The 72,089-nt window shown below is 39.6% G+C and overlaps 1 protein-coding gene and 1 long non-coding RNA gene across 5 annotated transcripts; one reads left to right on the top strand and one right to left on the bottom strand.

Moving 5' to 3' along the window:
- Positions 1-12,924: 12,924 nt before the first annotated feature.
- Positions 12,925-26,436, bottom strand: LOC136992479 (uncharacterized). The gene is made up of 3 exons (XR_010884752.1): positions 26,215-26,436; positions 14,758-14,805; positions 12,925-13,002 (listed from the first exon to the last, which is right to left on the bottom strand). It is a non-coding gene; the product is annotated as an uncharacterized lncRNA (long non-coding RNA).
- GPAM (glycerol-3-phosphate acyltransferase, mitochondrial) lies at positions 26,132-59,385 on the top strand. 4 transcript variants are annotated; one of them, XM_067300243.1, is made up of 21 exons: positions 26,132-26,175; positions 27,357-27,487; positions 29,504-29,626; positions 32,743-32,816; positions 36,175-36,288; positions 37,092-37,241; positions 38,135-38,231; positions 39,352-39,488; positions 40,286-40,385; positions 41,118-41,330; positions 41,682-41,795; positions 43,798-43,883; positions 44,910-45,025; positions 45,940-46,010; positions 47,113-47,377; positions 48,100-48,242; positions 49,849-49,926; positions 53,573-53,713; positions 54,452-54,641; positions 54,756-54,814; positions 56,008-59,385. In XM_067300243.1, the coding sequence occupies exons 2-21, from the start codon at positions 27,386-27,388 to the stop codon at positions 56,122-56,124; spliced, it is 2,490 nt and encodes an 829-aa protein (XP_067156344.1). In that variant the 5' UTR covers positions 26,132-26,175; positions 27,357-27,385; the 3' UTR covers positions 56,125-59,385. The 4 variants fall into 4 exon arrangements, with proteins under 4 accessions (XP_067156344.1, XP_067156341.1, XP_067156340.1 ...); XM_067300240.1 differs by lacking the exon at positions 26,132-26,175 and adding an exon at positions 27,199-27,223 and having other exon boundaries at positions 53,576-53,713; XM_067300239.1 differs by lacking the exon at positions 26,132-26,175 and adding an exon at positions 27,199-27,223.
- The last annotated feature ends 12,704 nt before the right edge of the window (positions 59,386-72,089 follow it).

Below are 72,089 nucleotides of genomic sequence, written 5' to 3'. Positions count from 1 at the left end.
AGCTTTCTATGAAGCTGCAAGTGGCTTGCCTGCACAGTCAAGCCATGCTTTCTGAAATGAAGAGGACTCCCGTTTATCTTGATAGGCTCTTTAGAGGCTATTTTACCACTAAAAGTACAGTACCAAATTCTCCTTGCTTGTTGGTTTACTATTCACACCTGGCCTTATGACGGATTATTGATGACTCACGATCACAGTTGAGTCTGGATGACTCATTTGCTCACAGCTGTCTCAGTGGTTTTTCCTTCTCTGATGCCATAAACAAAATGTTGTCTTCTTCCCTCTTTGTGAAGACATACCTTTCTTGCATTCAGCCCCTAAAGGTCACTTTCTGAGACTTCCAATGATAACAGACTAAATTTCAGACCAATTAAAGGATATAGTTCTCTTCAAGTTGCACCCAACACAGTAATGATATTCACCGAGATGGTTTCTTCCATTCATCTTGCTTTATAGTAGAAGAGAGATGCTATTGTCCCCATGAAGTGGAATGAAACTGAGCAATAGGGACTAGAGACTTCAGGGACTCAATTAGGTGTTCATGTAATTGTTGCTTTATGACACAAGTCACAAATAAAAAACAGGGGTTTTTTTTGAATTGGCTACCTAAACTTAGAATTTCTTATAGAATCCTTAAAGTACCAAATGCAGGAGATGGGCTGTGTTGCTGCCCACGTGCAACTCCTCAGAGATTTTCACAAGCTTCTTCTGATATCCAAGTTTGAGATAGTTGTCACCTTTTCTTTCTCTCCTGCTGGGCTGTAGCTGGTGTTGCACTGATTCACTCAAAATCTACTTAACCATCTTGCATAATGAATGTGAGTGTATTATTTGTTATCTTTTAAAATGACCATTTGTGTCTTCTACTGTGGCTCAAAGAATGAATATTGTAATTGGATGAAGTATGCACTCTGCAGAAAGAGATCATTTCAATCTAAGTTAGCTGAACACAGCAATGAAAATTGTTGTCATCAGCAAAATATTTGCACTTATAATACACCAGAGATATTCGTGAAATATTACCTACAAGCTATTGCAGAAGGCATGACACTGCAGTGCAGTTCTCTTCTTCCATGAAAATCCCTCAGGAGTACAATTAATCTGATTAACTTCCAAGGGATTCATAATGTTGCTCTCAGAAACCTGCTATAGCTCAAAGTGCTGAATTCTCTAGAGCAGATTGTGCTGAAGACTCCCTAAATTGGTTATGCTGTTAATGGTCCAGAGAGGCTCTGCTGCCGTTTGTTTATTCTGGGAACAGCTAAAATTAGAATTTGACCCTGTGTGCCTGAAGTAAATTAAAGGGGAAAAAATAATTCATTGGAAGAATTTTCATTTCATGTAAAACATTTTGGAAGATCCAAAAGATGTCAAAGCCTTCTTTGAAATGCTTGAGAACAGCTGAATAAATTCAAGCAGTGCTGTTTGGACAGACCTCCTTGGTCTGTTGACTGTTCATCTATACCAAAAGCACAGAAAGCAGGATAGATATTCTTTGCATCTCTGCGTGTCTTGAAATCTTCAAAGCAAGTAAAAAGGATATTGCAAAAAGAATACTGAGTATCTGATAGCAATAGGTGGTGAAATCCATTGCAGTTGGTTTAAAATGATGAACTTGAAACATTGGAAAAGGGTATGATTTTTCACAGGCTTTTCCTTAATTTCCATTTTGGTTTTCTCAGTCCTTGCAGAAAATAAAGCATGCCCAAATGAATAGTCAGTTCCGAAAATATAAGCTGAATTCAAACTTCTGATACCTCTTGCTGGAAACCCTTTGGAAAAAAACTGTAGTCAAAATGCCTGCACCCTAAATCTAATTCTGTGGGGGTTTTGTGTTATTTTGGTGTAGTAAACTCAGAGGTGAATGAGTATGAGATATGGCAAAGGTAATATTTCCTGTGTTTGCCTTTCGTTTCAGGCTCTCAAAGAGCTTTACAAAAGAAGACTTGACTCCAGACACCAACTGGCCAGGAGATGGTGTTAGTGGTGTACTATAAACAGACAATATGTGACATAGAGAGGCAAAGTGACTCACCCAGTCATATGAATTCTGATGAAGGCATCTCACCCTTTTTTGAGTGCTGCCCCATCCCTTGAACCTTTCATTGGCCCGTTCTGATTATTTTCATTATCTGTAATGATTTAGTGTTGCCATTTCAATATGACAAACAAACAACAATATAAAGGCGAATCTTCCTTAAATTTTTGGTGATACATTAACTAACTAATGTCTGTAGATCATTTATTATCTGGTAATTTAAAAGAGACTAGATCAAAGCCTACATGGATCAGGAATAGAAGACGTGAGTGATGGAAGTTCAGTCATCCAGACCTTTTCAGCTCCTGCTCTAAATCTTAATCTTGTAGGTAGTAACAAGTAACTTGGAAAGATGTTCCTCTCCAGGAAAGCAAATGCCACATGTTCTCTTCTTCCTTCAACAGCACAGACTCCAGTCAGGAGCAAACTCAATTGAAATCTTCAGCTGCAGAGTGACTTTCAACCCTTTTAGTCTCCCTTGCTATTCCCATTATTAATCCTTATGCCTTTACCAGCTCATTTCTACACTTTCTACACTTTCTTCTCCTCCTGTAGTTGCAACCCTTATAGTTCATCCAATATGCCACTAAAACCATATTCTTCTGCAGTTGTTACTACGTAATACCACCTTCTGGGAATGTGGGCTGGCTTCTCATCTTCACACCTCTTGGAATGTTTCCTCTCCCACCATACTTCTGTTTAGTTACTACTTTCATTGAGCTCAAACATTGATGATCATATGGTCTTTTTCACTTCATGACTTTGTCTGTGCTACTTAAATATGCCTGAAGTGTGTTCTGCATTTGTGCATGAGATTTTCTGTGTGTAAACCTTTCCTTCCAATACTTTATGCATCATTTCAGTGGTGGTTTCCTGTTTACTTTTCTGCCTCTGCTCTGCTCACTTTAAGTATATCATCATCTAGGAAAGGCTGTGTGGTCAGGGAGATGGTAGTTGGTGCTGCCTAGCAGATCGTAGTCAGCTAACACAATTCCTTGGCACCAGGTAGTTTCTGTAATCCCAGGTTATTCATCCGTGGTTTTTCAATTTATCAGGTATTTTAATCATTACCATCCAAAGAGAAAGGAATAAAGGCTCTTGTAAAGCCCATGTTACTATGCTGTCATAGCCTGCCTTGACCCTTAAGTCTCAGTCTAACTATTATCTCAAGAGGTATGAAGGAGGTCAGGTAGAGCTCAAGAGTTTTGCTGCTCAGGGGCCACAGAAGCACCAAGGAGAAAGAGGGAAACTACAACTTTATATTCCATTGCTCTGTCTTCTTCAAGAATGCTTTCCATGGCTCAGTGTGCATGGGGACCTGCTCCAGCCTTTCCAGATGCCTGGTCTGCCCTTGCCTTTCATTTTGCACAGATTGCATGAGAAGGAGTAGCTCCTCTTGTCCTCTTATCTTTATATTTGTCCGTCCATGCCAAAGTCAGGGTCATCCTGACTAGTAGACAATACAGATCTTATGCTGGGAAATGCCCTGATATTCGTATCTAAATGCTGTATATAGTCGTTATCTACAATAGTTATTATCTTTTAGTTTTAACACACTGGACAAAGTGTCCTAGATGGCCCGGGAAAAGAGCCATTGAGATTAAAGGCCACTGAGATCAATCATGCTGATGAGAAACTATTGATTTATTTATGTGGTTGACTGCATTGTGATGGTAATGGCTTTTTCTGCTGGGTCAACCTGCTCTAATTTTGAAATGTACACAGCTATTCTATTCAACTTCATGTATATGGTCTAGAATCTTAACTCTAGGGGTACTTGGCACCTATATATCTTTAAAAAGCTAGACCTAAGTGATTTAGATGACTAAGTCATATTTTCAGATGAAGTTATCTGGAAGTCTAAATCTAGTGATTTTCAGAATTGCAAAACTGATGATCGTCTGGCTGTTATTATTCACCATTGGAAGCCTCTCCAGCTATAGTTGCTGAAGAAATCCATTGCACTTTGAATTTCACACAATAGATTTTTAAAAATAACTATCTTTCACAAAATACCTTTTGCAATGAGACTACTTTATAACGAGCTACTGGACCCACCGTTTATTCTTCCAGCTGGTCCTCCTCTTCATCCTGTAAGTACAGAGAGCCACTATCTTTTTTGAGTGCAATTTAGATTAATTCCCCTGCGAATACAGGCAGAAGATGGCTATTCTGAAAAGTGCGCTGAAGATGATCTATGACCTTTATTGTTATTTAAAAATGAGACTGATAAGGAGATAATGCTCCCTTGTACCATAGGGATATATCAATATTTCAATAAAGCTCATCATTTCAGCTTTCCATCCAGATTCTGGACAGAATGAACATGGAAATATTGCAGTGTTCTTCAGGATGGAAATTCTGAATTTTGATCAATTGTGCTTCTAAAGCTGTAAGTGGTGTATTTTTTTGGAAACTTCTCTCTCCCTGCTCCACCCCTCAATTCTCTGAAACAGAAGTCTTTTCTCTCAAGAATTCTATAGCCTGAAATTTTTACTTATTAAAAATGGAGGAAAATGCCTACTTATTCAGTATGTTTCATTTTAAAGATTGGAGATTTAACAAACTGGCAAGGATGGTATGAGGATGGAGGAAATTGTGTTTAAATAAGACAATTGACACAGGATTGGAGGTTTGTCAATGAGAATGTGGGAAAGCAGAAAAAGTGTGTGTGATTTGGGTACGTTTGTATGGAATCATAAAGAAAATAGCAATAGAATTCAGGAAATATTTAATCAGTGTTTTTGACCATACCTGCAGCTCAAGCTTGATAAATACATGACTACTCAAGGTAAGGATGACAGAACTGGAACATTTTCTAGCAGGCTACTGACTGTTATATTAAGTGGGCCTTGTAACCTCTTGCATCTCTTAAATATAATGCTAAGAAATTGTTTGGAAGCCCCCATATCATTTTTTGTTAGAAAATTTTATTATTTTCCCAGGTCTGTCTTTGAGCTCAGAAATCTGTTGATTACAATTTCATTTAGTTGCATACGAGTACAGAATGACATCTTTCAGGAGGTTACCATACTTAGTTCTGCGGAGTAAGTGATGTTTTTCAAACATTGTTTTGGAAAATAAATTGAGGTTATCATCAATATATAACTATGATAATGAATTACGATGGCTTCAGTCTGCCTTTCTGTAATGCCAGTGGAAGATTTGTGTGTGTATCCAAAATAAGATGAGAGGCTTTAGGTGCCATTTACAGTAATTATATTAGAAACCTAATAGGGAAACATCATTACATTATAGCCCTTGAACTGACTATTTTGATAGTCCATGTGCAAGTACAATATTTCCCCTTATTTTAGTGAATAAGGACTGTTACAAGTACCCAGGAAGAGAATGGCATTAATTAGCCTATGCCTGAGTGGACCTGCCGCTGTTTAGTGGTGCAAGTCATGCCCATCCATCCAAGACAACCAGTTTGAGGGCATGGAAGGATTTATTTTCTTTCCAGATGTGTTGAATGTGAGACATGTTTCTGAGAAATGGGAAGAAACTCAGGAAATAAAGAACGTTTTGCATAAGCTGGCCACATGCATTAAACTGTGTAAGTGCCTGAGTGAGACTGTGCTTGTGCTTAGCAATCATTATTTTTCTTGTTTTGCTTTCTACATTTTGTTTTTCTTTCAGTTCACAAACTTGTTGAACTTAACATTGTTAATTTCATCCATTTAGATATCAATTAAAGTGAGGCATCCTCGTGTTTTTCTATTACATGGATAAGTTGTTTTTGTCACCTTTATGGAGCTGTATGTGTACAAATCTATGTAAAAAATACATTATAATTTTAGAGAATAAAATGAGCCCATTTTTTGTTCATTAGCCTCTTACTGATGGTGTCAAAAAGAATGCAGGATTGGAGCCAACATTACAGTTGATCGAATGGCCCTGGTGACACTTCAGTCACAGTTAAAACTGATTCTGTTGTATGGAAGGCAAAGAAAAAGAAAGTATGGAGCCTGGCTGGTTTAGAGAAGGATTTAAGAATGTTACGTGTACGCACATTAGGGCATCAAAGCACACCGGATAATTCTGGAGTGCTCTGATAAGCTGAAAGACAGAACTGAATTCGACAGCTGCATGCAGATCCAATAGCTCAAGAAATGTCATTTTTAAGATTGGTGTCCCTTCCTCACTGTGGAAGGCTTTGGGAGGCTGAGGTAAAGGAGAAAGGGGCAGGCTGGCCAGTCCCAGCACTAATTAGGGCCAAGGTCTGTTGAGGAAGTTAATGAGTTGCTAAATAGCCAACTAGCAGCAGGTAGGGAGTAAAAAAATACTCAGCCTCTGGATCCTACAGCTGTTTCTGCCCTAAAGTGAAAGATACTTTTAGGGGAGCTAGACAATATTTTGTAGTCATAAGTTTTACAGTAGGAAATATTTGCTTGTGATGTGAAAACTTTTTTTCTCTCTCACAGTACAAGGGAAAGTTTAAGTGTATTTTTAGTCTGTTGAGATTGGTGATGGTTTATGTATGAGTATCCCCTGAGTCTTGCTACAGTGCTCAGGAGAGGACGTTTTGACCAATTGCAACTCTTCTGGTCTCTGCATTTGGCTATGCAGAGCTTCCAAAAGTGTCTGGCATGGCTGCTCTTGTTTGCACTTCTCCCCCATCTTTGTATGACAAAGTATTTGCCATCTTCCCGACCTTGCCAGGTAAACATTGCACTAACACAGCTTTTGCATAGCATTCATTTGTTTTGGAAAACAGGGAAAGGCAAAGGAAATGAAAGGAGGTAAGTGAATGAGCAAAAGAAATGAGATGGGAGGTCAAATTAGCAGAAAGCGGTGGGGGGGATATGCTCTTAGCACAGACCAGAAAATTGCTGCGAAGGGGTGTGGGCTCTTCAGCGTGCGTACGATGCTGTGTAGATATGTCACCCTGGATCAGGAGAGAGGTGCGTGCCGGCTGGTGTGCGGGTGTTCAGACGTGGGTGCAACTACGCCCATTAGCTACACACCCACCTGCGGCTATTTGAATCAACAGTGCAGCAATAGTGAGGATTTACTCAGGGGCTCTCTGCTCTAGAGGGGTCTGGTCTTTTTGAACCACTTGTACGGTGGGCCCGACTTCATCATTTTTGTTCCCTGCAAGACTCTATGCTACTCATACTAATAGGTATTTAATAACATGCATGCAATAAGTAAAATATTTTATCTGCTGTAAGATTCTCTTTTATTTTCACCTCCTTACCATCTGCTGGACCTTCATCCAGAAAGACCAGTGCAATTCTTTCAAGCTTGAAATATTTGTCATTCCTGTGGTGGCTCAGTTCTAAGTCACTTCTTTTCTAATCACTATAAAAGTAACATTAATACAGTAACATGCAATTAAAAAAAAAAAACTCAGAATCTATTTGGCCCACACTATTAATTGAGTATGATTTCAGGGCTGTAATTAACTATGCAGTGTTTGGAAGTGTGTTGTATCCACTGCCTGTCTCCCCTTTGCTGAATTTCTAATCTAAGTATTAGTTGTATGGAACTGAGCAAGAGTGAAAAACAGGGCTTAGAACCGAGCTGTTTCTTGACTGAATATCAAAGAGGCCTGGACTTCTGCGATGTTGTTACATGTCTTCTGCTGTCCGTGTTGAAACAACCCACAGTGGTGGCTTAAGTTTTATGATATTAATATTGAGAGCATTGTCTCCAAAACAAATTGTCTGCCACCTTTTCTTTTAAAAAAGAATATTCTCTCCCACCTGTAGAATAGGTAGCTGTTAACCTCCTTATAGGTCATCCTCTGCTCTTATGTGATGGCAGTTTTTTTGTCATAGATGTAATGGCCTCAGGATACTGCTTTACTTCATCATTCTCTTGTAACTGTTTTAGGTTAATAATCTTTGGCTCAGGAACCTGGTTAGTGGACAAATTACTTCAGTGCCAGTGTCTTTATAAGAGACATAGAGAGAGAGAGAGATGTGTATATATGTGTGTGTGTATATACATAGAGAGAGAGAATATAGCTGAATGTATAGGCATAATTTCATGAAGAGAAATACTGTTCCCTCTAAACAGGCATAGGAAACGGAATTGCCAACGCGTCATGAGTTATTTGCACGTTATTACTATCCGGAACCTGGTGCTAGGGAAACTGTGATTTATGCTGTGCTATTACTGTGTTATTCATTGCATTGAGTAATAGATAATTCCAAACATAAACATATTGATTAGTCTGTGGATAAACCCTGCTACATTCAAGTACCTACATGCTAGCCCTGGCACAGGGAATCAGAAGTCTCATATAGTTTCTTCAGATTTTGAATATTCTGTTGCTAATATTTTGAAGCAGATTTTTACATTTGGTTGTTTCATACTTGATGGCAACTTTGAAGAAGTGATTTGAACGGAACATTTTGGACTTTTGCTTTTTTCTGAAACTCAGCATGCTCATGGCAGTGTCTCTTTTGTATTTCTGAGCTCTGGGAGTATTTGACAGTGGCATAAACTTCTGGGAGGATGTCATTTCATCTTGACTTTCCCAGCAGGATTCAATAGTTAAGGTATGTTTCTCTTTCATTGGTTACATTCTGTTAGATTTAGAAGATCGAATAATCTATGTTCCATAGTTGAGCCTCTGTGTTTTTATATAGAACATATTCCTGTTTCTTGCAGCTTCTTGTGTTCAGACTGGAGGGACTCTGCGAACTTCTCTGTAGTACAAAGCCCCTTTCCAGGCCTGTGTCAAGTTCAATAAGGACTTCTGCAATGCCTTGGAGCTCTCCTGAGGGTTACTCGGTGATTTGCACAATGGTTTCTTTAAAACAACTTGTAGATTCTTCTGATCTAATTTGAGACCACTCATAATCAAATCCCACTACTAGTTTTATCAACCTTCAGACAGCACTGATAGGGTTTAGTGATTTAGAAGCAGATTCTGCAGTCTAACTGTTTTACAGAAAAGTAGCCAGCAACTCATGCAATCTTGCACTGATTGATATCTTTGGCTTCATGTTAACTGAAGAACAGTGTGAAAGACATTGTTCTGTGCAGCCTTTTTTGGTAACTTCTAGAGGCTTTTCTCATTTCCACAGTCACTCTAGTGTTTTTCTGGGCTGTATTTAAGCAGGGCTGTAGGGGCAGAGAACAGTCCTTGGGCACAGACCAGGCATGTGATCACAGACACAGAGTGTCACCCTGTGCTTCTGGCTGTCCTTCAGCTTTTGCCTTGTATTTTTAGCTTGCAGTCTCCTTTGTGGAGGAATTGTCTCTTCTTACTATATTTGTACCACATCTAGCACAGTGGGTGGATTGGCAGTTCTGCCCACTCCTCCTGTGGTCTCTAGTAAACAGTAAATACTCAGAAGTGATTCCCTAATTGTAATTAATGAAGGATTGTGTTTCCAAATGTGTACATGATAAGGCCTCCTTGTTTGAGGGAAATTTCTTTGAACTGTTCCTTGTCTTGGATATCATCACACAACAGGTGCTTCATATCACTACTCTCCTGCAGTCCGAGCTGGTATTTATTCCTGTTCAATGTCAGATCCTTTTGCTTGGCATAGCAGAGCATACCACACAACCCTTAAATTGCACTGGGGAGCATATTTAGTCATACATCAGCAGATTACCTATAATTAGCTTCATCACTGCTATATCCTTGGAGATCTTCAGCGTGAGGATAATGTCTGCTCTAAGGACTGAAGCAACCCTGCAGGGAAGCTGGGAGCCCAGCTGCAAAGTACTGCTCTAATAGATTTGAGCTGACAGAGCCTTTGATATCAGTTTGAAGTTATTCGTCATTTAATATTTTGAAGTCCAACTTTGACTTCCATGAGCTGTTCCAGTGGTTAAATACAAATACCTCAGGGCTTTGTCAGTCCTGTATGTTATATAAACTCCTCACTTATTTGCTTTCTACTGTAGTGTCAAGACTTGTCAGTTGGGATGGGGTTTATCTTGCCCAGCATTAGAAGTCAGCAGTTTGTCTATATTTGGGCTAGTCACCTTAAACTCTTTCAGAGCCTGTTAGGAGCAATGTATCTGAACCCTCTGAGACATCTACTTTTGGGATCAGATGAACTGTGCCCTAGAAACAAATGTTTCTTTCCAGAGTGACATACAAATAGAGATGTCCAAGCTTAGCTGGATGAAACTCATTTAATACATTCACCCTTCAGTCCAGTCCTGCTTTTCCTTAAACTCTCAGAAACGTCTCAGTATTAGCAGAACTAAGTAGGACTAATCACAATTTTTCTCTATTGCAGGAGGCACAGAGAAAGCAGACAGAAAAGCAAAGCAGGGTGTGGCAAATCATCTGTATTACTTGTTTGGACCTGTGGGCCCATCCCAGTTTTGGGTTATTAATAGTTTTTCAAGAAAACTCCAAATTATCATCCCTTCTGAGTGTGCCACAACATCTGCTACCTCATAGGCTTTTTAGACCCTTGCAGGTCTGGCACATGTCCAGGGAAACAGAATCATGGCTCCTCTTGGGCTAAAGCTTTGGCTGCAATATTGTGGTTACAATACATGCAGTGTTGAGCCAGATGGTTAACTCTGTTAGACTGAGAATCACAATGTTTTCCTTTGTTGCTGTTTCTGACATCCTGTGTGATTAGCACCAAAGCTGTTTTCATTCCTCCAAATATTAATCATAACATACCAGCAACTGGATTTTCCTAGTTATTAATATCTAATAATCTAATTTCCTGTAGACATATATTTAAAAAAGACTATGTTCTGATTTGGAGTGACCTGTTTCTGTGTCCTCCTGCCACAACAAACGTAGCTACATCAGGATCACTTTTGTGACTTGAAAATCAAAATGGAATGCGTATAGAAAGTAGAAGCAAGGAAACATATCTGAGGATGAAAATAAAGGACAAGAATTCAGGAAGAGTCAGGAAAGGTAAACTGAATTATATTTGGGAGGGTACATAAAAAACAAAAAGAGAAACTTCTATAATTAAAATATAAAAGAAGGACAAAGGCAGGTTAGAACTTCACTACTTAAGTTGGAAAGGGAGCAAATATCAGATGATAAAAAATAAAATTATTTCAGGCTTTCAGTCTCAAAGTTAGTTATGTTCATAAGTTTAGCAGAATTCTAACAAAATGGTAGGAGCTTAAGTCAGAAAACAGAAAGAACAATTAAAGACTATTTTAAGGCATATGTATGGAATCTGAAAAATGTGCCCTAGAATATTTGAGGAATTAGCAAAAGCTGCCACTGAATTGTTAGTTCTCTGTGACAGCTATGGAGAATGAAAAGACTGAGCACACTTCAGCCTTTTCAGCATCATTCAGCAGCAGATTTCCATCTGAATAGTGAACCTACTTTTTCCTTCCTCTTATTCATGCGTAGGTTTGTTTCTTTTTACCTTTTATGGCTCTTGCATCTTGAATCTCATTCTTTCCAATATGTATATCCAGGAGTTGGTATGGAAATTCAGAGGAACTGGTATGAACATTTAGACATGCTTGTATAAAAAAGTGAGAACTCCTTGTAGCCTTTATTCTGCCCCACTGGAAAACTTCTGTTCCATTCCATGGAAAGTGCTGGTTTGAAGTATGGCACAGCAGCAGGTATCAGGTCATTCCAATTATTATGGAGACATGTGTGCAAATATACACCTGCTACTGTATTTTACTAGACTTAATGAGCACTATGTGCATCAGAAAATTAACACGGTAAAAAGTTTTGAATGCTTGGAGATTTTTGCTACTCCCACTGCTGTATAGTTAAAGTGCATGTATCCATGTAAGCCTGCCATTAAGAGAACTGGTTGAAACCACACTTACATAATTAGCTGGAAATGACTTTGCAGTCTTGCGTTGTGGCTCCTATGAATAATACGTATGTCACGGGCCTCTTCAGCATCAGAGCGATTCCTCTCCTGAGAGAGGATTGTTCATCTGAACAACTGTTCAGTGCTCAGGACTTCAACTGATGTGCATATCATCTATTTATGCTCTTCTGCAGCAGACTGCCCTGCATGGCTGAACTTGCTAGGAATAGTCAGGTGTATGTGCAATGCACAGTTCTGAACGGCCAATAAAGAGAACAGAGAAAACTTAGTCTGTGCTCACAGATCTGTCCGAAGATTTCTTATAGAGAACTGAAATGCTTGTCAATTCAGAAATATCTCTGCAGTGACTTGTGGAGATGCATTTTGGGTGCATCAACTTCTGTCTCAGATGAAATATCGAAAGATGCACTATGCCAGGGAGAATGTCACAGAACATATAACCTAGCCAAGGATCCTGGCACCCAGGAGAATGAAGGCATGAAGCAAACTACATCTCTCCTGAAGCACAGGGACGTCATAGATAACGTACCAGCCAGCTGTGAGCTGATTTGACACCTCCTTAAGGAACTGTTGCATTATTCCTAAGCTAACATCTTCATTTGTCAGCCAGTGATCAGGTCAAAATTACTCATGTTTTTAGATGAAACCAGAACTGAACAATATGGATACATACACTGAACAAAAAGAATTACAAAAATTCCCATGAAGAGTAACTTTTATATAATGCTTTTCATCCATTCCTTCATGCAAAAATATCCTTCCAGCTGTAGAGCAAGGCATTATTAAAACCTGTTATCAATATTTTGAAATTGTTTGGCTCTTAGATCTGACTACACCAAGTTAAAACTAGTGTAATAAATCTGAAAGCTCAGATTGGTTACGGTTGAAATAGCCATCATGATATTTCAGCATGAAGATATGAAAGGTGAAGACTGCAGCTTCTCAAAGCCATTTGAATAGGTGCATTGTGTCAAATTGTCTAGTATCATTACCATCAATTCCAGTGGGCATTAAAAAATAGAAATTTATTAAATACATGATGAAAACATCCTTCTTTACACTTCTGCAGTGGTGCTGCTGCAGAAAGTGTCTTTGGCATCTGTAACTTCATGACGCTTTCTTTCTTCTTCCATGCCTTTCCTTTAGTACCTTTTCTCATCGCATATTTGTCATAAGGATTTTGTCTAGGTTAGAAGGATGGTACTAGATGAAAAGAAATATTTAGATTAAACAGGAATACTAAGTGTTTTAGAGGAAAAGATGTCAACATACTGAACACATTACTTTTCATTGCCAAACATTGTCCAAACCCATTATTAATTTTGAGCAATCCAGTCTTGCTTATAAAGGCTTATAAAGGGGTGATGTCATGGGTGTTTGTTAACCAAGTGTCAGTGGATCCTATCTTTCTCTCTCTTGCAGGGATTTGCATTCTGCAATTCTAATTAAAACAACAGTTAATTATCTTTCCCAGCATCCTATCAGATAGGTAAGTGCTTTGCCATTTTACAGATAACAATCATAAACATGCTTGCTGTATAGTATCATAGGGGTTTCTTAAAGGATTGTAAAAAGAAGAGTATTGTGTCTTCATCTCTGACAAAGCAGGCGTATAGACATTTATTGACTGAGGGACATGTATTGAGTTACTCAGCCAGCCAGCAGCAGGCATCTCTAGATGAGAGTCTATGTTCTAGCTCCCAGGCAATATGTACCATTTTTACCTTTTGCATTTATCCAACCATCAGCTTGAACTTGCTTACTTTGTGGTAGATGTAAACACATGTCCTATGCAGAAATCTCAGCTGGCTTCAGTAAATTAACAAGATCATGTTAATATATTTATATCCTGGAGATAACTTCCTGACATAAGTAAACAGATATATTTTGCTTCTCGATTAATTTTAGGTGTAGCTTTGCTACATGTTCTGATAGTCAGAATATGTAGCATGTTCTAATTTTGAAAACATAAAGGCATGAATGAGTTAGTAATGTTTTCATTTAATAGAAATGAACACCATTTTCTGACTGCATACGCAGTGGCCAAAAAATAGTCTTACTAATCACTGTAACTAAAATGATCAACTAAAACAGAAATTTAGAAGTCTTGTTATGAAATATATTTATCTTGACAGCTATGGCTGAAGAACATTTGATGTTCCCAAAAGAAGCTGATCTGAGTCAAACATCAGTTCATTTCAACCATTGGTTCATGTCCGTCAAAAGCTCCAGGATGGGAAATCTTGACCATTTATTGTTAGCATAAATATCTAAGAGGCACCTGGATACTTTGGGAATGGGGCTAGGGTGTTTATCTATATAGAAATGGCGGGTAAACATCCTCTAGTGATCAAGAGCCTGTGAAACTTGTATAATGATCTGTTCTGTTTCAAACTTCTGACCTGAGATAAACCACACAGTCTCTCCTCCCCTATTTGGGTGTTGTAAGAATAGCTGTATGTTCCTGTATATCCAGGCATCATAGTAATGGGAGCCTTGTAAATGCCTTAGCAAGACAGACAGATAAAATAGCAGGGGACCGAGATCATCTCTGGCACATCTCCTGGGTACTTCCCCTCTAAATATGAATCAGGCTTCATCCAGGCAGATCTCATTCATGTCCTTGTTCATGACCATGCCTTTGGCAGCACTTGTTGGATGTGATAAGATACTATTTCATTGTTAGTTTTCTGCATTAGAGGAAAAGCAAATACAGCTAGAGATGCCCGTACTGTGCTCAGAACAGCAGCAGGCAGAGGGAAGGGTGGGAATTGTGTGGTTCTCCGGTCTCTTACAATGGTCAGACTGGACTGAATTGTTTGGGGCAGAGCAGCTTAATGTCTTGCAGAATCATGGCCTGCTTTCCAGTTACCTTTTTGTAAGTTCCTTTATTTTTTTAATCAAGGAAGGAAAATCCCCAATTAAAAGTAAGTCTGTTGAATGATGTTTTATACTTACCTGTTAGTTAAAGCAATGCAATTAGAATGCTGTAGATGACAGACAATTCTGCAATAAGCACAACACAAAGAAGCATTTAAAAATTAAGAGTTGGAGGTAAAAGTAACTCAGAAGATATTAAATAAATACTTCATCATATTTCCCAGATTCTTCTATATTCATAGGTCCTTAGTTTATATGTAGAAGTTTTAACTGTATATATACAGATAAAATGGCACTGTGCTGTTGGTGATTGTCACTGTACCACAATGATAAGGTGATTTTTGCAAGGAAGGAAAATAACCTATATGAGAGTATACTGGACTCCAGACTGTAGATGGTAGAAACCACCTAGGAAACCTATTACGCAAAAAAAAATGTTGCTGACTGACATAATTATATTGTTTTCATGCATGGCTGGATTGGATGTAACTTGTAGCAAAACATCACATTTAGGAACATACCTAGTTCAAGGAAAACATTTTTAACTGGGAATTTAAATGTGGGAAAATGGATGTTCTGAGCCTTTGAGTTATTTTCCCTTGTTTACCTCCCAGAAAACAAAACCAAGCCTAACCTGGATAATCATATAAAGAATGTACTTCTTAAAGTCCGGATTTGACCTCATTCTCCATGAAGTCTGTTTCCCTCCTGGGGCACTCCCTCCCCCCGTTTATGTTCTAATTCAAGGATATGAACTTTGCTACTCCTCACCAGTAGGACATGACACTTAGAGCACAGCTACACTACATTTCTTTCCATGGCAGTGCCGCTTTGCACAGCTCCTGCACCTCCCTCAGCTATTCCTCCCACCCTTCCCCTGCCTCTGTGGTTGGCCCAGCGGGATGGTTTTGCCAACAGTGGGAACAAGTGTTTGGGCATGGAGGAGGGGAATGGGACCATTTAGTATCATTGCTACTGAGATGAATGCATGTGCAAGTTTTGCCTCTAATCCGGGTATCTTTGTGGGTATCTTCTAATCCATAGGCACGATACTGTTTTGAGTTAAGACTAGTTGTTTTATCTTTTGCTTTTACTGCATCAACAAGGTGGCATGTGAAGCTGTTTGGGTTTTCAGACTAGTCACATTGGTTCTTCACTTCAGTCTAAGAACTGGGAAGAAGTGAAATACTTCTAAGTGCCATCAAATGTCAAACCTTGCCTGCTTTCTTTTTCCCCACTTGCTCCAAACATCACAACCGAGATATTTTGTTGTTAGCATGTTATAACCAGAAAACCCCAAAGCAATGATGCATTTTCCTTCTGTTTCTTTTTGACCCATAAAATAGTCTATATGGCAGCTCAGTGTCTGAGTACTGCAAAGTAACTTATCTGAAAGAGGTTTGGGAATGCTTGTTTTGTACAAAATGAGGTTTATTTATCAAGAAATTACACCAGCTTATAAAAATATTCTGAAATTAGTCCAAAGATAATTGAGTTACATTTCTTGAAGTTAGAACACACACATCTATGGGCATGGCTGTCTGAGTTTAGACATACCCTTTTATCTAAGTTAATATCTCAGATGAAAGTACTGCCTGGATTAACAGTTAAAATTAATGCATGCTTTCATAATCTTTGCACACAGAGAAATAGAGTGTGTTTTTTCATCCATGCTAGACTTGAGAAAGCTGCAAGGCCCTGGAACCACAAAGGCACATTCAGACATCAAACTCGAAGCATGTGAACAGCGAGTGAAGTGAGGGATGGTAGGAGGAGAGAAGCCTAAGTAACCACAGTGCACAGATGTATCTGTTTGCTAATGATCTGTTTGTTTTAGGCCAGAAGTTTCATATTGCAATCAGTAAAGATATGTGAGTTGCACTGCACACACATTTTTTGTCAGTGTTGGTCAAAGTTTATATTAACAGGCTTTGAAGGATAAAAGCTTTAGAATAAAGTGCCATTTTGTGGCAGGCCGTATTAAGGCTTGCAAAAGTACTGTCTGCCTACCAGCAGCCAAAAAATTCAGAGCATCTCTTGAAATGCATTTAACATGGAAAAAGTTTTCCACAGGTAGAATTTGCTTTCTGGCATTGCTTTGACGATTACTCAAGAACCTGTCTGTGCCATGGGTTTTCAGCTGTTGGTGGTGTTTGCATTAAGTTGTGTAACTGATTTTGATGCCTGTTACGTAATGACGCATAGATCGCAGTCCCTGCACAAATCACGGCTGATGGTGTAAGCATGGTTTCAGTGGTTACTCTCAGTTGAATTAATTTTACATTATTTAAAATCCTCCCTGCGTAAACCAAATGTTGCGGAGCTTGATTAATAAATATAGAAGGCCCGTAAAAGTTCAGATAGGCCCCAGAAAGTATGTAGCTGTGATTGTCTTTTAATATAGTATGTAAGGATGCATGTAACAGTGCGATGCGGCTCTCCTGGTGTTGGTGGGAGTTTTGCAACTGACTTTTGTGAAGACAGGAATCACAAGAACCTCGGTCTAGATTGGCTAAAATATGATAACGTGTAGACAGAAAAGACATCAGAACAAGACTTGCACAGTCAAAAGTCTTAAGGTATTTTGATTTTATACAACATCTGCTGTGTTAGCCCTCTTTCTTGTATTTAAGCAAATTTTAATTAGGCTAAATCAGGATCTGGACTAGGGAGAGAGAGTCTAAAGATGTCTTGGTCATTACTTTAAATAGAATCTAGCCTGAAATGGAAGAATATTGAAGAGACTTGAGATTAGGGGAGTATCTTAGTGTTATGAAAATGAAACAAATGCTTGTCTAAATCTAAATCAGAAGATTTGCAGACAGAGTTGTAGTTTGAAATGTAGTTACTTATAGTAACATTTACCTCCTTTCCTTCTCTAACATTAATCATTTGGAAAGATGTTAAATTAATGTTGAATTCCCAAAGCAAACCCAAAAGTTAGGTTTAAGGCATTTCTTCACTGGAATTCCCCATCACCCATATATTCCCCATCACTATATTTTCCTCTGTGGTCCTCTGAAAATGAACATTTTCCTTTGCAAGGAACCTTCTCCAATTCTTCATAGAAACTGACTGCATGAATACAAAATGTGGCCCCTCTGCGGTCAGAAACCACGTTATATAGATTTACCAGCGGGAGAGATGGAACAGAGAAAGGGAGGGAGTGGATCATGCTGCTAACCACGGTGTTGCCAAATGGCGCTCCGGCTATTTGATCATGATTGTAGCAAGCATCGTTCTGCTTCCAGATTTTGCAAGTACCGAGATACGGATGACTTTTTCTCCAGATCTGTCTGACCCAGGCTATGTGAAATTTAACAAGGCCTAGATTAGAAAATAAATCGTGTTTCAAAATATATTGACTCTCACTTTGAGGGCTGAGCATGAGCAGATAACATATCTATGCTAGTGCTTGAAATATTAGCTAAAATATAGTAGCTAAGACATTTTTAGCTACATCCTGTCTTCTTAGTGTAAACAAACTATGCAATTTTGCTCCTTCTTTTGTCATTGGTGGTACTTCCTGGCCCAGATACACTAACAGTCTACTAGAGGAGCTAAAACTGAACTAGGAATGAACAAAAATATCTGGATGATCCCATGATGTAGATTGGACCTGAGGCTGATATTTGCCCCATAGTCCTGTTGGAAGCTGTTTCAGAAATTACTTAACTGGGTTCTCCAGTTTCCAGTCTGGCCAGTGCTTATTCAATTTCTCAGTGTTGTGCCAACATTACCTGCTAGCTCATGTAGGCTTTGTTCCCCAAATGGTGTTTCCTCTCATGAATTTCTAGAAAGAAGCCTCTTTCTTGATCATTGTTTCCTTAATCACCATAAACATCTTAAGATTATTCTGCTAGTCCTCCTCTGTGCCTGTTACAGTATAAAGTCATCTGTTTAGAAGGTGGGTATCCACACTGAACACAGTATTGTGGATGAGGTTTTAGACCTTTCCTAATAATGATACTTCCTAATAATGCATGGATATATTCTAGTTTTATTGGAAGTATTGTGGGAAATACTTGTCTTTCTCATATGGCACCTGATTAGTGGCTCATACTCACACTATGATCAACTTAAACCCCAAGCATTTTTTTTTTTACTATTTCTAATTGACTGTAATGACAACTTGCAGTAAAAATGTTGTTGGTTCCTAGGTGCACTCTTGCATTTCATCCCATTTCTATTACTTTGGTCCCTAAGAACATCCAATTTTGATTCTCATTTTATGGGCAGTGCTTCCCAAACTTTTATTATTCATGAACTTAATTAGCATGTTCTAACCTTTTGTGACATATAAGAAATACTGAATAAGAAGTATCCACAAAAACATATATGAGAAATGTGATAGGTGAAAATGTGGAGAAAGTAGTGTTGTGAAAAATGCTGGATAAACAGCACTCAGCTGTGTTTGATCCTGATGACACTGCAATAATATAGGTAGAAAATGAGAGGAAAAAAGTGTTCTTGTAAGGAAGACTTTGAGGCAGATGCATGCCCAGCCTAGGCTGGCCACTAAAGCACAATTCTGATTTTAAGTTACCAGAGCTACTGTGAATTTTTAACAAATGGTGATGAAAGATTAGGTGCTCAAATTTGACCAATTTTTTATGCTAGATAAAATAGTGGTTTTTTCTATGTTGCTGAAAGACAGGTGTTTTAAAGGAAAAAGCTGATATAACCTTCTCTTGTATCTCAGGTAAGATTGATTAGCTCCTAATGAGAAACATCAATCATTTCACTTCATTCCCCCAAATAGCTGTCTCAGAATATTTCTGTTTTATGGCCTAGATTATTTTCCTCTCCTGCAGGGAACCTCTATTATAATCTCTCACTGCATATAAGGGTAAAACAAACAAAAAATGTCCAAAACTCACTTATGCTAGCCTTGGTATGGAGAGAAAGAAAGGGGAAAGTGAAGTAGGAAGAAACAAGGAGTATATGACCTGCATTATCTTAAATCTGAAAGATCTGTGGCGTGACTCAGTCCTAAGCTGACAAATAGCTTTATGAAACCACCCCGTCATGCTATGCCCCATGTAATTTTCCTGAAGCAAAGCATGGCCACGTAGAAGCTACTGAGCTGGTAATATGCACTGTCCTTTTTTAAAGTGGAAAGGACAGAGCTGCAAAGAGATCAATTATTTGCAAGAGAAGGAATCCTTTTCAACAACTCTGCTATTCACCCTAGAATAATGAAGCAATTTAATAGTTCAGGGTATGCACATAAAAGATTTCTGCTGCCATGAAGGTGGAAGGAGCTTGGGAAAGTATCAGGTAATGCTTCAAATAGCTATCCCTCCCCCAACACCCCAAAAAACAAAAACACCTAAGTAGGATTTATACTGTTGTGAACTGAATAGCTGTTACTTAATAACTGACCAGATATCCTTTTGCCTGATCAATTGGTATCTTTTTGGTCAAATGATCACTGATAGTTTGCGAAATCTAGCACTATAATACAATTGTTGGCTCAGTCTTGGGTCTTAAACAAGAATATTTTTCTGCAGTTCCCAGATTCAGGACACATATCAGTGGGAGCAAGAGAAAAATGCTTTTGTTTGGGAAACATGCTGTGGGAATGATTTGAACATCAGAATTAAAATGCAACCGCAGGCGTAGCTAGATTATTGCAAAGAGAAGACCAAAGGCAAAAAAATTGCTTTTGTCAGGGTTCTCAGTTAATTTTGTAGTGCAGAAACAAATTTATAGTTTATCTCTTCTTTATTGCTTTCATAGGCAAAAGTTCAGTTACATAAAAGCAATTATAGATATTTACGACAAACTAAAGCCAGGAGACCGTGTTTGTATAAGAGGCTGACTTACAAAAAAGAAATATATCTAGACATCTATGGGAACTTTTAGTTTCTGTTTACCTTTTGCAAAACCAAAATCAGTGAACCCATTCTGTGCTTACCTATGTAAATCTGTTGGAGGGTTGTTTGTTTTTTTTTGTTATGTTTGTTTGGTTTTGACTTTTGGAGATGGCTCTTGGTCTGCAGAGGAAATAATCAACTCAGAGACTGCAAAATAATGGGGGCTGTAGTGCCTTCATTGGAATATGCAGTAATCTGTGCAAGGATCATTGTTTGCACCAGGTCGTAACAGACTTCTGACACCCTCCTAACTTTTCCTAGGTGTTTTCAAAAGATGCTTTAAAACTCCTGCCATAACTTCCCACCAGCAGGTCTTATGCCTTTCGTACCAAAGGCACTAAGACTCTTCCAGTGGCACATCCTGTAGCACCTACAACTTGCACCTGGTCAGCGCAGTAGTAACGCCTCTCCTGCTCTGTGGGACTTCGGGTGCCAGATGCTGCCGATCTGTGATCTGCTGGGTCTGGCACCGAGGCTCCCAGGCTGGGAGAGGGACTGGGCTCTAGAGACAGTCAAGGAGTGTGTACGGCAAAATAGCACTCTCCTGAGTACCTATACTAGCGGGGAGGGATGGCGCACCATGTGATTCAAAACCCATGTCGTATAAATCTGCTGCAAGGGGTTTTGTGCACTGTGAGTTGAAAGAGCTGCCTGTGATCCCAACTTCCAGTCTTTACAGTGCTTTGAGTTATTGTAAACCCAACAACTGCAAAATAAAGCAAACCTGAGCAGTGAAAACCTCTTCCTTTTAAGACACTGATGAAGGACTTGTCTAGCATCTCCTGATAATTAGGGGTTGTGTTATTCTACAGCAATGTTGCAGTCCCTCACAGATGAGTCACAGCAAATTTGATAAGATCATAATTTATTTATGATATTCCTTTTTTTCAAAATGGTCCATACTGCCCTCAACTCTGATTTCTTTATTTCTAAATTTCCTTGGTTGTGTCTTTGGAGGGATAGAAAGCAGCTCTGCGTTCCTGGTGGGGGAAGTAAATCAGAGGAAACTGATCTTTGTACTGTCTTCTGCAGGGACTTGGCAACAAGAAGTCAATTGGCCTTGACATTAAAATAAAGCCATTAGTAGAACTTGAGATATCTGCAAACACAAAACTGGATTTATCCTTTATATAACCACAGTCTCGTATGCTAATTTTTAATGATTTACAAATGGATAATATTTTTATGTATCCGAGAATATCTATGGCCCATATACAATAAATTAATCATTTCATCCTTCTTGTGTTATTTTTCAGATAAAATCAATGTTTAGATAAAATACCAACTTTGCAAATCGTCTCAACAAAGAAATTGAAAGAACCACTTCTGAACTGAAATAACCACTTTTACAAAACTTACCCCTTGTCCCTTGCAGGGAACTCCTCTCTAGGAAGATGAAGGCATGGGGAAGCTTGCATGGTTGTGCTGGATGATTGATTAAGGTTTGTGTAGGGGAGAATCTTGTGCCAGATTCTGGCAGTCAGTATCCCTCAAATAAACATGCTGGCAATTTCATTTGGATAGTTAAGACTTTCTAACTGGTATGTAATATAGGTATGTGTGTAATTGCTTAATAGATGAATGGTGCTATGTTTGCAAGTTTAAAAGTTAGTTATGCTGGTTTTAATCCAGTAATGCTTTCTGTTAAAACAAAAGCCTTTTTTGTACTAATGCAGGGAACAAATTCAAGGGAAAAGCTAGGAGCAGCTTTGGCTGAAATGCACTTATCTTTTCAAGATTACAGTAACAAAGATGATATTTGAATGGAAAGAAATTGCAGAAACACAATGTTCTGTATTACATAGAAGAGAGTAACTGTACTCTTAATGAATTTTGTATTTGTTCTCAAGATAAGAGAGATGAAATAGATGAGACGGAATCATTTGTCTTGAAAGGAGATAAAAAGTATAGCCAAACCATTTCTATGTACAATATTATCAGTCCATTTCATGGCCTGTTGCCACTCTCAAATGTTTTTAATATATTGTATGCCAAAAGCAATAATGCTGACATTGAGTTCTGTGACTGCCAAATTGCATATTCTTTATTGTTCATAGTCAAGTGAGGTCAAGTCCGATCACTGCAGACAAAGGATCTTTGTATGTATCTGTACTCCCTCCTCGCACAGTTTTTGGTTTCCTAACTTTTGTAGCGCTCCCTGGGCTGCAAGTTTCTTTTTAAACAGGATGCTGTGTACTCTTTTGTAAACATGTCTCCATTACCAAAAGTGACATCATGGGAATCGCTAAAAGCTAGCTGGGAGCACAGGACAGGGAGAGACTCTATTTAAAAAGAAATCCCCCTCTTCCCTTCTCCCGCCTCCTACCCGCAGCATTGTCTAGCAAAGAGATACTTTGTTGCGCTCCTCTGGAAGCGAGCGAGGAATTTAAACAAAGGAAGGACTAATCATTATTTAGAAAAGATGAATCCCGCCAGCTTTTTCTCATTTGAAAACTGGTACGCACAATGTGGTTTGCAGTTAGTTCATGCAAAGCCAGGGAGCTGTAGATTTGCCATCATATGCAAATTCCCTCACTGCACTCGCTGGCACAGTAAACACCTCCGCTTAAGAAGTTTAAAAAGATGTATTGCAAAACTGAGGCATGCTCCCACTCCCACTGAGATCAGTGGCAAGCCTCCCATTGGCTTCAATAGAAGTGGGACAGAGTCTCTGTTTTCTGGACTCGAGACCCCGTGGTATCTGAGTTTTTGGAACACACGCAAGCTCTGAAAGCCTGTTCCTTTAGGGCATTCCAAAATTTTTCCCATTTGCTTGATTCCATAGCAACACAACATCACCACTAAGCTCTGAATACTGAAATGAGATTTTACTACTACGCCTGAGGATTTATACATGCGTGTCCTGTTAAAAGACCTTGCTGAGCTGCAATTGCCATTGGACTAATTCTTCATCCTTTATAGATGAGTGACAAAATTATCTCTGCATTTATTTTATAATAAGCCAACAGTTCAATAAAGTTAGAAAAACTAGGAAACTGCTTTAAAATCATACTAGAAGCAAAATTCTTTTTTGATTACACAGAATAAGCTATGTTTGAGTAAAACAATATCTATTTACTGTTCTTTTCAAAACAGTGTACAAAATAGCCTAAGCATTTTTCTCATGAATGATACTAAAGTCAGACTCTAGAGGCTGTATAAAGTGATGAAAACACCATTGTGGCTTAGACAGTTGTTCCGGTATTACTTATATCACAGAAATAATTTTTTTGCAACCTGAAAAAATGTACCAGTGGAAAAGAGTGTGCATGGAAAAAAGTGTGCCAAAAGATCCTTACTAGATTCTGAATGTACTATAGCTTATCTTTAAAACAGGGATACAATGCAATTCAGTTTGTGTTACACTCCATGACTGAGAGTTTGCTCTGGGTTACATCATAGCGTGCTGAACCAGTGCACTGCTTGATCCTGTATTGTGACAGTAAATACTATATGAAAGGGGAAAAACACCAAAGAAATTCTATACCTAGAGAAGGTAAAACTGCATGTAAAAAATACTAATGGTCCTTTATAATGTAAAGTACCTAATAGTAAATTTTCAAGTAAAAATACAAATGCAATGGAGCAATGAAATGATTAGACAACACTAATAAGAATTTTAACTCCATTTCGTACATTTCCCTAAACTCTAGATGTAAACATTTATTGTGATGCCTGTTTCTTTGTATTGAGTTTTCACGTCATCCAGTTGTTGAACTGTTTCCTCCAATCTGATTTTTGGGATCGGCTCTGTTGCTTAAGTCACAGCTATGGGTTCCCCTTATTGCATGCAGTCCCGTTCACAGAAATGGACCCCTCCTGGAAGCAAATTACTGATCAGGATGAGGGCTGGATCACTATAATGGCCCTTGTCTACTTTTGTAACGTGCTCTTTATGCAAACAGAATTACAGAAATAAGTGATATAGCACTGGATTTCAGTTTTACGAGCAGATTTCATGGTTTGCCCTTTTGATGCACACTCCATGCAGTCCCGCGCGCAGGACGTGGCCCAGCTAACTGGCCGGGTCCGCAGCAGCACAGGCAGCCGTTTCTTTCTCTGTCCTCCGTAATTCTGCTAAGTTAACAACATGTTCGTTATGCAAGTGAAATTCAGATTAGGATGTAATAATTGAGATGACACTAATCTGACAGGAGCACTATGACTCTACAGCAATTAAACCCTTATATAATTTTTCTTTTCATATAGACAGCCTCTTGGGCTAGACTCTGATTAGTTACAAATCCATTTAGCTTCAGTCCACACAAATGAAACCAGAATCTACTGTCTCTTGCTGAAATTCAGTAAATCAATTAGTGAAAAACTATTTATTTGAACTAACTCTCCTTCATGAGAACTGAAACACACAGAACCACTAACCAAATTTGAAATTCTTGGCCAAGATGAGGAAAAACTGAGGAAAAGTTCAGTATGTGAATGTGCTGTAGGAAACACAATTGGATATTGTATCTTCTGTACACACACAGTGATGCCCTAGAAAGTGATGCTTTGCTCAGGCACTCAGTATTTTGCAGAAAAACAGTATTTTTATAAGAAATGTATGTTTCACTAGATCGTATCTTATTGCTGTATTTTTGTAATTTGAAAGGCAGACGTCTTTCACTCCGAAGTCCACCTTGCAACCAAAATGCATTATCTTTTGTTGCTGGGCCTTAGATGGAGGGAAATTCAGACCCCAAATCACTTCTGACCGATGAACTGAGGAAGACTCTCCCTAAACTATAATAGCTCCGTGATATTCTCCTGGGGGCGTTCAGTTGTGGGAAATAAGGCAATTCGTGCATGCAAGCAGCAGTGCAGATTGCTTGCTTGGAAGCAGCTCTCATGCACTTTCTTGTGTGCGTGTGAAAAGCTCTTCTTACTTGTAATAAATTCAAAATGACAGTGAGAAGAAAAAGATCTCCTTGCATGACATCAAAAACTGTACGCCGCATATTTACATTAGCATAAAATGGTGTCTTAATTTTGTCTTGCTGTGCCGCAAGGCCGGGGGCAGCTCGCTTCCCGCCGCTGCGGATGCCGGCGCCGGGCCGGGCGGGGCCGGGCCGGGGGGGGGGGGGGTGCGGCGCGGCCGCTCCATGGCGACGGGCGCGCAGGAAGTCGCGTCAGGCGCGGCGCCGCCGCACGCGGCCGCGGGGGGGGGGGGGGGCGGGCACGCGCGCGCCGCTGCGGGGCGGGGCCGGGCCGCGGGGCGGGGCCGGGCCGCGGGTGGGGGGGCGGGGCGGGGCGCTGCGGGGGGCGGCGGCGCCCGGCGCCCCGGCACGTGGGCGCGCGCTGGTCCGCGCGGCGCGGGGCCTCGGCGGGCAGCGGCGGGGGCAGCGCAGCGCAGCGCCGCCGCGGCCGCTGCGCGTGGGGCTGCTGCGGGGCGGGCGCTCGGCGGCGGGGCCGCCCCGGGGCCGCGGGGCCGCCCGGCCCCGGCGCGCTGGGTGCGCGCGCCCGGCGGCGGCGCTGCGCGGCCGCGCTTGTGTCCGCAGCCGCCTCGGAGCGCGCGGGTCCGTGCTCGCGGCGAGGCGCGCGGGCATGGCGCGCTGGGGCGCGCGGGGCGCGTGAGCTCTGCCGGGGCCGCCGGGCGCTCGCGGGACCGATTCTGTCGGAGGTGGGTATGAGCCGCGCCTGCCTGGGGGCTTTTGGTTACCTGCTGCTTAAAGTGCCTTCTTCGTGCGCAGGGGCCGCGAAGGTGACCTTGAGCAGAGCGGGGGGACGTGCCTCACTTTCGCCGCTTAGGTGCTCGTGAGCGTTACGTTGCGTTTGCTCAGTAGTTAAGTATTAATTTGCCTGAGCCCCAATAAAATGAAACGCAAGTTAAACCTAAGATCCGGGGGGGAAAAAACCCCGATAACTTATGTGCTTAGGCAATGTCGAGATAAGTATGTGCATATATATATATATATATGCATATATTTATATATGTGCGTGTGTATATCTATATATACACGCTAGCTCAAAGTGCAGTTTGTGCTGGGAACTTTGTAGATGGAGATGTTACAGGAGAGTATTGCGGCTATGTGTTGTGGTAGGTGGGGAGGAGTGTAAGTAAAATAAAATACTGGACTAAAAATTTAGGCCTTGCTCTTGCAAATATTAACATACAGGATGGGAACAGCCTTATTGCTGAAAGGGTTATAGCACTGGGGCCATAAAATATAGTTTCATTGCAGTAACAGATCAAAGAGGCAGTATTGGCACTTCACTTTTTCTAGATTAAAATGCCAGGATTCCTTTTCCATAGAGCTGCAGAGCAAAGTGGTTTAACATGTAAACTTCTACAGATGTGCCATATAGTGCTAAGTTCTTCTGGTATATTTGGCCTACCTTCCTTTCTGTTTGACTGAGGGAGAATTATTGTGTTTAGTATATGAACTGTAAAACTTCAATTTAAAAATAATTACGCAAGTTTAGACTTCTCTACTGCTTTTTAATCTACAATGTCACTTCAGTCAGCCGCGTGTTCAGAATTAGGCATGCTTTTGTGCAGCGCATCCTTTCCTCCAAAAAGTTTGAAAACCGGTTTGTCTACAGTGAGATCAGACACATGAAATCTTCTGTGAGATAGGATTGGGAGAGAATACTAAAGAAAAGTTTCACAAACGATAGGTGCCCTTGAGAGGGGAATGATGAAAGAGTGAGGTCATGTAATGCAAGAGGTGAGTAAACTTTTGGAAGTGGCTGAAATATGTATCCTTTTGGCTGAATAGTTTAAACCATATATGGTTTACACACATGCACACACACACACATATATATATTATATATATTATTTATTTATTTATCTTGCAGCTTCTGGTCTTCAATTCAAGTTGTGTGTCATGGATGAAACTGCTTTGTCCCTTGGCACAATAGATGTTTCTTACTTGTCCGCCTCCACGGAGTGCAGTATCGGCAGATGTAAGCATTCCAGTGAAGAATGGGTAAGTAAGAATTTTGATTGCAGCTGGCCATGTTTGTCTTATTTTTCTTTCAAGTTGAAGATGATCTTTATTTATTTATTTATTTATACTGTGAAGACTCGAGATAAGGCACTGTATCTCTTTTATGCTTGATATAGTTTTCTTTTTAATATAACTTGAAGTGTGAGGAGAAACCAACCAGTGTTGTGCCTAAGACTAATGTTGCTAGAAAGGAAAAACCCTCATATCAAACCCTATTAGTAGTCCTATAGTGTCCTGGTATGATGTTATTAATCATTTTATATGGCAGTAAATGATCAAAGTTCCATTCTGCAATAGATTAAAGTCAAACAGAAATGTGCTTGCTGTCCTGAAGGATGTGGTTGTTTAAAAAGCTCGGGTGACAAGGAGCGTGAGGCTGAAGGTGGGTGGTCATGTAACCATTATAGGTGGAGCTATTCATGCAATGCAGGAGGCAGAGAAAATTTGGTGGATGTAGAAAAGGAGCTATTACCAGTCTGTGTCCTGTGCTGAGACTCAGGATCCGAAGGAGACAAAAGAGTCAGTGACTAGAGAGGGTTGGGTGGAGCATGAGAAGCTGCATGGGGACTGGCCTTGCACTGGCTGGTTTTGAAGCCCAGATTGGGTGCAGAATTAGACGCTGCTCTGTAGAGGAGGAGTCGAACTTGATACAGAGGAAGAGTTGGAGACATGGTCAGAGTTGAGGGAAAGGACAGATGTCTTGGCAGCTGTGTCTCCTACCTGCCTCGACGTAGGAGCCATGAGACTGAGCAAGCTGCAGTAACCCAGAGGATTTGTGAAAGAAAGTGGGATAAAGGCAGGCAAGCAAAAAAGATAGATTGTGAGGAGAGTAGTAGTGAGTTTAGTCAGGGCCTGGAGGCAAGCAGGAGGAAGACGTTTTTGTTACAAAGGTGGTTAATGGGAAATTGGTGTTACTGACAGTGATAGAGAAGGGATTGGACCAGGCTTAGCACCTTGATGCTTATTTCACATGGAAGACTCTTTAGTCTTGAAATAGTTGCCAGTTCATGTTACTTGCCAAATCTGATACACGCACATTTCAGTTTTTAGTCATGTTCAGGATTGCACTTGACTTTGTGGTTGTTTCTGATTGGGCTGGCTTTCTAGCTGGGTATGTGATGATCTATATTTGTGTTTTTTAACTCTTATGTTGGTTTAAGGTACTGGTTCCATCCTATTTCTCCCTTAACTGTGCTATTTTAAACATATTTCAATTTATTTTGCCATCTCTTTTTTTTTTCCTGTGGCTTCCCTTCTGTTACAAACTTACAATGCAGGATTCAGAAAGTCTGAATCTAGTGGGCCAGATGATGCATTCTCAGGCAAGCAATAATTCAGTAGATTTTAATGGGAGCAATCCACATTTGTCTGGGTAAAACCTGTAGTTAGGAATATTTTCATTATGTCCTAGCAAAAAGAACGTTTTCTGTGAATGCAGTTACTTTTGATTTTCAGTTCAGTAACCTTTAAAAAGACAGCCTAACATTGGAGAAGGCATGGTGGTTCCTTTTTCATCCTTTTTGCATGAAACTGCTGAAACTGAGCTTGCAGAGTCAATGGAATTAATGTTTTTTGTACATTCATTTTTCTTGCAATTTTACAGGGCCTTGTCCAGTAAAAGCTTAAAACGCTTTGCTTATGTTACGAGAACCTTTACATTATTGAGCGCATAATTTACTGTTTGCTTCTTTCACTTTTCTCAGTTGTCAATTAATTTCCTTGCTGCTTTGTACTAGAGTTAATATTTCAAAATTTCATCCATCAGAAAATGCTGCAGTGCTTAGGATATATAAGTACAATGCAGTGATTTTGGTTTTATTTTTAAAATCACATCATCTGGAGGTTGTATAATTTTTTTTAGAAAAAATTTGGGGAAATATTAGTTTTAGGTAATTTGTTTTTATAGCATATGGCAGCTCCTCTAATTCAAAGTTTTCATATACTCAGTACAGCATATGTTTGTGGATATTTATGTGTCTGTCTTTTGTTTCGCAGGGAGAGTGTAACTCTAGGCCTACTCTCTTTCGATCAGCTACTTTAAAATGGAAAGAAACTCTGCTGAGCAGAAAAAGGCCATTTGTGGGACGATGTTGCTACGTATGCACTCCCCAGAGCCGGGTAAGAAGATTATGGCCTGGATTGTGTTTGATGATCATGCATAGCTGCAGTGTAATGAAGTTTCAGTAGTTTTCTTACTTTCAGAATTAAGGTCGCAATGTTCTTGCTTTGTAAAGGAACACAGTTTTTCTCTTTTGCTTATGGTTATATTTTCTTTGTCATGCGATGAAGGGATGGGACGGATACTGTGATGTTTTGTCTCCTGCTTTTCAGTGTGGACTTACTCCTTGCAGAAAACTCTCAGCTTTTCAGAATTAGCACTGTAAAATTTTATGAAAAATGCATCTGCTCTGCCAGATTAATAATTGGAATTTGGTGCTTATGAAAGTGTAAAGGCTTACCTTTAGGATGCTTAATTCTGCATCCACAGAATACGTACAGTTTTGAAAGTGAATAGTATGTTCCCCTTCAAACTTGAAGAGATCAGTTCCGTGCTTGAGAAGACAGCTTGGTTTTCTACACTCAGATAACTCCTGGCTTGTCTGGCCAACCTGATGAGAAGAAGCGCCAGTTATAATAATGAGGATATTTGTCTGCTGGGCACAGTGTCAAGATGGTTGCACTAGAGAGGTTGTGCAAAATGACTTTATAATTTCTTGGTTGTTTTTTTTTTTTTCCTGACTTTATTGAACTGCATTGGGCAGACTTTCCATAAGCTGCAGATGTAAAATGCTGATAAATGGCTTATTATAGTTTGCAACCAGTTCATTATGTAGTTCGACTATATGTGTACACAGGCTACCCCTTGCACTGAGCTCTATAATTGTCTGGACTAAAATGATAATTTTGTTGTTCCTTTGACCTAGGAAGAGTTATTAGTTCACTTTATTCTTATACCAGAATACAAAACTACAGCAGTGACACAGACATGGGACAGAAATGCAAACGAGCTGCGAAGGCTGTGTATGATATGGGCAACAAGACAATTAGATAAACTGAGACTACTTCTAACAGACATTTAAGTGTCCTCGCTTGTACAGAGGTGTGCAGGAAAATTTGCTTGAGCTTTTACAGGTTTGTAATTGCTGTGTTAGTAATTAGGCTGTTTCTCTCAAGTTGGGAATTATGCTGTAAGAAGAAAAATCCCATTCTGTATTTTGTCCATTTAAAAAGAAGATAATTACCTGTCCTAAGAAGGAAGATCCTGCATATAGGAAAGGGGCATAACCTCTTCCTCCCCCCCCCGCCCTTTACTGCCTCCTGCCACGAGGAGAAAATGCCATTCCCACAGCAGATCATAACAAACCAGATTCTTACGTTAGTCCTAGACTCTGGATGTTACACTTTTTTGAGCTGCCTCTTAGTTAACTCTGTTTTGGAGAAGAATGAATGAGTGAGACTGATTTCACGAGTGGCACCCTGCTGGTGCTGCAAGTGGGAAGTCTCACTTCTGCCTCTCCTGCTCCTTCCCGCTCTCCTGCGAGTGGGTGAAGCTCACTAACTAAGCAGAAAGCTACCTGCTTTTTTTTTCCCCCCCTCCTGTCTTAGTTTTCTGCCTGTTAACTGAGCTGAGTTTGCTCGTGGAGGGGTCTGATGCACGCTAGAGCTAGTGCACGCTAAGAGGTAGGGCCTTAGCGTTCAATCAGAACGGGCAGGATCCGCTGGTGGGAGCTGGGCTTCTCCCTGCCGGTGGCAGAGAACTGTTCCATGAGCTCACTTCGTCTCGCTGAGCCACATCCCCCGCCTGGCACAGGGTCAGGGAAGAGTTAAATAAGGAAGAGCTGAAGTGTGGCATCACACCTGGAGGATGAACTTCCTGTTAAAAGCCAGATTATAGCCAAGGTTGGAGCACTGGAGTAGACTCAAGTGTTCTGTGCTACTTTCTCAGCTTTGCTGCTGATTTTTTTGGGAAACCAAGAAACAAGTCATTTCATTTCTCTTTGCCTGAATGTTCTACCTAGCTTTGAGAATATTAACTGGTAATATTGTGTAGGTCTAAGAAATTAGCTTTACCTTCAAGTTCCCTCTTAATAGCCTGAAGCAGCAAGTTGTTGATTGTATGTACTACACAGATGGGCTTTAATGTGGGGGGAAGAGAGTGTTTGCTCCCACTGTGCTGCGTAGTTGCTACCTTATTTACAAATGGCGTAGAACATTTGTATGTTTGAATTTGTGGCAAATTGTATGTGCTAAAGGAAAATAAATACAAGCAAATTATACTCTTATCTGATTCGCACTGTAAAATCGGTAGTGTGGCTGTTCTGTAGATGCACTGTTACTGGTAACCATCGCGTCTTTAGCTCTACCTGTGCAACCGTTCATCCTTACTGTCCTCTGTGTTTGCCTTCCTTGGCATGCGCAATCCCAGTGGTTTTAGCTGTAATTCACTGTTGGCACTTTACCATTTTTATAATTAAATATTGTTTGGGCAGAAAGAGACTAACCTCTTGGTCAAGGTACTTGCTTGGAGTATGGGAGATTAAAGTTCAGGTCTGCTTGCCAAGGAATATTTGTTTATCCAAAGTGAAATGCTTCCAAACTAATCCCGGAACAGCTAATGGTCTGGTATGGGGAGTCTTTACCAGTAGAAGACTGGACTGAGTTTGTTGTTCAGGTAGAGTGGGAATATGAAGATATTTTGTCAAGTAAATGTAGATACCCTGACACTTTAGTTACCAACTGTTATAGAGTTAATAAATTTTATATTTCAGGGTTAATAATAATTAAATATTATTATAATATATGTACATTATATATAATATAAATTATATTATTATTATACAAATAAATAATAATAAATAAATTTGTATATTATAGGGTTAATAAATAAAGCCTAAGTCTGGCTTAATAAATTTCTGTCTCAAATATGACTTCTGTATTATAAAAAGTCCTAGCTTATGTTAATTTCAAATATAATGTTATAATAAAATATTCTGGTTTGAAGAATACAACCAAAATACAGGCCCCTTTCTTGTATGCAGTAAAGCCTGGAGAATGCAATAAAAGTGTTGGAACTGGGAACAGTGACTTTCTGAATTTTATCTTTATTTCAGAACAGTTTATACATACTTTATAAGCAAATTATGAACTTCCCTTATTATGTTGTTATGAATGTAGAGACATGACTATTCTTGTACCGAGAAAGCCTACCAATCTTTTTTTCCTTGATTTTACAGGACAATTTCTTCAATGCTAGTATTCCTTCTCTGGGCCTGCGTAATGTCATATATATCAATGAAACACATACGAGGTAACGTAGCAAGTCTTTCTTTTGCCTTTAAGATTCCGTGTGTTCTGATCTCATGGCAGGGAAATCTCCTGGATAGTCCAGACTGAGTGGATGTATTGCTGTCCTGAAATGCAGGGATTGATGCTGCCTTCAGAAAAGTAATATACCTGTAAACTCTGGCTGTGTATATTTTGGAGCTGGACAAAGTTCCTTGGGTTTATAAGCAAGGAGTGTAAGGGTCATACGGATTTCACAAAAAACAGAGCAGCCTTTCCCTTGTGGTGCAAATGGCAGCATCCGTCCGTCCTCGTATAGGGCTGAGAGGGGCTGTTTTGTCCCTTTGCTTAAGAATGACTTCAGGCTGCATTGGTATTTTACTGGGCAGATCTGGCTCTCAATTTAGGCTTTGATTGTTATCTCTAATAAAAATTTAATCTGAAAGTCACCTATTATTATTCTGTGTCTCCTGAGCCTCAGCGGCAGAGTGCAGCCCCTGAAAGATGGTGTATATGGCACAAAAATGATGATACATTTTCACACTATTTGAAATGAATTTTGTGTTCTGGGATGCAGATACTGGAAGCACACAAAAATCTTTCTTTATTTTGCTCCTTGAAAAGCTAATAGTGCTTGCTAAAGTTTTTAGAGTAATCATTAGCATAAGAAGGTTCTGCAGTGTTTGTTGTAGAGTCAGAGCAAACAAAGAGGGGCTGAAAGAAATGAGCCAAAGGGTCTGAACGGAAGAAAGGCAGTATTGTGCTGTGCTTGAGAGGGAGGAAGCTAATGTCAGAGGCTGTTCTGTCTTCAATTCTAATTCTTTCTTTTTTTTTTTTTATTTTAGAATTGAGCTAGTAGTTTAGACTACAGAAAAATAACTGAAATACTGTTTAATTTTAACTATTTTATTAGTTTTAAAAGGCTAGTCCTTGGATAGTTTTGAATGCTCGAGGTTTCTTAAATTAGAAATATAAGGGCAACAAAATATGGGTTAATGAATTATTCTGAAATAAAATGCCTTTAGCTCAGAATGTCATTATAGACAGAAAATTGACAATGTTAATGAAGTCCTGGGGTCCGATGGGGTTATGTAGTGACTGTTTCTTGGCCTCAGAAAGCAAAGGGGATTTTCTTTAACTGCTAGTGTGCAGTAGCTGTATTGAGAGATAATCGCAGCTTTTCTGAGCTGTGAATATTTCAGTTTTGTGATTGGTTGCAAGTTTCTGATCTAAATAATGTATCTTGACTGGGTCTATAGTCTGTTTTTTCTTTTGTCGTTACTTCATGATTAGAAAACATAGATTTTTCTAATTATTCTACATGTGTCTAAGCTGTAAAATGGATATAGAAACCTTTATACTCTGCCAGATCCCTTTAATAGTTGTATGCTATTGTGATGATATGTTCATAGTTACTAAAATATTTGTCAGAAAGAAGTATATAAACTTTGCTTTTTAGAAAAATCCATAAAGGTCTCAAACTCAGACTGGAAGGGGGAAATGGAAAAGCAAGTAAGCCTGCTTCCCTGACAGTATGGTTAGCAAAATTCTTTGGCCTCAGAGAGACAGTCTGATTTTTATGACTGTTATGTGCCTGACTGTATTGGTTTATGCATATATACTTACCTTAATTATAGTGGAAGAGGCCTATGCATTAGGTTGTTTGGCATTTTACAGTATAAAAGATTCTTGTAATCTTTTCTAGTTGGTTTTAACCCTTGTATAAAGATACTGAAACGTGGCAGGGAGGTTTAAAAACTGCCACTAGTAATTCAGGTGACAACTAATGTGAGCATTTTCATCTGTGGTTAGCTTTGGGACTCCCGCTGGGGCATCAGCAGTACATTGCTCTGACAGTCCTGAAAACAGAGATTTTCTGGAGAGGGATGGGGAAAAAAAAAGAAAAAAAGACAGACTTTGTATGTTTCTGTAGTTTCTTATGCTTCCCGGACTTTCCAGCATGTGTTCCCTTGTCTTCTCACTGCTCTGTCCGTGATGGCAGCACGTGGAGGTCACTTTCTCCATCGTTTGGACAGAGGAGAGAGAAGCCTCGGTTCTGTGAATCCGGCCCCAAACCTTGTCCCTGGCTACAGCAACCTATTCCCTTCTTTCTTGGGATAGTGGCCTCTAACAGCTTTCTCTTCCATGTTGATGAAGATCTTTCAGTAGTGAAGTTGCAAGCTTCAAATATTTCCAAGGATGCAAACTAATGAAAGAGCATTGCGTAATACTAAATCCTCAAATCCTAGGAATGGCCAGACCTTAATTTGCCCTTCCAGCTCTTAATTCCACCCTCTCTCATCAGCTCTGATTTACGAGCGTGTTGTCTCTAATTGCACAGTTCTGGGGCCCTTGCTCCAGGTCATGGCATGACTCCCGTTTGTGGCAGCTCGGGTGCTCCTGGCCTTGTGAGCGAGCTAGGAAACTGGGAGGAGAGGGGAAAAATGGCGAGTGTTTGCTGGAAGACTGGATTTTATCCCTTCTTCTGTTACATGCATCTTATTTTGAACAGTTTTCCTAACATCACATCATATCCACATATTGTGTGGATTTTTTGGTATGTGATTTAAGTGAGTGATTGTTTCTTTAGGAAGGAAAAATAGTAATTTGTGTAGAAAGAAAAGGGATGCATAAGAGAAGGATTCAGAGAATAGAGAGCAGGGTTAAGTAATTTAAAGGGGAGAGACTATGGCTGAATAAGTAGAGTCTTACTCAAATGCTTGAATATATAGAGAGCCTTAGTGATTATTTAGTGATTCTACTTGTTTTAAAGTTTTGCAAGGAGAAGGACTGAGGTACCTGGGACTAGGTGTTTAAGAAGACTAGAAAGGACAGAAAGATGACACAACGTGTATTTAATGACTGTGGCTAATGCAGATATATTTTCAGAAGTTCCTTTGGGATTTTACTGTATACGTACAATGTGAGCCACTTTCCAAATCGGTCTCAGTGTTTCTTTAAGAAGTTGTCAGACTTCTTAGCTGTGCATTTACGTTCCTCAGTGGAAAGTCACTGAATCACAACATGGGCACTACATAGACTCCTTCCTCCTCGTGGAGCTGCTGAATAGTCAGCTCCAGTAGACAAAAAAAGGTATCTGCTGTTTTATATCTGCTTCTTTATGATACAACTGATGCTTTAGGACCAGTGTCACCCTGAATCACAGTAATGCAGTCCTCAGTTGTCTCAGGTATTTTTTGATACAAAGCAGCTATTTCATCCATAACATTAGCATATTGACAATTTACTAGGAAATTCAGAAGGTTTTAGGCAGTTTTCTGAAAAACTCTACTTACTTTTACTTCTCAATTTTACATATTTTATAATTTTTTTCAGTGGGTTGTTTTGAGGGTCACACTAAAAAACTTTTCATGTTTTTGTAGGTACAGAGGGTGGCTTGCAAGACGGCTTTGTTATGTCCTTTTTGTGCAAGAGAGGGATGTTCATAAGGGTATGTTTGCCAAGAATCTGACAGAAAATGTGCTGAATAACAGCCGGTAAGATACTGCAAAATAAGCTCTTGTTTATGTATGACTGTTGCATATAATATGATTTAAGAATTTGGAAACACCAAATCTTGAAAACCAGATGATCATTAGTATTAGAAAATACAGTATCTTCAGGACAGCCCTTTAGAACTGTAGCTTGCAATTTCTGTTCAAATAATTAAATGAGGGGAGATTTGTAATTCTTAATCTCCAAATGAATAATGTATAGTGGGTGGACAGCAGACAGTACATGGAAAAATAAATTGCCATGTGCAGACTCTTCAAACCATTGTTTATCTAATTTATATAAATCATGGTCATAATAGGAAAGTAGCATTTCAGAGAAACTTAGTTCATGATGCACCAAGAGTGTGAGGCAAAACTGGAAAAAGGCAGTAGAATTTCTGTCTCAAATAAAGCATATTAAATGGCATGCTAAGCCCCATCAGGTATCAAGGTATCAGTTTTCCCTGGTCACAAAGAAATTCGACGACAGGCTCGCTCCTTGAGTCTAGTTTTGTCAGAGGCCATGCGCTGTCTGCATAAGCATTCCTGTCTCTTGTGGATTTTCTATATATCTGGATATTCTGTATGGTCAGCTTTGAGCATGTTCATCCATGCACCTATTTAGTCAGACTTGGAAGTTTGCTGAATTAAATACCATTGGATTACACAATATTTCAGTGTATATGTTTGCTTATGCCTGCAAGTTACTCCTGTAGTAATATATTGCTCTTTCGCAGGAGGAATTGTCTGTGTCTTTAACTGTTCTGTTGCAGAACTGTCTCATAAGTTTTGCTTTTTAATGCTAGAGTACAGAAGGCCATTGTAGATGAAGCTTCTGAACCCAGTGCTCCGGGTAGTTTTGCTCAGACGGATCCCAAAGCTATCAACAAGGTGAAGAAAAAAGCTAGGAAAATTCTCCAGGAAATGGTAGCGAATGTGTCACCTGCTTTGATCAGGTAATAAAAATGGCTCATCAGTATTGTCAGTGGGTAGAAGGACAAGCCAAGCTCTATGTTACACCAACAGAGCATTACCTTAGTCATAAATATCCCCTTTTTAATACTACCTAGTTATGATGGTTATTCTTCATTTACAGATGTAGCAGAAAGTTTTTGCTTGTAAACCTTACAATAAGAATAACTAACCCCCCCCCCCTTTTTTTTTTCCTCCTGAAGATAAGCTTAGTCCAATGAGCTGCTTGATAAATTACTGGGCCAATATTTCTACCCTTCGTTTCAGGCTGATTCTAGTAAGAACAGTTAACTGCAGCATCTTAGACTGTGAAAGATCTTTTTTCCGGTAGCCCATTGAATATTACAATCTGTAGTTATGCATATCTTAGAGGAAGTCTTATCTTCTACTTTGGTGTCTACCTTAACTACTATAGGTGAATTTGTCTCTGTCATGTGCTTAGTTCCCTCCGCTGATTTTTAGTGAAGCAAACCCTACCTCTTTTTGTGACCAAGTTACTTGTGATTGTTTTCACACAAGACCAAATGCTCACCATCACCTAACAAGTTTATCCCCTAGCTGAGTTAGTGTAATTGATCACAGAGTCTCCCTTATCTTTCCTCGTTTGTAGGAAAGTCTTTGCAGTTTGAACAGCCTTCACAGAGACTGACTCTAACAAGTTTTGTATCATAGCTTCAGCAGGCTAAGAGCCAAAATGTGGTCCCTAACCGTGGTTTAGTTGGTAGACAGGAACTTGTTAAATAATTTGATTCTACAGTAATTTGATTTGTTCGTAAAGTAATTAGATTCTATAGCTTTATCTTTAGTCATATAAGAGCAGTATAAAAGAAAGCAGCAATGAATGAAGTTCTTTGACTTATGTTTGTTCTTCCTTCAGGTTGACTGGTTGGGTGTTGCTGAAGTTGTTTAACAGCTTTTTCTGGAATATTCAGATCCACAGAGGTCAAATAGAAATGGTCAAAGCAGCAACAGAGGTAAGCAGGTTGGGGGAAGCTAGTAAGGCAGATTTCTAATGTAGTTTCTATTAATGTTTATAGCACTTCTAAAGAGTTCTGCTAAGTCTGTATAAATACCAGATTCTGGACCTATGTGTCTCATATCTGTGAAATACTATTCTTAATTAAATACCGTGCTCTTTGAGTTGTGTAACCTAAAATACTAAGTCCACTTCCAGTTTTGTCTTTGTTTTGGGATCAAATTTTAACTATAAGGTTGAATGATTATCTCACCTAACCTGCATCCAGTGTTATTTCTTTCTCTGTGCTGAGGCAGCCAGTAAGAAGTTAGTAGGTCTATTTAGGATTTTCAGAATCATTCTTACCTTAATTTGGAATAAAAATCTTTAAAAATTACACTTGTTTTCTTACTTGTTAGTAGTCTGCTGCCAATTCTTCAATATTTATTGAAAGTGATTAAAACAGCCCCTAAATTCTACCATTTTCTTTACACTCAAAGGAATTTGTAGTCAGAAACGCTTACCTAACCACAGCTTTAATCTTTTGTGCAGAGTTCACCTGAGAAAGATGCATTAGATAAGGATACCAATAGCAAACAAATAATTGCATTAATACTATATATCTACAGCACTGATTAACAAGAAACACTGCTGAGGGCAGATATGTGCAATACTTGATCGATAGATAGGGTCTAGAAGTAAAAAAAAAGAAATTGGTTTTTAATATTTTCTGTTACAGTGTGGGGGACCCCACTATTCATAGGTCCTTGTTGATTTGTGATAGAAAGAAATAGCAGCACTTTGGTGACACTGATGGTTTCGCTACATCCCCATAAATTGTTTGATGGTTGTCTTAGTGCTGTGAGTCTGAAGAAACTGTGAATATCAATCATTGCTTTCTCGTAACATCTACAGCTGAAAACTACTAGTCCATGAAAATTAAAAAGTACAGTTGACTAAAACGTTCTCATTGTCACAGATGAGTGAAAACCAAAAGTAAATAAACTGAAAGACAAAACTGGAAAATATCATCAGTTCTGATAATATGATGCTAGCAATCTCAATGATGGAGAAAAAGAATATTATTCCACATTTCTTATTAACTGCTCTATCCTTTTTTTCTTCTCTCCCCTCCATAGATGAATTTGCCTCTTATCTTCTTGCCTGTTCACAAATCTCACATTGACTATCTACTCCTCACGTTCATTCTTTTTTGCCATAACATCAAAGCACCCTACATTGCTGCAGGGAACAATCTCAACATCCCCATCTTCAGGTAAAGATAATAAATTAAGTGGAACCACTTCTTTGAAAAAAAGAAATGAGGGGGATCTTCAGGTGACCCATGTTGTTATAACTGCACAGTAGCTGATGGTGTGGTCCAGATATAAGATAAGCAGGATATTATAGGGTCGTTCTGTAGAATTCATTTGGTTCCTCTTACATGCTCACGGAGAGAGTATAACAAAATCCTTTTGAGAAATCCTGTCCTAACCTAAGCAGGATAAGGAATGACACTCCTTCCTTCTAGGAGACTCAAAGAAAGTGGGTAGGTGATTAAGGAAAGATGAGTATGTGGAAAAAAATGTTGTGAATGGACAATTTTTCTCCTTTATGAAGGGCTGACTATTGGTAGGCAACTGTAGTGCGTAAATAATGCTTTATGGGGAAAGTACCCCAATTTGGCCTGTGTTTAAATTATATTTCTGGTGGCTGAAGAACATCAGAAAGTGTTTTAGCTAATGCTTTGCCAGTGAATTAAAATCTGGCAATCACTGAGCTACTGGGTGTCGTGGCAGGCAACGAGGAAAGAAGGGGGATATCTTGACTTAGAGGGTAAAGTGGTCTATTAAGGTAGTGAAATGGAGAAAGTGTAGAAAAGCCTGTTGATTAAGATGAGTAATATTTGTGTGAATCACACCATGTGTGAATAGCATAATACATTTTATTTTGAGGGAATTTTAGTAATTCCAAACTTCAGCAATTTCACTTCCTGTTAGGAATTTTGTACTGGTTGTGTAGTGGTTTCCTGCAAATTAAAATTAATGAGTATAATTCTTCTTTATTATGTAGCACATTGATCCGCAAACTAGGAGGATTTTTCATTCGTCGAAAGTTGGATCAGAGTCCTGATGGTCGTAAGGACTTTCTGTACAGAGCTTTGCTCTATGTGGTACGTATTTCTTGCCTTTGTTTCCCTAGGTAGCGTTTCAGTTGGCTGACAGCGGGGAGAGACTGAGTTCCATCTGACTGGGGATGTTTTTTATTGATTTGAATTTGTCTGGGGGATCATGCTGCAAAAACAGGGTACATTTTTGTGTTATGTTTTGAATGTATAAAATAAATGAGAATTTAATGCCCAGCACCCTTGAGGATGAGAAGATTTTCACCTTGGGTAATCCTTATTAAAGCGGAATTAACAGCCTGTGAATTAATGTTAAACTTAAGTCTTGTTTTTCTGATTTCCTTTGCACTGGGGCATATCTACACTGGTTATATTAACTTAATGGAAGTGTCTCTGTTTATGATGTGCTGATGTAATCCTTTGTGCCATTCAGTACACCAGCTGTATTTGCGATGTGGAAGATAGGATGTACCGGGGAACCGAAAGAAGAGAGATTTGCAAATCAGCTAGATCAGCTGTTGTTAGAGATGCTGTTCTTGAATAAATGGCATTATACTGCTTGTATATTCATGCAAATTAAATTGCAGGCTGGTCTGGTTTTGTGTAAAGCATTGATTATTGTTTTTATTTTTATTTTCTGCAAGTATTCATGTCAACCCATGATCTTCCAGTGTTTTTAAGAGGAAGTGGTTGCTGATAAGAAGCAATATATTTCAAATATGAATTTGTCAGTATAATTAGATGTACATTTTTTTTCTTTTTCAATCTCTTTATATTCAGCACATAGAAGAATTGTTGAGACAGCAGCAGTTTTTAGAAATATTCTTGGAAGGCACGCGGTCTCGAAGTGGAAAGACATCCAGTGCTAGAGCAGGTCTTTTATCTGTGGTCGTGGATGCTCTCTTTTCAAATGCTACTCCCGACGTCCTAATTATACCTGTGGGAATCTCCTATGATCGCATAATTGAAGGTCACTATAACAGTGAACAGCTGGTAAGAGTAATTGAACAACTTGTTTTGCCTAGGGGATTTTCTGTTTATGTGCAGGAGAACATATTATATAGTTAATCTGTGTGCTAGTAGTCCTCCGTCACATGTACTTTGTGTTAGTGTTGAAGCATGTAGAACCATGAATCACAAAGCCTCTCTGAGAGGGAGTGACTAGGTGTGGGTGATATATTTCTAAATGCATTCAAATTATTATGTATGGGGAAAAGATGGTTCTCTAGATTTATTTGAAGCTGTGAGGTGTGTCAGACTTTATTGTCAGTCTGCTGTTGTTTGCATTTTAATTTTAAAAAAGCCTTTTAATTGCAAATTGAGAAAAACCACCATGTCTTCCAGGGGAAGCCTAAGAAGAATGAAAGCCTTTGGAGTATAGCTAGAGGAGTCTTCAGAATGCTGCGAAAGAATTATGGGTGTGTCAGAGTAGATTTTGCACAACCATTTTCCTTAAAAGTAAGTTTGATATTTTGAAGATTCTTTTGAAGGTTTGATGTTCTGAAGTTTCTGTAGTGAGACACCTTTATTTTGAAATTCTCATTGTGGGTTATCGTCATTAGCGTTATGTGCAGAAGTCTATTTCAGTGGAGCAAAAGTATACAGCTTCCCCATTCTGCTGAAGACATCAGGCTTGGGACATGTTTGCGATAAACTGAAATAGTCTTAACATTGATATTAAGGTTTATATTATTTTGCTGAGTTGTTTTTTGGTGTTTTTCTTAACAAACCATCTTTAAAACGATCCATGTACCGTGTAGTAATTCTTTAAGTTGTAGAGACATCTGGAGTCGAAGGAAAAGGAATAGTGTTCTTCAGTTTGAGTAATTGAATGGTTTATACTAGTGTAGGGGAAGAGCATTTTATCTCACTGGATTTTTTTTTTAATTTGCTAAGCAAATTAGTAACTATAAAAGTGTCATGGATCATACATCATCTATATGTAAAATCTTCATATGCCCTGAATGTCTTCGTTCATTATTAGTTTGCAACTATTACCTATACTAGTTCACCAAATAGTGTTCTGTAGGTTCTTGGGGAAGGGGGTAGTACAGCTAGCTCCCTTCACTATTAAATTTTCTCTGATCTCTTTGCAGAATCTGCCAGTGTTATACCTAATTTATCTGCATGTCACTAGTCTGTGTTCTGCTACTGTATTGCCTTATTTGTAATGTGACTTTAATAAGATTAACTACTGTAACATCCATCTACTAGAACATTATTCAAATTAATTAGGCATTCTTCTTTCTGCCCTACTTCTCTCAGAAGAGCAGTAGGTTGGAGAGCTTTGGAGAGATCAGTTACCACAGCATGAAATTATTGTGACTGTCTGCGCTGCATTATAATGAGTGTAGCTTGGAAAGATAGTAATTCACTTCCAAGTAAGGCGGCTTGGGTCACTTCCAGGCTATTCTTGGTGCAGAGTTAACAATTGGTCTTGGATCAGTATAAGGAAAAGAAGGTTATCTGCCCTCTTAATCTGGTGAAATGCTAGTCGCTCTGTGCCTTCCTAGCAACCTCTCTCGTGTCTCACTTGTATGTGAATTCATTCTTGTGCTCCAGAAAGGTATCAGCATGAGACAAATTGCTTAAGTATGCCGAAGTGCAACTCTATCATTTTTAAATTTACATAGTTATATTGCTGCAGGTTTTTTTTCTAAAATGAGTGAGTTCTTGGGGTTAATTTTGAGCATTAGCAGTTCTGTGAGTACAGAATTAGAAGCAGAAGAGAGAGTTGGCTGTGAAAGTCTTTCAAGCAGCTTTCCTGGGAGGGAAATGTATTCCTGACCAGCAGGCTAAGTGGCTCTGTAGTTTCCTACAGCAGTCTTCATAGGAACTGGAAGAACACAGCGTTCTGAAAATAGAATAATGCAAATGGTAACCTATAAGGAAAGACATTTTACTTCCGAGAAAGAACTCCAAGCATGTGGTATGCTGCCTGCTTCCTGGGTGCTTTAGCTTATAGCACTGTGCCGTGTCTTATAGCCAGAGTTTCTGTAGTGTTTATCTATGGAGATGCTCCCTGTCCTGGGGTTTATGAGGAAAGCAGCAACAGGCAGTTGTTATAATTTTATGTTGACCTGAATGGGTACTAGACTTTGCTGTCATTCACGTTAATGAAGGCGGTTCGCATTAATTTTAATCATGGAGAATCTAGTCTCAAGAAAGCTGTTGCCAGCAGGGTGCTGACAGGGATAATGTATTGGTTTGTTGCAGTGTTTTCCTGAAGTACAGATTCAATGCTGCGGGAAGTTTGTCTTTTCATAAAATAGAATCACTGGTGAATAAACTGCTGGAAACTTTTAATTTCTGTGACCTTATTTCATCTTTTGTAGTGTGGGCTATTTTTAATCACAACTGTGATTTTTGGAATGGTTGCCTTTTTCTTATAAATAGCATTAGCAGTTGAGTGCAAAAATAAGGTGAAAAAGTACAAAAATAACAAGTCTTCTCTTAATAGGAATATGTAAACAGCCAAAGTCAAAAACCTGTGCCTGCTCCTCTTTCTTTGGAACAAGCTTTGTTACCAGCTATACTTCCATCAAGGTAGAGGTTTGGGGGGATTGGGGAGAGGGCGGACAGATTGGGTGGGTTTTTTGTTCTGTTTGTTTGGATTTTAGTATTCTGCATTAGGTTACATTTCAAGCAACTCTCCAAGGATAATCTAATTGTGTATAGACAAACAGAAATTTTAGACACTTGTAACTGTGCAATTTATCACAAGAGTTGCCTTTTCTCTGGGGAATTTTGTTTAAATAAGCTCTAGAAATTGTTTGCTTTTTTTTTTTTGATTAATTCTAGTGACCTCTCTTGGTTTAATTTTAAATTTTATGGAATAGTTTTGTCAGGGAATAAAATTGACACACTTAATGAAATAGGAAGAATTCCTTTTTTAAATTCCACAAATATTGAGGTGTTTTGTGGTATAATTTCAAAGCAAACAGCTCTTCTTACTGAGGACTTGTGCGCAAGTGCCCCTTTGGTCAAGGAGATGACCGTCACTCAGAAATGCAAAACTGTGCTTTAGAGCTAGGGCTGCATTCGTTATACAGATTTACATTTTAGTTGAGCTCTTTGCTTGGCTTATACAAGCTTGTGTGGTCCTAGCAGAGACAAAGTCAGTCATTTATCTTTAGAAAGTTGAAGCTACATACAGAAGACTTTCTAGTATATGGAGTGGCTGGGCTGAAAACCACCTTCTCAGCAGATTTGCATAATGTGCTTTTGTTGTCTATATTCATTGAAGGGAAAAGATTTGTGGGGTACGAATGATGTAATGGCAAAGTCATGAATAACCTTAGTAAAAAAGTAAATGTTCTGTATTACTGTTTTTCTTTTGAGGAGTCTTATCTTGGATTGTTGTTTAGTGTGAAGAAAGCATGTGGAAAGATAGGTAGATGGTCAAATTTTTGTGGACCTTGTTATGCATAACATTTTTCTGCCCTTAACTAGAATGCGTAGTGGTTTTGGTGCTACGTAATTCAGCTCGTGTATAAAATACATCAGGCTACGTTATTCTAAGTTTTGATGAAAACTTAAGTATCATACTGCAAATTTTTATTCTGTATTCAGACCGAGCGATACTGTGGATGAAGGTAGAGAGGCTTCGCTGCCTATCACCAGGGACGTATCCAGTGAGCCCTTCAGAAGAGAGTTGATAGCCAACTTGGCTGAGCATATTTTGTTCAGTAAGTGTTACAGTGTCATTACGAGCTACTTTCCTTGTCTTCCTGGTTGCTGCTTCATAGTGTCATGCTTCCAAATTCCCCCCATTCAGGTGAATGTTTCGTGACTTCATATGCTTTCTTGACAGTTCTCCCTCCTTTGCCTTCCTCCCTCACTTCTCTTCAATATTTAATAAGCAGTTTTTCTGATTAATTACAAGGTATTTATTTTGTTTTGGTAACTTTGTATTCCTTGGACTTGTATACTGAAATGCCAGCTTGTTGCACACTGAAGTGTGTGAGCTGATTGCCACACTGATACACTGATTTTGTATCACTCCGTGTAAGGAATTCCTTAAGTGTCTTACAGGCATTATTTCACATATTAATCGCATGAATTCATCTAGCTGCATTGACCACTGTTGCCAGGTTTTGTAGGTTATGTGGGTATTTTTTAATCAGTAGGTCTATGATTTGTGGTATAAAAGATGTGAACAAAATTGGACTTAGTTGTTTATTCTAGCAAATGCTTGAGCTTTACTCAGGCTTCTTCATTAAAATTATTTTAGTCTGATTACTTTAGTATTTTACATGCTTACAATACTCTAGAATCCTACCTGTTAATTACTATCCTTCTGCAAGGTGAATATGATCATCATATGCTGCTAGAAGGAACTGAAGCAGTCAGGGCTGGGTGACTTGCCAGAGGCTTCTTAATGCAGTAGCATCAGGGTGCGGTTGCAATTCTAGAGTTCATACCCTTTTATTGTTATTATACAGACTTAATACACTTTATATCTCATTCAAAGGCACAGCCCCTATGCAAGTACCACTTTTTTTTTTTTTTTAATAATGGCTACAGTTTCACTTTTAATGATGATCTGAACTTCTCAGATACATAACAAGTTCCAGTATAACTTTATTTTGCTTACCTCTAGCTGCTAACAAGTCCTGTGCTGTGATGTCTACCCACATAGTTGCCTGTTTGTTGCTCTACAGACATAGACAGGTAAGGCTTCCATGCTGCTTACATAGCTGAGCAGCACTTTGTATGGCCTTATTAATTAAAAAATATGCATTTTGCTATTCCATGATACTGATGAGAGTACTGAAGGTATTCTGAGTGCTAATATTCTAGTTAGTAGTGGATGCTCGAAGATGCATCATTACTGATGAGGTATAATACATACTTATATGGAAATATTTTTTTTACTTCAAAAAAATTTTTTTAAGACTGTGTGGTCTTAGTTCATTGTATTATGATTCCTTTTGGATCCCAGATATTTAAATAAATATGCCATTGAATATGTTAGCAGCTCAAGTTTTGTTATTCTTTAATACTATAATATTACTCCAGGATGGCAGAATGATACTAACATTTAATTAAATTTCTGTGTATGGGTCTTGGAGGAATGGTTTTTGCTCCTACAATTTTTTTTTTTTGTATTTTTGTCTGAAATTCCTTTTCCTTCTAATCTGAAGCTTTTATTGCCTATAAATTAAGAACATATTCAAAAGTATTGGTCAAATATGTAACCTTCATAGCCGAGGACATTCTCAAACATTCCTGTCAGTCTGCTCTTCCAATTTTGTAAAATGACCAGGGGAAAGATGAATTTTACAGTGTGATCTGAGGCCATCTTGGCAAAAAAACAAGAAAAGCAAAGTGCTTGAGGAGCTCTTCCCCATGTCCCCAAATAATTGAACAAAAATTCTGTTAATTGCCATATTCTTTCATGATCAATCATTTAGTTTATAGTGGAGCTAATGAAAATTTGAGATCTCTAATGTATTCTCCTAAAGAACCATTCAGGTGCCTGCAGATTGTGAAATAAACTAGGAAGCAAACAAAAACCTGCATTCTCAACTAGCTGCATGGTTTTAAACTATAATCCTATGTAGTTCAAAATCTGTAGGCTATTTCAGCAAAACTTCCATGAAAACAAGATTTTCTAATATGATAGGTTTTACTTTGGATTATTGAAAATTGAAAGTTCATTTATGTGTTTTGCTAGGTACATGGTTATGTGGTTTATAGATAAGATAACAGCAGAGAGAAATTTCCTGTGCAAAAAAAATATTTCATCTTGTTGTTCTGTTTTTATTTCTAGGGAACTGATCTTTCCAGGTTGGTAGAAGACTTCTTCTCCATGAAGGAGGAGGTCTTGGCCCGTGACTTTGACTTGGGATTTTCAGGGAACTCAGATGACGTTGTCATGCATGCCGTCCACTTGTTGGGAAACTGTGTAAATATCACAAATACTAGCAGAAACAATGAGTTCTTCATCACTCCCAGCACAGCGATACCTGCTGTCTTTGAACTCAACTTCTACAGCAACGGAGTACTTCATGTATTCATTAAGGAGGCCATTATTGGTATGTGTTGGGGTTTACCAAGGAGAGACTAGTTTGTGACACACTTGCATCAATACATGGAGTCAAAAGTGTCTGCACAAAAATAAACAGTTTTACATATAATTTACTTATACAAACACTAGAAATCCCCTGCCCCAGCCCTTCAGGCCATGTTTACCTTAACAAAGATACCTGAAAAGTAAGATTGTTTCTGTTCTGTGGGATGTCTCCACTTCCTTTTCCTAACATTTTTACCTTTCTTGGTAGTACTGGTATTAGGTTGCATTGGTCACTGCCATAGACAAAGTCTCACACTATCAGAGTTTTCTGCCAACATGGCAGAACCTGTGCTTTGATCAGCAGTATATTAATGAGATTTTGTTTTGATCTGACATCAGTCGAACACAAATGAAATAGTGATGATTTCTGTCCTTATTAATGTTGTTGATGTTGGCCCTTTGTAGTACTTGTTGATAACTGGATAAGGATCTCAGCTTGGAGTTTCGTTTCTTGTAACTCTTACACACTGTGACATAATCTATCTTTTTGATCCTCTCTTCTTGATTTAGACATTACTGTAATTCATTTTATTAGGATAATTTTACATAGGCTAGATTTTTCATTGCATATGCGGTGGTTGACTGCTTTTAAAAGCCTAGACATAGGCAAAATAAAAGCTTAAGTTTCCTTTGCTAGAAAACTCCTCATAAAACAAGCTTTGTTTATGTTTGTTTCTGCTCTAGCCTGCAGTCTTCATGCAGTTCAGAGTAAAAGGTACAGAAACGGTACCAACGGTGCTTCTCCCAGTTTGATTAGTCAAGAACACTTGGTCCGCAAAGCTGCCAGCTTGTGTTACTTGCTTTCTAATGAATTTACGGTATCTTTGGTAAGTGACATTCATTGCATTAATTGTCCTCATTTTAAACGTTATTCTGGTTGGAACTGTCTTTGTTACTTTAAAGAGTATTGATGCTTTCTTTAACTATCTTGGTTCTGGTATGTTCACTGTAAATATAGTTTGATGATATGAGTAGCAGGAGATTGAACATCATTTGAAAAAAGAAAATAGCGTTGCTCTCATTCCCTTCAAGGAAGTGTTTGAACATTTCAGTGAGCGTAGTTGCATTAGAGCAGTTCGTCCAAACGATCTCTGGCTTAAGATGTTAACGCGAATTACCTTGCCGCATTCATGTCGCTACCTTCTTTCCTTAGCGAGGTATGGCGAAAGCAATCAGTCTGGTTTAGGTGGTACGTACATAGTACATGCCTGCTGCTCATGCAAGTGATGGATGGAGAGTTTGGGGGTGAGCCGGTGGCATTTCTGCTGTGCTGGCAGTAGGCTTTTCCTGAGAGAGGAAGGCCAATCTCTGTCAGGTTCCCGCGACTTGAGGTTGGACTTCTGAACGCCTTCTAACATACCTCCTCATTAACGTCAGTAGACCATCACAGCTACATCTGCGCTCCCCCAAAGCTATGTAATGTTTTTTTTTTTCCCATCTAAACAAATACAGGTCTTTGAGGCTACCAAACTCATTGCATATTTGATTGAAATTAAGCTGGGAGCTAAAGCTTCAGATTCTAAAGATATTCTGAATTTACATAATAGTGCAGTAGTCAGTGTGCCACACCTAATACTTAGCAAAAATTTTACACATGGCCTGACTTTGCTTTTTGTTTTGTTACAAAATGCTGAGAAGAACTGATGATATCTCAGTTTTAAAGACACTCTGCATACTTAAAATTATAAGTACTAGACCTTTTTTCTTCCTATACATAGAAATTGCTTAGAATTCTAGAAATTGTGACCACTTTTCTTGGATGAGTTATTAAATTTGAACACTTTTCGCTGACACTTGCCTTTTTTTTTTTAAATGAAGCACAAACCAAATTTAATATTTTTGTCTGGGCAGCAATGCAGCTTATATGGTAGAGTTGATCACTGATCTCATCCTCTGCCTTCAGTTAATAATTGATTTTTTTTTTTTTTTTTTAATCTAGGAAAAAAAATCCTACATGATTATAAAACAGTGTAAAAGAGATTGGTATTTATTCAGAGTTTCAAAACACATGGCGGGAGGGTTAAGGTGTAATTTTCTTTAAATTCCAAAGAAATCGCTTGTATAAGCATCACCAGTTTTAGTTTTATGAATATTTTATTCCAGAACTGTTAAAAAAAATTAAATCCATTTAGAGACAGTTGGAAGGGAAGATACTTAAGATACTTAGTGTGCTTTTCTGCCAGTGTAGTAATGTCTTTCTCCCAAAAACTCAGACAAATTTTAAATATCTTATTTCACTATGTATTTTTTAAGTATCTGCCTGTCTGCCAAAAGATAGAAATAAGAGTGATGCATGGGGATTATACTGGTAAAAGTTTAATAACTTGCTTAAAAGGAATAATATTGATATATCTGAAACATTTGTACTGAATAGGAAACCAGAGAGCCTATAATGGGTGTAATTTTCAGTACATTTCTTTTTGTTTTGTGTAGCCTTGCCAGGTGATATATCAAGTTTGCCATGAATCGGTGGAAAGGCTAATACAATATGGTATTCTTCTGGTGGCTGAGGTAAGGTGATAGAAACACAGAACTTGGTTTGGTTTTTGTGCTTGACTTTACCCATAGGTAGATCATGCTTGTTAGTTATGCGACTTGCTTTAAATATATGTTATTACTTAAAGCTTGTAACCGCTTAACAAGTCCAGGACAGATACTACTTTTTTTTTTTTAATAAGCATGAGACATTTGGGTATAAACATACTGTAATGCTATGAATGTGTGTGTAATTTCACTGCACCATTAAACTTACTAAACAAGATGCATTTTTATACTGTCTTGTAAAATGAGGAATAATTTTATTATTGGAGGCCATCCAAACTGTAGTATAGCTACATGGATGTTTAATATCTACTCTTCAAGAGTCTGTAGTCCAGACCTTCAGTTGTTTTTTGATCTCCTTACATTGGTCTAGGAATTATTATGAACCTCCTCTGTCAGCACAGTTTGTAGTTTCACTGCTGTATTGGAATCGCCTTGTGGCGCAATCTAACCGCAAGGGTTTACAGCGCTAAAGAAACACAGGGGCTAGGGGTCTGCTGAGTCAGCATATCTTTGTTTCCCAAACATTTTTGTGCACGTTAAATGAATTTTGGCACCCAGGAGGAAGTGACAAAATACAAAAGTGTGTGTGGAAAATACTTATATATTAGGCTGCTTTCTTTTTGTAGCAATGCAGTTTCAAAGGAGGCTAGAGCTACATCTGGTGCATTTGTTAGTGGCCACTGGTTTAATCTAGTTTTACTGCATAATTTGTGTTACGTACTTCCATTTTTAATACATGCAGTTAAAAGGTACTATTCATTTGATGTCCCTAGATTTTAAACTTTCTCCTGTTTTGCAGATGTTACTGTTTGCTTTTTATCTTAAGTATTGACATGCTGTCATGAATTAGAGTGCAATCACTGTTTTAAAAAAAATCAAAAAATGAGTACAATTCAAAGGATTCAGGCAAAAAAACCCTTTATGTCCTATGCCTGAGAACAGGAGGAGAAAAATAGGTGTGAACAATAGCAAACGTGCGTCTCTGTCTCCTCAAGCACATAACCTGTCTTGCAGGTTCTTCTGTGAGTTTCAGTACTGAGTCTGGTCCTTTGCTGTTCCTAGCTGGGATTTAGACAGCTGTTAGGCTGCGTATAAAAACTTGCCTGTGTTGTCTGATATACAGCACTAATGCAGCACCTGAATGCTTAAGAAAGGAGCTCTCCCCCCAGTGAATTTCTGAAGTTCAAAAAAACCTCTGTACCTGCTCACTTCTTGTAAAACATCTTCTTATTTTGCACAATCAGTGGCAAACACTACAAGCAGTGGTTGTTTCATGACTTGGGACCATTTGGAAATGTTTGTGGGGTTTTTACAACCTCTTCTCTAAGAAAGGTAGCTAGCTTCTGCATCTTCAATGATTTCAGTTTACTGCTGACATTAACACATCGATAAGTTTCCTGTTAAAGTCGACTGGGTTGTTCCATGCTCGTGTTTTAATGGTTTCTTTTCCTGTGAATCTAGTGCCTGCTCCTAAAACTAAGAAACAATCCTAATGCAGTGTTCTCTTTAGTAATTTTTAACTTGTTTTGTGGCCTTTGCTTCATTCAAAATAAAAGACTTGATCATACTGTAAGGCTTGGAAGGATGTTAGGCTTCATTTGCTAGAGGCCTTTCTCTTTGTCATGGATGTTTTGAAGGTAATTACCTATATGAAGTCTCTGTTATTTATTTGCTTTTTATCTTGCCGGCTTCATATTTCTAAATGGAATAATCGTAGGGGGTCTTTTCTTAGCAACTCAGCATTGGTGGCATTTTAAAATCTTTCTGTTCTACTATTTTGATCAATGATTGACAGTAAGGTTTCCCTTGTTCTTCAGAGCATGTATTTACTATTTCTGAAACTTGTTGCTGAAGTTGCACTGTTGAAATTGACTGGTGCATCAGACTTTGATCATTCAATATCTGGAATATTTCTGTTCCACCTGAATTACTCTATACCTGAACTTCTGACATACCTGCGTTATTGCACAGTAGAACTAAATCACTACACAACTAGATCTAGTATGTATGTACTTGTCACCTGTGCCTGTGGTCTCTAGTAGATTACCTCATTATGTCCTTGCAAGGGACAGCTTCTTGGAATTGTTGCTTTTCAGACGTATTTCTTAGTGTTCCAAATAGCATCTACTGATAGGAACTTCTGTACTGTTTAATCCTGTCGATCTCTAGCATAGCCAGGAAACTCTGTCAGTACCAGGAAACTCTTATCTGTTCGTTGATTCACCATTTAGATATCTTCAGTCCATTTCATGCAACTGGAGCTCATTTCTGAGTTAACATTAATTCCACATAAATTGTACAGTCAATGAATCTTCACAGATTTTTGCCCAGACCAGAGTCAGGCTTGGCTTTTTTTTTTTTTTTCCTTTAAATGGTTCAGTATGAATAGAAAATGATTCTTTTTCACTCCTCTTGATGGTGATAAACATCTTCTTGCTTGTTAGTTCTAAACTTTAGCTTACAGTCATACATTTTCTTGTCCCAAACCAGTATAATGCATGCAACCTAAGTGAGGCTTAAAGTAGAAAAAGTTCAGGTATTGCACTTTGGTCCAACTGAAAAAAGAATCTGAAAAGACAGCCCCAGAACAACTACATTAAAATCTCAGCTCTGCTCTGCACGGGATGACATAGTCACTGGGTGACAGTGCTTTCCACATATTGTAAATATTCATTATGTTATGAGCCTGAGAATGTATGTTGCACAAATCACAACACATTGCTGCAGTTCCAGATCAAAAGTTGACAGATGCTGTCATATGCTTCTCATCTGTAAACTTCAGTGTTTTCTGGGGTGTATTTGGCACATGTGTGCTTTTTGCTTTTCTTCATTTCCCTCAAGCACTTTATAGTTATAAATGGTTTTACAAAATACATGAAAAGCAAACAGTGGTTGCTTTGTTTTCTTATTCCTTCACAATACTGAAGTTAAGAAATTCCACCACTGCCATTCTTGCTATCATGTACTCTTCTCAAAAGTTTGGAGATGGCTTGCTGGTGGGGCATTTGGAGACTAAACTTGGATGCTGGTTGCTCGAGGTGATTAGCTGAACAGAATTGCTGTGACACAGCAGATGGAAGAGTTTTATATCTCAACATATTCAGGTTTTGAATAGTTTGGGGCCTTTGTGATTAAAACTGGCTCTTTACATTTCAACCAATATCTCATGTGGGGACGAATACAAGAACATCATTAGAAGCAGTAACTTACCACTTATAAGCAGGAAACGGTGACGTTCTGCATTAACTGACAACAACACAGGCAGCAGTAGTATGGAGGTTAGCAGCATCACATCCAGATAACATCTCGATTTTTCTGTCATAACACAATTGAAAATACTTTCTTGGCAGCTGCAGTGGCATGGCCTCTGGTAGGGAGATTTGGCAACATTTGCAGAATCTGTGTGACAGACAAACTGAAGAAAAACACTTTTCTCACCAAATGTCTTTTCTCTCTGCTTATCTCAGCCCTGTCTAGAACTGGGTCTCACCTGCTTTCATTAAACACTGTTAAACTAATGGATTGATCAAGTCAGATGATGTTATAAAATAAAACTATTTGTTGCTTTGATTTGGGTTTTTACCTATTTGCCACCTTGTCTTTCAAATTTAAGCAGGATGATCAGGAAGATGTTAGCCCCGGTCTTACAGAGCAGCAGTGGGATAAAAAACTCCCTGAACCTTTATCTTGGAGAAGTGATGAGGAAGATGAAGATAGTGATTTTGGAGAAGAGCAGAGAGATTGCTACCTGAAGGTAATGTTATCCTAAGGCTAATAATATTGAAGCCTATTATGAAAGATACAAACTGCTTCGCTAGTTCAGTAGGGGTACTAACACAACCTTTTTCTGCGTGCTCATTCTTAGCATTAGTCTGTTGCTACAATCAGTAAAACACCTTTCTCTCCTTCCCATGGGGAAAAAATGTGAAGAAACATCACACAATCTTCTAGGGAGGTGGAAGAGCGATGGTCAGTGTCATGAAAACTGCTAAAGGCTTCAGTATTTTATGGTGTCCTAAATCTTTTATTCTTTACTAACAACACACATTCTAAAAAGGGGCACGTGTTGCTGGTATTTTCAGACTCAATTTTCCTTCTTAGATTGCTCATGTTGATTTTAGACATGTTTTTAGTTTTTCAGACTGTTTAGGTTATCTCGTTAACACTTGGAAAATTATGTCCGTCTCTTTGAATGAATGGTAACACTTCTCTTGGCTGAAGAAGAGTTTAACACCTTTAGTTTTATCTTAGGAAAATAGTTGTTAAACTATTAATACCCAGGTGGAGAAAAAATTAGTGTAGATGTGTGATGTGCAGTGGTTTTTCGTCACGACAAACTACTTTTTTGCTGTGTTTTCATAATGTGTTGTGCCCCTGTAATCCTTGTAGCACTAAGAATTATTTTGGCTGCTGTTTTGCCATATTCTATGTTGCAGGTCACTTCTCATTTCCACTGTTCTCTGTCACTTATGCTCTTGTTGCCCTTCCTTAGGTGAGTCAGTCTCAGGAGCACCAGCAGTACATCACTTTCCTGCAGAGGTTATTGGGACCTTTACTGGAGGCATATAGCTCTGCTGTCATCTTTGTACACAATTTTAGTGGTCCTGTTTCGGAGTCTGAATACCTTCAGAAGTTACACAGGCACTTAATAAGCAGGACAGAGAGAAACGTTGCTGTGTATGGTATGTCAAACAGTTTGTCTCTGGAACTGTGTTTTATTCCTCCTGTTCCTCCTAGCATCAAGGTAGCCCAAATTCAATTGCAGTTTGTTTACCTCTTTGTTCTCTTCCTTGCAGCTGAGAGCGCTACCTACAGTCATGTGAAAAATGCAGTGAAAGTCTTTAAGGAAATTGGAGTAAGTGTTCTGTGGTCAAAGTCAGAGACTTAAGTTTTATTTTAAGAATGAGCACAGTTTTGACAGTTCATGAATTCTGTGCAACATCAGCTTAAAGTCTGTGAATAGACCTGTGCAAATGTCTTGTGGGCTTAGGGATTCAGGAGACGGGCGCAAAGTGCAGAACAGGGCACTTTTTGCATTTGGGAAGATCTGTTTAGAGAGTGGCTAGGCGTTCAGGCATTTTCATTCACAGCAACTGAAGTTTCTGTGCTCAACTGCATGTTTTGGTCATTCTTCATTGGGGGTTTGACAATGTCAGAAAGCTGACAGCATGCTTCTTGCTTAGTGACAGCTGTACCTAAGTGTGAAGGTCTACTTAAATCTTCAAGAAGTATTAGTTATTGAATTTTGGCTTAGCAGTGATCAGTGTTCCAGGAGAATCATCCTAATGGACCTCCAATGTCCACCATGAAGATAAAGGTGTACTTTAAAATAATGTACTTTAAAATAATGTTTATTATTAAAATAATGAGCAGTTTGGCATTTTACCACTACGTTTTGCATTTTAAGTTGCATATCTAGATTTTTCAAAAGAAGACCTTCTTTCATCAGAATGACATGGTTTCCTGAATACCAGAAAGGATTTAGCAGTACAATTTTGAAAGCATCAGCATTTAGGCAAAGAAATATTGCTAGATAAGGGATATGGAGTCTTTGTCCTTGAATTCCGATGTGTTAAAGAGGCTTAACAAAGTAAAGGGATCTTCCTGTAGACAGTAAGAGCTGTGAAGAAAGCATTTATCAAATCCATCATCTTAATTCTAGTCTATGCTGCTGTTAGAAAAGTAGAACCAGACGGCATCTGCTTTTGTATCTGCTCGCAGCAATAGCATTTGAAGTCTTGTTTTCGATGTACTTAAACTTTCAATTATGATGCTTTTTAGTGCATGTTTTGTCCCTCCCTGTTGTTAGTAGTTGTCTGTTTATCATACGCTGTGCTTATTTCTTAGTTTCTCTTCTTTCATGCCACTCGAATAGTTTCAGTAGTGAGTGAATTCTAATGATATCTAAAGTCATTGTCATCCAATCCTTCAAGGAAGAAAAAAACTCTTGTAAATGAGGGCAAATTTAGTACAGACCATAAACTGTTAATTACAGGAAGAGACTCCTTGAACATGGTGATAATTGCATATATTCACCCTGTGCTCTAGGTTTTCAATCAGACCACACAAAGAAGAGACACTATCTTGGAACTAAGCACTACGTTCCTACCTCAACGCAACAGGCAAAAACTACTGGAATTCATCATGAGCTTCATGGTATTATAGACCACGTATAGCACCTTCGTCCAGGGACGTGAAGATAGGTTTTGAGACTCTGTCAAAGCCTGGGGACATTTGCTAGTCCTTCAGAGTGAAAGGTGCCACTGTTTGGGTAAGGCCTTCTCTGACTTGAACCACTGGAAGACAAGTGCCTTCTTCCGTATGCATTTATGGGTTTCTTACAGTCCCAATCCTGTTGTAATGCAGTGATACTCAGATGACACTTTGGATATAAGTGATCAGACATGTTGCAAAAAATAAAATAAACTATTAGAATTAGGTTTAAAATGAAGAGTGACATTTTATCAGTGTTATGTTTTAAATAAATCTACTTTTAAGACTGTAATGGATGCACAAATACAGATATTCGTGCTCTGTAGCTAACCCTGACATCTTGAGTTTAGTGGCAAAATTGCTTATGGCATAAACAACTTTCATTCCAATCCAGTTTTATTGTTTTAAATAAATGTTTTATAAAATTTTGCTTAGGCAGGATATATACTTTGTGGATAAAGCCATAGCTTTTCATAAATGTTAACATAAATGCCAAAATTCTAATGAGAGTAACAGTTACAGACATCTGAGGATAACAACCATGTAGCAGATGATTGTGAGAACTGATGTCAGCAGACACACCTTGCACTATTAGAGCTGTGTAGTGCAGTGGTAAATTGCACTAATCACTGCTTTCGTGAAGAATGTGATAGTAGCAGTTTTGTTTTTATTATGGCATCTGTCCTTCAGCCAGATGAAAGTCATGAGACGGTTGCTTAAATGTGAATACCTTGTAAAATCTTAGATTATTATTTAATTGAAAAAAAAACTATTAAGTTTTTTAATTAATAGGGTGTCAGATTTCTTGGTTTTTCTTTTTTTAAGTGGAGTAAAGTCTTGATTTGGTGAAATAATTTTATTTTTGGCCCTAAAAATTTCAGCAATAACTTTTGCAATTCTTTGGAAAAGAGTGTTCATGTTGTATTTTGTTGCTGAGCAGATCTAAAATGGTATGAAATAATAGCCTCTAGAAATATTAAAAAAAAGTCATAAACAATGTACTTTTGCTTCTGAATCTAACTGGGTGTATGAAAAGAAAAAACAAAGCGTTGAATGATCCTGTCCTATGAAACAGGACTCCAGTCTTGCAATTCAGTCCGTTTGCATGAAGAACTTGCACTGTGTAGAGCTCAGGAGATTTCATTTTGTCTCCATGTGAGTGGAGATGAGGTTGCAAGCTGTAGTCCTGTATTTTAGCACAGCTGATCTAGTTGAAGCAATAACTTAGTGGTACGTGAAGCTAGTTTGCTTGTGAAATGTGTTCTCCTCATTTAGATTGCCTTCTATATGAGAGAAATTAAACATTTCAATTACTGTAATGTTTCACTTGATTCTTACGTCCTATCCTTGCAAGCAGAAAAAGCCCCCCAAATTCATCACAGAATCATGTAAATCTCTGTTGCTTAACTTAAACATGGCATTAACTTAAATATGGCAAAGCATACTTGAATCCCAGCATTTGCACTGTTATGCCAGCACAAAACCGATGCACACAATTTGAGTTTGTGGCCAAGGAGCTTGCATTTGTACTGCACATTTGTTAACAGGAATATTTCTGTAATTTTTTTTATTAAATGCTATTAACATTTGTAACCTGCAGTGTATAGTTTGTTAGCATTATACACTTAAGCACTGTGAGATGCGTGTGTTCTGTCACTAAACCGGGTGCTCTACAACACTTAAGAATTTCTGAACCAAAGCTACATTAATACAGATAGAAAATGACCATATAATTGCTTTTGTTTTTACATACTTCTGCTATCTCAGCAGGATAGTGACTACGCTGCACATAATTTCTTTTTCTAAAGTCTACCAGCTATTTACAAAGCAGTTTCATCTCATTCTAGCTAATGCGCACTCTTTGTTAACTGGATGAATGCTCCACACAACAGTTGTTGCTGATGGCTTCCATTTAATGTCAAAAAAGACTAGGTGCTTGTTAATAATGAGGTCTCATAGTTTACTGCTCTTCAGTAAATCTGAAGTGTACTAACAGTGAAGATTGTATATAAAAAGAATTTTAAAAATGAAGCAATATGAAGCAATTGAAACTTGAGTCATTTTATAAAGAGTGTTCTAATAACTGACTTATTAGCTATCATAAAATCTAGGAATAGCCTGGTTACCAGAGTGTTCTGGCTAGGTATTACAACTAAAGATAACTTATGGATTACCTTAACAAATCTGGTTAATATAAATCAGTAGGTGGGCAGGGTAATATGCATGTGAATAAACATTAATTAATCCATATAGTAAGCATAGGGAGGGTACCATTCTAAAATTGGTTTGTTTTTTATATGGAAAAGTTGCATGTGAAAAATCATGTACTATGAATGATCTACTGCCCCTGGAAGCCTTTGCTTTCTGCAGCAAGTGTGCATGTATACATATGTACGCAAGCATGTATATTATGACACACATGACAGCTATGCTTTTTCCTGAAAATAAAGCACAGAATAAAAGCTATCAGACTGGAACAGTCAAAAACTAAAACCAACACTTTTGCACTGTATTTACACCTTCAGTGTCTTCTGATTTTATTAACCTCTCATGTTTCTTTTGCTGATACAATACCAGGTTGAATTATCTTTGATACCAGTAAAGAAGAAATTACTGGCTCTGAATTACCACAAATGTATTTTAAGGCTCTCCTCTTATAAAGACTTGCACAAGTCTCGTAATTCTTACGAGCATGTTACTCAGGTGTGCAAGTCTTTTGGAGCCAGGGTCTTTCAGGATAGGATGAATATGAGACTTAATCTTTCCATGTGCACCCTATAGATCTTGTATTCTAGTGTGATTGAAGGGTAGAATCCCATGTCCCGTGCTGCCACTACTACTCGCTCCCCCAGGACACACAAACTTGTTCATTCATTTACTTCCTACTCATGATGACATGCGCGGCATACCTGCCTTCTCTTGACAGTATAGGGCTTTATTCACATATCTTTGATTAGGAAGCATATGCAGTTGAGCTTAACTAACTGTCTGCTCCACAAAGAAGTATCAGAATCACAATTTAAAAGACGGTTGAGCTGGAAAGTGTTGTAAGATACTATTGCTGTTGTGTTTCTGCACTTGTGAGCCCGATACTGCTTCCTTGAGAATGTTAACACATTTTACTTGTTACGTGTAATGCTGTCTACTGTAGAAGCACAGAAGTGTACTGGAGTTATTTTAATAAATTAAACTGTTTGCTAATATGACATTTAATATGTTGTTCTAGTTTTTTTTTTTAATATCCTGTTAAGATAATTCTTTCTGTATCTTTGTCCATTTCCAAATAGTTTCTGAAATTAAACCATGGAAAGCTGTCATTCTAGATACAGATTCACATGAAAGTTTGAGACTGAGAAGAATCTCTGTACCAGTTTGTCCACTGAATATTGACTGACGGTATCATGTTTACCTTCTGTGGGGTTTCATTTGCTGAAGCATAGGTGATGGCAGCTCTTAAAGGCAAAATACGGGTTTAGGAAGGCTGCCCTCTGATCTCTGGTGGCAATTCCTATTATGGCACGAGAATAATTTAGACTGGCACCAGCAGTTATGAGACGCTAAGACAAGGCACAGTGAAGGGAGAGATTGAGGCGTACTCTTTTCTCGCAGTTAACCGTTAAGGGAAATGTCATGGGCTTTATTACTAGAAACGAGTCTGGGCTAAAGCACAGTGGGGAACATTCCGCTAGTGGGAGAAACTAAAAGACTCTTTATGCAGAATCAGCCAAAGCCCTCTAATGTGTTAAGGAGTTCAGAATCTGTTATAAAATATGAATGCAGGCTACAGCAGATTTCAACTATTCCCTTGCTGTTTGAAGATCTGGAGGCCTTTCATTCTCATGTTTTCATCTGAGTTCTGTATACATCTCATGCCTTCCAAGAATTTTCTAATAGCAAATTGTTAATTTACTTCTGGGTTTTGCTGTAACTGGATTTGCATTTTTAAAGGTATTCTCTTATTTTATTGCTAAATGCAGGCTGTTTGGTTGTAAAGATTGGAGCAGTTTGAGCAGGAATATATTTTTTCCCTCAAAACATACAAGTCCATCTCAAATAGTTGAGCCTTCCTGTGGTTTATGATTGCCAAAATATCAATCAGCCTATTTTGTAGGTGGGAAAAATTAGAACATGTTAAAGATGTAATGGGAATGATTAGGTAGTGCTGAGTCAGGTCATGGACAAAACAACTCCTTCCCTGGTATATGTACTGGAGCAGAACCATTTAAAAGGATGACTGAGGTGACATCATGACTCCTGTGTCACCGTCTATTTTTTTCACAAAGCGGAGGTGCCTTTTTGCTTCTCTAATTTCCCATCCACTCAAGGCTCTTGTACATGGTTTCCTCTTTTAAAGGCTCCAAAAGTTTTTTTTGAGGGAGGTGGGGGGACTCATTCATAAATCTGAGACTGCTCTCTCATTCTGCAGCTTGTCCCATCACATGGCAATTTCAAGATGACTTGGAGAGCAATAAGTATTTGTCAGCTATTCCTACAGCATCTGGCAAATGTGAATCAACTGGAGTGGGACTTTAATATAATAAAGCCTGCACAGATGATCATTACTTAAATGCAGAAGGGGGGATGCTGTTTTACCCTTTGAAAAAAGAAAAAAGTTTTAATCAGCTGATTCTTTGAGAGGCCTCCAGCAATGTTCACAGCCGAGTGAGGCTCAGAATTAATTGACAACTCTAGGCTGAGGTAGGAAGCTAAAATTCAATTATTGTCGATAGCTTGAATAAAATCCAATTTTTATTGGTGATGACCTTGCATGTTATTCTTTGTGAAAATGTCTTCCTATTTCTCAGTCTTTTAAAATCCCATGTCAGATTAAGTACTTCATCTCCTGTTTTTGCTTAATTCAGTTTTCTTGTAATAAAAGCTTGTCAGGCTTATTTAGAAGGATCACTTGATTTGAGCTCTCTGCCTTGTTCTTTCATAAGGTACACCAAGTTTTCAGCAGCCCTCTCTTGTCAAGGTAAGATCTACATTGATCTGAATTATTACTTAGAACTTTTTCTTTTCAGACTTTTGTAAATGTTCGTTACACTTTACATCTGCTAGGTGAGATGTATTGTCCCTATTTAATTTTTCTGTAAGTTGGCTCATCAATTAGTGTAACTATCCAGAAATATCATAGTTGATTCTGTGATTAGAATAAGGAACTTTCTAACTCATGTGAAGAAACATGTATGAAATGTTCATTGCTCTGTTATGCTAGAGGTCAGACTTGAGTGATCACAGAGCAGAAGAGACTTTTAGATTTCATCTACACCTTAAACAGAAACAATAGTCACAGAAAAAAAAGCCATGTAAGTATTTGTATAATTATTAACTATACAAATATATGTGTATGCAATTATGCAATGCAAAATTTCAAGAAAGTATGCATGGAACAATTGCTACAAGTAATTTGCATAAAAAGGAAGTTCTCCAGCAGAGTAATAATATTGGTTCTTAAACTGATAGTACTTCCAATCTTTAGGTCTCAAATGCTTCACAAAGCAAGAATCTTTTGCAAGTAAGGAAACTTAGACTTGGAGATCAGACGACATGTCTGAGGTCATGCATGGATGGGTTCATTAACACCTATGAAACTAGTCTTTTGGCTCCTAATTTGCATGTCACTTCTTCTGATGCTATCTCGTATTTTCATTAGCAAGTGATGGAAACTTAAGGAAGGCTGCATGCATACGGGTATTAAGTTAATTTTTCTCTCCCCTTAAGGAATAATTTACTGTCAGAATCGAAGAATTACTGAGTTTCACTAGCATCTGTTCTAAGTCTGATCTATGCAGTATTTTCATTAGTGACCTGGAGGATGGAGTAGAGAGTAGACTCTGTAGAAAGCAATACCTGGGAGACCCAATGAGAGCACCGAAGGTTCTCATGATCCCATTGGTAATGATAAATTTTGGAAAGATCCAAAGGCAAAAAGAAGGATGAAGTTCAGGGAAGAGTACAAGGTATGACAATTAAGAGAGGAAAAACTAATTGCACAGGCACAGAAGAAAAAAACTGGCTGTGTAGCAATTCTTCAGAGAAAATTTGAGTTTACTGGCAGATCACAACCTGAACATGAGTCAAAAGTGACATGCTGTTATGAGAAGGGCAGATGTCATGCAAAGATATTCTAAGCCTGTGTGTAGATGACAAACACAGGCCACGGCTTTCCAGATCTACTCAAACCGATAAGGTGTCAGCTGGGATACCATGTTCTGTCTGAGGAACTCAGAAGAAGAAGAAGAATTTGAAGAATAATATGGGCAATGTGGAAGGAAAAAACTCTTAACTTTTGTTTTCCTGTCTCCGACTGGAGGCCTAGGAAACTTGCTTCATGAGGAAAGGTCCAAAGATTGAGGTTGCTTGGAAAGCAGAAGTGGCATCACAGTCTTCAAGTACTATTCATGTGGAGAAGAAGAGAATAATCTGGATTATTTCCTGCATATAGGAGTACCCAGGCTGGATGGAAGTAGTGAATTTGGTCTTCAGTTGCAGTGAAAAGAATCCAGTTAGATATTAGAAAATCTTTTAAATGTAAGCATAGAGCCGCACTGAAATAGATGGTCTGGGGAGAGTGACGTGTCCTCTGTTCTGGGTCTTGGGCCCTCGCCTCTCTGTCCCTGCCTGTGTCGTGCTGCATGGTGGCAAGCAGAATGGATTGAAGGTGCAGCTCTGCCTCCCAGGTCCCAGCCGCTTGCCCTTGCATACTGCAAACGGGTTTGCGCAGAAGGAGCTCGGTCAGGCTGCTTTGACAGGTCCAGCTGGTTCTTCAGCCCGGAGTCCTGGATCAGGCGTATCTAGTATAAATTATACCTCTGGTTCCCATTATCATTCGGGAATAAAATGTGAGGGCTTTATTAAGGTAGTTCTGTAAAAATGTTAGCGTAGTGTCTGCAATGGTCAAAAAGCAAATGGAATATCAGGAATGACTGGAACAGGAATAGAGAACAGAGCAGAAAACATCACTGTGCCGGGGCACTGCATCCTGAACGCCATGCAAACGCTTCCACTGAAAGGTGTGTAGGAGCCACCTGCGTCGTTTGGTAGCAAAATCCTGAGGGAACGAGCAGCAAGCGAGGAACCAGCCTCAGGCGTTACCTCCCAGCCTGTTCCTGACCGATTACAAGAGCAGATTACAAATTAACTCTGTAATCTGTAAACCAATTGCAACTTTGGCCCTGTGCTGGAAATGCTGAAAACCAAGTAATATTTTCTTAGTTTACCACTGTTTTGATTATTGCTTTCTCTCAAGAGTTCAGGCTCCAGAAATTGTATCTACCCAAAGACAAGAAGATTTATAAATGCCACAGAATTGGCAGAGACACTATTTTAGCATAATGCGTTTGCTTTGGGAGCCTTTCCAGGACCTTGAATAAATACTTGAGCAAGCTCTTCATGCGAGCTCTGTGCTGTGTGGCGGCTGCTGTGTTATCAGTACCCAAAATGGCTTGTTAACAGCTGGCTGGACTGTGTCCATAAAGTAAATGTCTCACCTTTGATTTATCCTCCTGTTTCACATGAGGCTAAGGAAGGGCTGATGGACTGGTTTTATTCCCCAGCTAAACATTTTGCATGTTATCAAGGCTGTGGAAAATTTTACGGTCTCACCTTATCGTTATATTAATACGTATGCTCCCTAAATTTAGCTGAAGCCTAATTTTAGTAGCCTGGTGCTAACTTGAATCAGGCTTCCTCTTGTCTTCGCAGGATGGAGAAGGCCAATTAAACTACCAGTCGGAAAGCTTTAAAAGCCCTTTTTCAGTGTTGATATTTCCCCTTAATTAAACTTGATTATCATGATTCAGCACCTCTGCCTTCAAATCTCTCCCATTTGGGATGGCTGGCCATTTATATCCTCCGTTTCCACAGTTTTCTCTTCCTGTGCACCGCGGGTTTAGACACTCGTCCTTCTCCTCGTCCTTCCCTCTTAGCAGCAGCTCTTCCGCTGAATGACTCAGCTTTCCCATTCAAATAGAGCCCCCAAAAGATAAGTTCACTTTAAAATCCAGAAAAGCTCATTAAAGTTAATGAGTATTTTGACCTATTTTTTTCTTCCTGTCAGAAAATACTCTTTCCTTCAAAATTAATGCGTTAAAAAAGCAGGTGTATTTTTGTCTGTGTTTTCTAATTTTGGCAAGGCATTTGTGAAAGAACTAAATTTGAAGAAAGGCTTTGCGTTGAACTCATAATTTTGTTCAGTCTGGGGTTTTGAAAGTGGAGGCCGAAAAAGCCTTTTCTTTTTCATGAGGAACTGAAATGTCCATTTTGTTTTTTTGCAAATTAAAACTTTGATATAAGAAAGGAAAAAAAAAACCCTGCAAAACTGGTTTTCCATGAAAACTTTCAACAAAACAATTTCATCTGAAATGTTTGTGATTGTGTCATTCAGTTATCATTGACATGTTTTTCATCTCCTCTTCTTTTTGGAGGCTAGAATGATTAATCCAGTAATAGCTGTTTTCCTGAAGTAATGTTATTTTCAAAAATGCTCAAAATGACTAAATGAGATGAGTTTGAATACTATGCCGCTGTTCTCAGGATAACATGTTCTATACGAAGAAATTTTGTTTTGCAAGAGCTATACTACAGTGCACATTTCTTGAACAATATTTTCGAAAACCCAAAGTGAAATCATTACATGTAATAAATTGAACATTTCCTGTCTCTTAGAGATGAGAAAACTTAGATGTGTCTTGGGTTAACATTTGTGTAATATTTAGATATAATGTGAACTAATTCTAGTTCTAGGTTTTGTTTCACGTGGACTGTGTATTAGTTTCTGACATAACTGAGAGGAAACATTTCATATTGTAAGATTAACTTTTTTTCAGAGTTTTCTAATTCTAGGAAATAGCTTTTAATTCTGGGTTGAAATGAAAACGATGGAGAGGGATCAGCACTCCTATCAGAACAGGAGTGGCAATTTTTACCTGCTCCACTCTGAACTGGTGTTTCCCAAATCCCAAGCCCTCTTTGCCAACCCTGGACACAGCCCCTACCTCCCTCAACACTGCTAGCTGTTTCCCTTTGCCCAATATTGTTTCCCTTTGTGCCGGAGTCTGGGAAAGATGTCTCAGCTATCAGGAGAGTTTTACCCCTTAACTAGCTGTAATTGTTAACTCAAGTCATAACTTAAAGGTCATGGAAGCAAAGAAGCACAGAAATACTAGAAGCTGGTATTTCTGGATATACTCCAGAGACGTAGGAGAGAGAGTGCAGGGCAGGACGTGTGTGTGTGTGTTTGTTTTGTCTTTTAATTGGTGTATATGAAGTTATCCCTTTGCTCGTGCAAAGGCAGTAAAAATGCAAAAATCTTGGAACCAATGACACGTAATTAATTTTCTGAACGAAATAAATTAAGTACAAATTGGTTATTAATAATTCAAAGCAAAATGCTAGATAAGAAATTGAAGCAGCTTCTCTATCATTTCCAGCCATTAAAAGATTAGTCTGAGCAAGGCTGTCCAAGGCTCTCTTATCTCTTATTAAAGCCTCACCTCTTCATTTATTAGAGAACCAGGTCTCCGTGGTGCAGACATTGCTGTCCCGATAACCTGGTGCAGGGTGCCCTACCGCTAACTTGGGGTTAGCCGGGTGCTGGGCTTGGTGCAGAACATTTTGCACATGCTGCTCTGCCTGGAGATAGCCCGGGTGTCAGACACCAGAGCAAAGGAGCTTTTACGGGCCGGTCTGTGGTTTAAATCCATGTACAGCCGCCCAAATGGTCACTTCCGTGATGGATGTTATTGCACAACACGAAGAGGTGCGGTGGTCCGCAGAGGCAAATCTCTGCCTCGGGGCCAGGGCTGTCACCAGGACGGCGCGGGGGGCAGTGGCTGTGGGCTTTGCACACACTGCGAGCGCCAGGGTTCATGCCTGGTGCCGGATCCAGCCGAGAGGCCAGCGAGAGCCCGGAGGGCGGTGGCGGGTCTGTGCGCAGGGCATGGTTGGCGCTCTGAGAAATGGAGATATGGGCCTCAGCTTCCGGACCCGCTTGTCCAGATCGCTGTGCCGTGCCAGCAGCCCCACGGCACTCGGCGTGGCCCAAGGCCCTCCACCGCGGCCGCTCTGCCCCGTGCCTGCCCCCGAGCCGGGCGAGTGGCGCCTGCACAGGGAGACAGGGAGGCTCCCAAGGCAACTAGCTCCGGGTAGTCACCGCCTTCTAGCACCGAAAATTCAGTTCTCTCTGTTATCGCCATGCGACTGTAACAATATCCGCCATCTGCCTGGGCTCTGTTACATTTTCTTCACCCCATCTCGTTCTCGTACAGGGGGTTAACCTCAAGTCTGACTGCTCCCTCACGTGGAAACCACACAAGCTTTTTTGTTTGTTTAACTCGCCTAAGAAAACACTCTTTCCCCACCGTCTGCCTGCTGTTTGAACTCAGATAGTATTTTGCGAGGTATGAACGACCTCTCAGGTACATCAGGGCTGCAATAAAATGAAGTAGCAAATGGTCTTTAACAGGGAAATATGTAGAAGCCACTTGCGTCCACTGGTAGGCAAATTTCCAGCGACGAGAAAATAGCGGCATGAGGAGTTTGGCCCCAGAATTTTTAACCTGCCTTTTTTCTTGAAGGATTTTGCCACGTTGTTGGCAAACAAACCGGGGTGAGGCCAGCTCCGTCTCCAGTGTGTCCAGCAGGTGGCGGTGGAGTTTCGCCTATGGCTGCCATTGCTGCCGAAGGACTGGGCACCGCCGTCCCCACCCCTCGGCCCCCGGGCTGCCCGTTAGGAGCAAAACATCCTCTCCGCGGCAGCCAGATGCGATATTTGCTTAACGTGGAAAGTACTTCGTTTGGGGCTGGTTTTTATCTGCTGCTGACTGATTTTTATAATCGCAGGAGTCGGGCTGCGTTTGGCACCTGACACGAACAACGACACCTTGAAGCGCCATCTTTAAGGCCTGTGGGCACGCGATGGTGTTCGTGCTGCTCCGTGAGGCAAAAAATTGTCATTAGGCTCAAAGCGAGAGGGAGAGGGAGCAGCTGGTCAGCACTTCACCTTGCCTTCCTCTGGCAACCTTGCATCCAGACAGGCACGTCGAAGAAACGAGGCCGTCGCTCGACGTCTGCGCCCGAGCACGCCTCAGTGCTGAAGTGTCAGAGGTGCAAGATCTGCCTCCTGGGGTGTTGGCCCCTGTCAGGTCTTCCTCCCACCCAGACATGGTCCCTCCTGGTATCACAAGACGTGCTCCACAGCTGCAGGAGGCAGAGGGCTGTCTTTCGCAGGCAGGTGGAAAGGCACCAGGTATTTCAGAGACCCTGGCAGGGCTGCCAGCTCAGCTGATCCCTTTGGATCTGGCGCCTTGCTCTGACACTGGAGGGGACCGCCGAAACCCTGGCTGAATGGGAGTACAAGGTGTCCTCATGGCATCACTGCATCTCGTAAATATTCTGCAAAACACTGAAAGCACTCATTTACTTTTAAAATGTTCTTAAGGCCTTTCCTTGCGAAGGCAATGTTCTCAGCCCCAGGGTCTCAGGAAGAAGAGTCTTTGGAAGACTAGTGAACAGTCTAATTCATCAGCCCACAGTGATTTTAACTTGGAAACCTACCAATGCACCAGTGCAAAGCAGATTTGAAGGGTTAAGAAATCCTTTAGGGTGGAGGAGTCAGCTCAGTTCACTTTACTGAGCAGCATTTACAGAGGTACGTGTGGACACAGCCAGTGCCCTGCTGAGTGCCTCTGGTAAACATCCCAGTGTCCAGATGGCCTTGTGGACCCCAGGAAATGTGGTTTGCGTGCATTTGTAAACAACAATATTGACGCTGACAAATCCTGCCCTTTCCTGTCCCTGCTCAATTCCTCCTTCATGCCAGTGTCCCACTTGTTCCTAGACAGCTGGTTTGAGGCTTTGCTGGGAACTCATCTGAGTGAAATTCTTCAGTTTCCTCCCCCTCCACCTCCTTTCTTTCTGGATTATTTTTCAGCTGGATCCAAGTCCTGATCTGGCTCCTTGCGTAGTGCCACTAACCTCTGTCAGCACAGTGAAGGGAGTGGTGGACAGCCAAACTGGTGACAGGACCAAATGATGGAGGAAGGTTGAAAGGAGGGCAGGAATACCTTACACCAGTATTTTGAAGGGACCCTTACCCATAAGGTTTCAGGTTTCTGTGGTGATTCAAGCAATTTCCAGCTAGCACAAAAAAGAAGGTGGGGAGAACAAAGCAGCAACGATAGGACCCCTAAGTCCCCTCAGTCCCACTTAGATCATGTGCAGAGCAGAGCTCTCACCTGGACCTTCTCCTGAGAAAAGAGTGAGAATTGCCTGAGAGAAGTTTTAAAATGAGAAAGCTCATGGCAGTGGCAGCCCACACAGAAATCATAAATACACAGGTGTGCTCCGAACTGGAAAAAGTTGCATTTAACTCCCTGTGCCTGTTTGCTGCCACCTGACACAACGATGATTTTCACATTATTACTATTTTTATTATTCTGGAACTAAACAGTTTGGGATCAGAATTTGGTTCCTTCAGCAGAAATGGCAAAGAATCAATTCCTTTGTCATTAAACCGATTGTGGGAGAACAAATGGTCACTCTGATGCAACTTGAACTCTGAAAGGATTTCTCCCACATCTGAAATATTGGTTAATTAAGCCTGGGGGAGATTTATAGGTACTAATGTAGCCACTGGAGGGCACCTTTAAAATTCACAACTGCCCTTGTATGAGCTAATTTGTACCTGAATGATTCACTTTGGCTTATCTTGTTGCAGCAAACATTTCCCTTTTGATTTCCTACGTTCCTTTTTCTTCTCACTCCATTATTCTCAGATCCAGCAGCTTTTGGAGCATCAAGGACTGCAGCTCTCTTGCCTCTGCTCCTCTGCCAGCCAGCAGCAGTACAGTCAATTTTACTCTTACTATCAGCTTTGACAAATGAATCCTCTTCCCTGCTTGCAAGTGTCTGCCTGCTCGTCTGTGCCCCAAGTCCAGCCTGCCTGGTGGCTGCCTCCCCGCCACTCCTGCTCCAGGTGCTTGCTCTGTATCCCAAACAGGGCATTAAGCCCAGCAGGCAACATGTGTATTCAGGATGAAAAGCCTTTTGCAGAGCCAAACCAGCTACTGATGGCAGGACTGATGCTGCTGCGTTGCCGCCTGTTTTTATACCACACTAATTCGATATGATATGTGGCTAGCTCCCCTGGCTCTTACCTTTGGCTGAGAGAGTGCCAGCTCTGGCAGCTGGGCAGATGAGGCATACAAGCTCGCTCTGCGTATTCCCTGCTGCAGACTGTGCTGGAGTCCAGCCCTGCAGCAGCTTCTGCCTGTCCAGGTCCCAAAGCCCACTGCAAGCCTCAGTGATGTTGCTTGACCTATCCTCACATCTTCAGAGACGCTGTAGCTATGGGGTTCTGGCCCTTAGGAAGCAAGGCACGGTTAGGGTTAGGGAGTTGGAGATCTGTAGCTGGAGTTCCACTAGAGCCCAGCTACACCCTGGGAGCTAGGATGAGTGTGGGGTGAGATGGGGCTGTAGCTCATTGTAGAGAATGAGGAAGAGGTCTAGCATCACCCCATTTGAAGGCAAAATAGATTTTCGCTCCCTCCCATGCAGCATAGACTGCAGTGTTTATAGGCTGGAGTACATTCTTGTTTGCAAAAGTGTCTATCACCTTATCACTTAGTTATACTTTTCACAATGCCTAGGAGAGTCCATGACAGACCATGAGCTCATTCCTGAAAAAAAAAGGTGTAGGGGATAAGTACACAGGAGAAGAGCAAACGTGCCTGGGAAGAGGTGGAAGAGTATTGCCCTTGGTGCCAGGTCCTCCATGGTTCCATCCAGTGTCCTGGGAAAGAGAAGGATGATACTGGTTGAAGGCAGGCAGAGATCTTAGCTTGTAGACAGCCCAGAAACTGTCGAGATTTTTGTAGACATAGTGGAAGAGGAATGTTTCAGGGAGGCAATCAGGGAGGCATCTAGAGGAGAACAACAGGACAGGCTTGATGGTGTTTGAAAACAAACCTGGCAGAACAAAACACCGAATACTTCTCTGTGAACTCAGAGTATAGAAATGGCTCAACACTGGATCAGAAATGTGCTGGAGCAGTCACAAGGGAGAGGAAAGGGAAGGAAAGATGGGGCCACAACTGTCAGTAGTTAGATCAGGGCATGGTGACCTGGCACCATAGTTCAGGAGTTCTGCCTCTGCCATCCCTTGGTTTGATACAGAACAAGTCCACAACCATTTTTAAGTGTCTCCTGGAAGTGGTTTTAGGCATTGCACTTTGCAAAATAAAAACAATTTCTAAGTTTCAGTCTTATGAGCAGCTGCTTCATCACCCTTGTTTCCCCATCAGGAGCAAAAGCTGCTTTTGAATCAAGCACCAGGAGGCCAGCTGCTGGGGAAAGCCAGGTCTCATCCTTGCCAAGCCTTGCCTGGGGGAATGGGAGGGAAGGATGACAATAGAGCGCTGCTGTGCTTCTGTGCTGGGAGATTGCCTCGGGTTTTTCACTGAGTTATGCCATATGCCATTAAATCATTCCACATTAGACAAATCTGTGCTCTGGATGATTTCCCTTTGCTGGCATGGTTGAGTGGAGATACAAACACACAGAAACACTCTCTTTCTCTGTAATTTCCCTCTGCATGGTAGATGAGATCTGAAAAAATAAACAAGCTTGCAAGTACGCATGTTTTCCTATGGGCTATGATGTTCCTCTAACTAGTGCTTTTGTTTGCCGGCTGTAACAGATCCCTGGCTGTCCAGTGCCTTCACTGTTGTCACTGTGATCCCTGTTGCATTTGTTTGATACTTCCCTGCAGTAGGGTGGGAAGATTTCCGGTCTGCTACAGCCTCTGCTAAGCAGTTTTTTTCTTTGCTGGCACCAACAGCTACTTGCAAGAATGTGACATATGCAAAAACTAGATGTCATTAAAAGGCCTCCAGAGCCTCAGTTTGGTCTGCTCTGCTCTGCACTGGGGTTGTGTTTGGAAATTTTAAGAAATGAGGTTCTTTAGACAGGTGGAATATCTGTTTTCTTGTCCAGACAATTTCAACCAATTTGCACAAGTCAGAATAATCGCAGATATAGTAACAAGATATAACAGCATTACTATACAATTCAACCTGTTTGCTGCTTCAAGGTGCAGCAGTCAGGTGACCCAGCACGTGCATGGGCTGGCTTGCCCCTCAGCGTGACGTAGCATTGAATCAACTACCACTTACACTACCACGTGCCCATCAAAGATGTGAGGGATGTAGGAAGATATTCAGTGAGGTGGTGGTTAGACGTTACAGGACACAAATTCACAGAAGATGATGTTTCGTTGGTTTTGCTGTTCATGGAATGCCTTCCTTTACCAGTGTAAGCTGTGTCTCCTCTCATCTTTAAATTCCCTGTGTTGTTGGCTTCTGGGCTTTGACTGTTTCTGTACAACCCACAGGGGACAGAATTGTTGTAGGAAAACAAAGGGGAAAATGAATCTTTAGCTTGACCTGCAATATAACAGAACTTGAAAAATTGCGAATGTTTTTGTAGAGCCTGTATATCATCACCTTTTTCAGCTGAGCATCCTAAATGCTTTATAAATATTAATTAAATCTTATGTGGCTCTTCTGAATTACGTAAAGACAGAATTGCCTCATCCATCAGAAGAGAGGATCCAGAAGCTACTTAACAATGCAAAACAGCATCAGATGACACCAGCTCAGTGAATAAGAGCATAACACCCACATGCAACTTCTGGGCAGGAAAAAATGTGAGTGCCTGGACTATATCTTTCCACCCTTACAAAAAAGGAGAACTGGATCATGAGGGCCTCTCTTCCCACACTCTCCTTCCCCATCTCTCTTTTTGCTCTGTGGGAAATTATTGCCTGCCTGGGTAAATTTTATCTACAGTTAGGGTTTCAGAAAAGTAAGCAACCTAAAGGGAAAAATGCTAATGAAATCCTCTCCCTCTACCTA

The sequence above is a fragment of the Apteryx mantelli genome, chromosome 7 (genome assembly GCF_036417845.1).
Source record: "Apteryx mantelli isolate bAptMan1 chromosome 7, bAptMan1.hap1, whole genome shotgun sequence".
Taxonomy (NCBI): Eukaryota; Metazoa; Chordata; class Aves; order Apterygiformes; family Apterygidae; genus Apteryx; species Apteryx mantelli.
Note: the sequence above shows the minus strand (reverse complement) of the source record. Positions and strands in the feature narration are given on the sequence as shown.

Excerpts from the sequence above, each read along its gene's own strand:
- GPAM (XM_067300243.1), top strand. The coding sequence starts at position 27,386 with ATGGATGAAACTGCTTTGTCCCTTGGCACAATAGATGTTTCTTACTTG. Across the intron at positions 47,378-48,099 it reads CATTAAGGAGGCCATTATTG|CCTGCAGTCTTCATGCAGTT; the intron begins GTATGTGTTGGG and ends TTTCTGCTCTAG. Across the intron at positions 54,642-54,755 it reads GAGAAACGTTGCTGTGTATG|CTGAGAGCGCTACCTACAGT; the intron begins GTATGTCAAACA and ends TCTTCCTTGCAG.